Below are 71901 nucleotides of genomic sequence, written 5' to 3'. Positions count from 1 at the left end.
AGCCGGGCGTGGTGGCGCATGCCTGTCGTCCCAGCTACTCGGGAGGAGGCTAAGGCAGGAGGATCGGTTGAGGCCAGGAGTTTGAGGTTGCTGTGAGCGAGGCTGAGGCCACGGCACTCACTCTAGCCTGGGCAACAGAGCGAGACTCTGTCTCAAAAAAAAAAAAAAAAAAGAAGTGTGCTGCTAGGGACAGAGTAACACAACAGGTACGGTGACGTTCCCGGTTGTCAGAGGAGGGGATGGGTTAGAACGGGAAAATGTCTAAATACTTCTGAGCTACCATCGAAGGAGCCGGAAGCCAGGCACAGGGACCACGACGTGACTTTCTGTTTTGGGCACGAGCCCCAGGGGACGGCCGCACACGCAACTGTCACCGGCGTCACCGGGCCGGTTACGTGGCATAGTGGCAGGAGGGCTCGCTCGCTGAAAGCCCAGGGGCCGCGCAGAGTGGACGCAGTTAGCTGGCTGCGGGGTTCGAACCTCGCCCCCAGCCTGCAGAACAGGCCCACTGCCCTACTCGGTTTTGCTCAAGCTCGGGGCCAGACGCTGAAAACACCTCTTGTGCACGAGCCCAGCCGGCAGACGCGATCACGGCTGTGACCCCCTCCCCGGCACCAGCCCCCCCAGGGTCAGGGACGCTGCTGCAGCCCCTGCTCCAGCCCCCGCCCAGGCCAGGCTGTCTCACGGCCGCCCAGGAGCCCCCATGAGATGCATAAATCATGTATCTCAATTCAGATCTGATCTTTTTTGTTTTTTGAGACAGAGTCTCACTCTGTTGCCCAGGCTAGAGTGAGTGCCGTGGCGTCAGCCTCGCTCACAGCAACCTCAAACTCCTGGGCTCAAGCGATCCTCCTGCCTCAGCCTCCTCCCGAGTAGCTGGGACTACAGGCATGCGCCAGCACGCCCGGCTCATTTTTTCTATATATTTTTAGTTGGCCAATTAATTTCTTTCTATATATAGTAGAGACGGGGTCTCGCTCTTGCTCAGGCTGGTCTCGAACTCCTGACCTCGAGCGATCCTCCCGCCTCGGCCTCCCAGAGTGCCGGCATGACAGGCGTGAGCCTCCGCGCCCGGCCTTGCATTTTTATATCTTACCCTGTGCAGAAACCACTGGTCCCACTCGGGTGCACAGGAATACAGAGGAAAGCAAAAAAAAAAAACCCACACTGTGACGCTCGTACTGGAAGCATTCAGATCGGGGAGGAGCTGAATCAGTGGAGGCTCAGTATGGGATGCAGAGTTCTTCCCTGGGTCTCGAGTTGCTGCTGGCGGTGTGTTTCGGTCCATGCACCTCGCTCACCTATTATTAACCCTCAAAGACTTATTTCATTACGGAGGATCAAGCCTTTCCAAAAAAAAAAAAAAAGATAAATAAATAATGAAATACAAAAGCTACTTAATATTCAGAGGTGTCACGCGAGCAGTAAAAGTGGCATTCCCTGTTGGTGGTTTAATTAGGACAAGAAGATGCAAAAAGCTGTCACTCGAGGGGGGGGGTGTGGCTGCAGGGAGGGAAGCCCTGGCGGGGGCTCCACCCGGCGGCCATCTGTGCCCAGACACAGAAGCGAGACTCCTCGTCTGGCCTCCCCACTCACGAGCAAGCCCCTCCACGGGGAAGTTAGCTGGGTTCTGCAGCACGGAGCTGGGGCCCTGCAGATATTCTCGTACTGCGACCTCAGGTCTGGCGTGGCCTGGACAGGGAAGGTTGGGAAACACTTGTAACCGCCTTGTGCCTCAGTTTCTCCACTGGGGAAACACGATTCACAGATGCCCAGTCCCTCCACCCATCTGCCTGCCCGAGCAACAGCTGCTGAGCATTTTCTTTACAAATGCCCGGTGGCTTGCCAAGTGACAACACGGCCCCGAATCACACATTCTGATGTAAATGCACCAGCAAGAAGTGGCAAAGGGGCTTCCTTTTTTTTTTTTATTTTTTTTTTTTATTTTTTTTAATTTTTTTTTTTTTATTTTCCTAAAGCATCTTCCTCTCTCTGAGCAATTGATGCTTGCTTATTCCGGAGGTGATTGTTCAAGTCCTGGCTTTTCTGTGGTATTCCTCCTCCCCTGTTTTTTTTTTTTTTAAAAATCATCCTTGGCCATCTGCTCCGTGGATAATTCTCTTCTCTTTAGTTTCTTCTTTAGACAATAAGTAATCATAATACCAAAAAAAAATCACTGCTGCAGTTTATCGTACGTTTGCATTTAGTCCTTACAAGTTTTGGTGAGATGGGAATTCACATCATCATTATTTGTATTTTATAGATGAAACTGCAGTGTACAGAGCTTGGGTGACTTAATCAAAGCCCCCAAATTAAGTGGTAATACTGGGATTAAAATTCGGGTTACTTAAAAAAAAAAAACCACACAATTCGGGTCACTTTGATTCCAAATGCCACACACAAGATTACTTTTGCTTTTCTGCCATAGAAAAGGGAAAAAATATCCAACACATATATACAGGTCGGAATGGTCAGGATTTCTGTTGTTTGGCAATTATTATAAAATATGGGGACAACAGAAATGACTTGATAAAATAAAAGGCACTCCAAAAGCAATGAGGTAACTTGGCTTGGATCCTGGAACAGAAGAAAAGACCTGGGAAAACTGATGAAGTATAAATAATTGAGCTCATAGTGGGCAGTGGAAAGAGAAAGAAAGAAAGAAAGAAAGAAAGAAAGAAAGAAAGAAAGAAAGAAAGAAAGAAAGAAAGAAAGAAAGAAAGAAAGAAAGAAAGAAAGAAAGAAAGAAAGAAAGAAAGAAAGAAAGAAAGAAAGAAAGAAAGAAAGAAAGAAAGAAAGAAAGAAAGAAAGAAAGAAAGAAAGAAAGAAAGAAAGAAAGAAAGAAAGAAAGAAAGAAAGAAAGAAAGAAAGAAAGAAAGAAAGAAAGAAAGAAAGAAAGAAAGAAAGAAAGAAAGAAAGAAAGAAAGAAAGAAAGAAAGAAAGAAAGAAAGAAAGAAAGAAAGAAAGAAAGAAAGAAAGAAAGAAAGAAAGATGTAAATAAAATCTGAGTCAGGTTTTTAAAACAAATCACTTCTAAAGACTTCTTGCCACCTATATCCAAAACTGGAAATATTATTGCCATTAGCAAGATTAAAAGTTGATCATTGTTTAGCTTATAAGCATTGTTTTGAGTATTTACTTCATGTAACATCTAACCTACAAGCTTTTCCTTGAGAATCTTTATAGGAAAAAAAAAATTAATTTTGTATATTCATGATTTTCTTGACCTAAATAGCACAGACAATTAAGAATTAAGTAACCAAAAAATCAACCAGTACATTGAAAAGGGTTTCATGTTTTGGAAAGGAAATAAAAATATCAATATTGATACTGCTTTAATTTATCGAGTATAGGATTTCTAATTTCCTTCTTTAAACAAATTTGTGTTATATATTGTATAGGCTTATTTTATACATTATTGAATCAATCTGTTTTGAATAAAATTAGATTTTGTTAATAATGCTTAGCATGCAATAAGTTTCCAGTAAAAACATATTCGTAACAACATAGGTTTAAAACTATGTAAGTTTTCAGATGAATAAAAGGGACAAAGAGAATAAAATACAGTCACATAAAACTAAAATAACATTGGCCAGGCGTGGTGGCTCATGCCTGTCATCCCAGCACTCTGGGAGGCTGAGGCGGGTGGATTGCTCGAGGTCAGGAGTTCGAGACCAGCCTGAGCAAGAGCGAGACCCCGTCTCTACTACAAATAGAAAGAAATTAGCCGGACAACTAATATATATATAGAAGAAACTAGCCAGGCATGGTGGCGCATGCCTGTACTCCCAGCTACTCAGGAGGCTGAGGCAGGAGGATCGCTTGAGCCCAGGAGTCTGAGGTTGCTGTGAGCGAGGCTGACGCCACGGCACTCACTCTAGCCTGGGCAACAGAGCGAGACTCTGTCTCAAAAAAAAAGAGGAAATTTGCATACAGACATGGACACAGAAAGAAGATGGCTTTCAGAAGGACCCAACCCTGCCAAGATCTTGATCTTGGGCTTTTAGCCTCCAGAACTGGGAGAAAATGAATTTGTTGTTTAAGCCACCCAGTTTGTAGTCCTTTGTTATGGCAGCCTTAGCAAACTAATACGGATGCTTAATACAGTTATTTCATAATGCATATACTTCTGGTCAGGAAAAATGGAAAAGACTATTTGCAAGGAGGAAGTCTCCTGTGTTCATGTTTTCTTTCCATAGACAAGGCCATAAAATGTGAAAGATTAAATATGTTCACCTGCTCAAATAATCCATTTCTAAAAAGGTAAAGAATATACAAATTATTTTTTCTTTTCCTTTTCTTTTTTTTGTTTTAGAGACAGAGTCTCGCTTTGTTGCCCAGGCTAGAGTGAGTGCTGTGGTGTCAGCCTCGCTCACAGCAACCTCCCACTCCTGGGCTCAAGCAATCCTCCTGCCTCAGCCTCCTCCCCGAGTAGCTGGGACTACAGGCATGCGCCACCATGCCCAGATGATTTTTTCTATATATATATTAACTGTCCAATTAATTTCTTTCTATTTATAGTAGAGACGGGGTCTCGCTCTTGCTCAGGCTGGTCTCAAACTCCTGATCTTGAGCAATCCTACCACCTCGGCCTCCCAGAGTGCTGGGATGACAGGTGTGAGCCACTGCGCCCGGCCCCTTCCTTAAGTTTTAAAAGGGAAAAAATCTTAGTCAAGTTTTTCCGTGGCAAAAGAAACAGACAGAAAGAGAAAGATAGTGCGGCTAAACAATATGGCTTTATTGAGCGCTCCCGGGTGACGTTCGCGGGTCCCAAGAGAGGGTCAGGCGGGATCTCAAAGCCGCGTCCGTCTGGAGGGGGTGGGGGCCTTCATACTGTTTGGGGCCGGCTCGGGACTTTTGGCGGGAAGAGCTGGGGGTTTCCCACCGTGACCTTGGGTGGTCGCCGAGAAACAGGAGGGGCCGGCGGCATTTGCGGAATCCAGGGGCCGAAAACGTTCTTATCCAGGTGGACGTCCAGGTGTCACTTGCTTTCCGCCTGGGCCTGGCAGTCGTCCCTGGCAGGTCTGGTCTCGAGAGCCTTCCCTTTCTGATCCAGGGAGGGAAGTGGGGGCCCCCCGCCACCAGGCTTATGAGCCGCACACAATTGAAAAGCGTACGGGGTTATTCCTTCTCAGACGCCCTAAATTAGAGTCTGCAATCCACCTCCTGGGTGACTTGGTTGAGTCACTCAGCTTCCCTGAGGCCGCGTTTCCTCCTGTGTGGATTGCAGGCGACAGCAGATGACAAGGGGACACGTGCATCCCCCGGGGCAGTGGTTGTCCAAGCCAGCCGCAGCCTCAGTACGCGGGAACTTGCTAACGAGACAGATCTGGGCCACGCTGCAGACCCACTGACTCGGAAACTCCGCGGGGAGGGCAGCGATCTGGGTTCTGACAAGCCCTCCCCGTGATTCCGATGTGAGCTGCCATCGGGATTTCGTGTCGATTGCGTACGAGCACAAAATGCAAAGAGTTGTGCGTAGAAACGCTGTGCAGCCAGGAGCTGATAGCATCGTGAGCATCCACGACCGTGCTGTTTAGTGCAGTAGTCGCTGCTCACAAAGGTCACTTACTGGCCGGGCTCGGGGTGGCTCACGCCTGTCATCCCAGCACTCTGGGAGGCTGAGGCAGGAGGATCGCTCAAGGTCAGGAGTTCGAGACCAGCCTGAGCAAGAGCGAGACCCCATCTCTACTATCAATAGAAAGAAATTAATTGGCCAACTAAAAATATATAGAGAAAAAAATGAGCCGGGCGTGGTGGCGCATGCCTGTAGTCCTAGCTACTCGGGAGGAGGCTGAGGCAGGAGGATCGCTTGAGGCCAGGAGTCGGAGGTTGCTGTGAGCGAGGCAGACGCCACAGCACTCACTCTAGCCCGGGCGACAGAGTGAGACTCTGTCTCAGAAAAAAAGAAAAAGAAAGAAATCTGCTTGGGGAAAGAAAGTCAGTGCTGCCCGGAAACATCAAGTCAGCAGAAATTTCTATCACGTCAATCAAAAAGGTTCACAGCAAGGAGGGAGCGAGCCAAGTAGGGCGACCTCCCCGCCCCTCCTGGTCCTGCCCAGTCCCTGCTCTGGCTCCCTGCTGTTGATTGATGGCTTCCAGGAGGAGATGGCCCGTCACCATGGAGACAGGCAAGCGTCTGCCACGACTTGCAGGTTAGTCCAGCTTGTTGTAAAAATGAGACAAAATAGACAATCTAAGAAAATGCTAACTTTCCTGGTTAGGTGATGCATGCATTCGCTTTTTCTTTTTTAATTGAGATATTTTTACAATTTTTTTCTCTTTTTTTCTTTCTTTCTTTTATCCCCAATATTCATGTTTATGGAAGTGATATGTGCATTGATAAAAAAAAAAAAAAGAACAAAAAAGAAAATTAAAAATTGAATTAGGCCTGATGCGGTGGCTCACGCTTGTCATCCTAGCACTCTGGGAGGCCGAGGCGGGCGGATTGCTCAAGGTCAGGAGTTCAAAACCAGCCTGAGCGAGACCCCGTCTCTACCATAAAAATAGAAAGAAATTAATTGGCCAACTAATATATATATATATATAAATTAGCCGGGCGTGGTGGCACATGCCTGTAGTCCCAGCTACTCGGGAGGAGGCTGAGGCAGGAGGATCGCTTGAGCCCAGGAGTTGGAGGTTGCTGTGAGCGAGGCTGACGCCACGGCACTCACTCTAGCCTGGGCAACAAAGCGACACTCTGTCTCAAAAAAAAAAAAAAAAAAAAATTTAATTAAAAAAAAAAGCTAACTCATGGGGAAAAAAAGGAAAAGCTCAAAATGGCATGGTATTGCCAGAAACCAGTGAAATTAACACAGATGGGAGACGGATGGGCTTTTCAAAAATATGTATAAGGTGTGATGTTACCAACACATCCTAAATTCAGCCTGTGGCGTGGTTTTTAATTTCATGCTGGGAATTATTCACCACCAGAATAGTTCCTGGGAAAATTGGGTGCCCAAGACAAGACCAGCTACCGCTCAAACTGAGCTCTTGGCCTTGCTAGGCACTGTGCTCACTGCTTCCCGTGTTCTCCCTCGCCATCCTCACTCCCATTAGATTTATCCAAAGATAAATTCCATTTATCCAAAGATAAAAATCTCTATTTTTGCCCGTGAGGACTTGCTCAGGGTCACAGAGCTGATAAACGACAGAGTCGAATTCAAACGAGAGGCAGTGCGATTCTGTGAAAGGCTGTGAAAAGTTTAGGAATGGATAAGTGGACAAAAATAGATAGAATCTGACCCAGGAAAGCCCAAGAATTTCTAGGGATAGTCATCGTTGTTTGCGGAAAGTGCTAAATATATAATAAGTCAGATGATGGGATGTGAACTCCCTAACCTAGGAGGTTGGGGAGTTGGAGGAACGGTCTGTTACAGGCATGCACGAGCATGGAGCAAAGCTGACATGAAATAAATTCTGCATTTGTTTCTCTCTCTCTCGAGACTAGTGTATTCTCAGTCTCACTGGGGAAACTGAGGAATCTGCAGAGAGCCCTTCTATTATCATTGCAGTACTCTGATTTTCTCTTAGGAAATTCCTGTTGCCACTTATTTTCAAAGTATTGTCTGTCTATGAAAGGAGAGGTTTCTTAATGACACCAGGCACAGATGGTGGTTAAAGCTATTACAATGTAATATAAGAGAAGAAGAATATTAGTCTTCATATTGCTGAAATTATCGACCAATAAAATAAGCATCACACTAAAAGCATAAATGTGAGAAAAATGCACAGTAATAGAAACATGGGTACAGGCGAAAAAATATTTCATTAAATATTTGCCATTTGTAACTGATGATTGAGGCCAGGCGCGGTGGCTCAAGCCTGTCATCCCAGCACTCTGGGAGGCCGAGGCTGGAGGATCGCTCGAGGTCAGGAGTTCGAGACCAGCCTGAGCAAGAGCGAGACCCCCGTCTCTACTATAAATAGAAAGAAGTTAATTGGCCAACTAAAAATATATAGAGAAAAAATATATACAACTGATGATTCAAATAGGCAAAGTCACGCAAAGAACATATTCTGATAATACACTATTTATATTTAGAGATGTTAATTTAAACAACTGTGGGACTTGAGAAAGTAACATATTTTTTAACCCCTAGATATATGTTTTGCTATCTAGGGGTTAAAGAATGCGTTTCACATTTCACAAGAATCAGAACACACAGAAATACAGCGATGTCCTGTTCTTTTCCAATATTGAACCTGTAGTGGACAAATTATTCGCTATGGTCAAAGAAAAAAGCTAGTGACCTACTTGAGTGAATTCATCAAGCTCCCCACGGGGTCTGCATTGACAAGAAAATAGCATGACCTGCACACAATGAAGGGGTCACGTGAACAAAGATTTACACATAAGTAAACAAATAAATTAACAAGACAAAGAGGACAGAGTTAGTCAATTCCAAGATTGGCTGTCATCAATTTTTTTTTTTGTTTATCTTAGAAACTCCTTCTGTTCTCTAATTATAGATCTGAAAAGAACATTAGGCACCATTATTTTCTAAAATAAAAATGTAAGCCATCGTGTGCATTTTTTGCACGAACAAGAGCGATGAGAGGTTTAAATGCTCAACTGAATTAGTTCTGATCTTCCTCCTGTGAGCTTGGAAACCAAAGCAATAAGTAAACAAGCTGTAAGCACAGACCAGATACTCTTTCTACTTCTTGCTTTAAAAAAATAAATAAATAAAAACACATACCAGATGCAAAAAAAAAAAAAAAATTTGCTGGGGAGACAGACGATGTGTGAATTGGGCAGGTGAACATAAACTGAATTGGGTTCATACATTGTTAAAAATATATATACAGCAACAAATGTCCATGAATCCCATCCATTTGCACAGACAGGACTAGAAAGTGGGAATGTGAGCAAGTGGGCTGTTCTCAAATACCTACTATTATTTTCCAGGATCATTAAAATCAGATTGAATTGTTATGGATTTTTCATGAGGCAGCGTTAGACGGCGGCTGGAGCTGCCATCTAATAAAATCAGTGATTTGCAACACAGGAATTCTTCACGCCAAAGAAGGAGTCTGCTAATTTAGCACACCGGGAAGCTCACTGTTTTGCTCCAGAGAGAGAAAACCTTTATGGAATACCAAGGGAGCTTGTAGATAAAAATGTGCATGTTGCTGTCCCTAATTTTTAACATAGTGCAAAGGTTTTTTCTCTGTCTGTCTGATTTGCTTCTTAGCGTTTGCACGATTGCAGGGGTTATCCGTTTGCATGCCTGGGCCACTCTTGTTCGCTGCTTTTGGGAATGGGGAGACCAAGATCCCAGGCAATGCCTTTGTTGGTTCTGAGAGGCCCCACGTGGCCTCATGGTATGGCTCGTTTCTAAATACCATCTCTAGGACAAAAGGGGCCCATGATCATTAGCTCACAGGCACTGCTAGTAAGCCTTGACGAATTGGGGTACAGCCCCCCCCAACCGCGTTTAATGCTCCTGCAGGCATTTGGCTGTGAGCAGCTTGCTTTGTGCAATGCCTAGCTTAATAACTTTAACTTTAACACATGTTAAATAATATTCAAAAATGTTATTTGAAGGCCAGGCACGGTGGCTCACGCCTGTAATCCTAGCTCTCTGGGAGGCCAAGGCAGGCGGATTGCTCAAGGTCAGGAGTTCGAAACCAGCCTGAGCAAGAGCGAGACCCCGTCTCTACTATAAATAGAAAGAAATTAATTGGCCAACTAATACATATAGAAGAAGTTAGCCAGGCGTGGTGGCGCATGCCTGTAGTCCCAGCTACTCGGGAGGCTGAGACAGAAGGATTGCTTGAGCCCAGGAGTCTGAGGTTGCTGTGAGCGAGGCTGACGCCACGGCACTCACTCTAGCCTGGGTAATAAAGCGAGACTCTGTCCCCCCCCCAAAAAAAATAATAATAATAAAAAATAATATTCAAAAATGTTATTTGAGCCGGGCACAGTGGCTCACGCCTATAATCGTAGCACTCTGGGAGGCTGAGGCAGGAGGATAGCTCAAGCTCAGGAGTTTGAGACCAGCCTGAGCAAGGGCGAGATCCTTTCTATTTCTAAAAATAAAAAGAAATTAATTGGCCAACTAATATATATATAGAAAAAATGAGCCGGGCATGGTGGCGCACGCCTGTAGTCCCAGCTACTCGGGAGGAGGCTGAGGCAGGAGGATCGCTGAGCCCAGGAGTTGGAGGTTGCTGTGAGCGAGGCTGACGCCACGGCACTCACTCTAGCCTGGGCAACAGAGTGAGACTCTGTCTCAAAAAAAAAAAAAAAAAAAAACTTTGAGGCTCAAATGTCTACCTATGAGATTTGTATCAGCTGTGTGTCACGTGGCTCACAACCTTCACGCACATTCTGCCTCTCTTCCCTCCCTCACTCCCCTCTCTCTCCCACCGAGGAGGCCTCTAGCAAACTTCCTGCCAAGTATTTCCTAATATTTTCATTTCTACATTGTCGATGATGCGACACCTAATTATCCTTTGTTTGAAATGGTTGACATCAGCCAGACGCATTTACAGAATTTCATTCCTAGATGACACACCTTTTGGCTAAATAGCTACCAAACTTGTCTAGAGAAGTCTAATGAGTCACTATGAGTAAGCTGCTCTATGTAATTTAGTAAGAAAAAAAATTCCAGTAAGAATCTTATATCCAGGCCGGGCGCGGTGGCTCACGCCTGTCATCCCAGCACTCTGGGAGGCCGAGGCTAGAGGATGGATCGCTTGAGGTCAGGAGTTCGAGAGCAAGAGCGAGACCCCGTCTCTACTAAAAATAGAAAGAAATTAACTGGACAACTAAAAATACACAGAAAAAAAATTAGCCGGGCATGGTGGCGCGTGCCTGTAGTCCCATTCCAATGTGAAGATGAATGACTTGTGTTTTGCAAAGTGTTTTTATTTTATTTATTTATTCATTTATTTTTGAGACAGAGTCTCGCTTTGTTGCCCGGGCTAGAGTGAGTGCCGTGGCATCAGCCTCGCTCACAGCAACCTCCAACTCCTGGGCTCAAGCGATCCTCCTGCCTCAGCCTCCTCCCGAGTAGCTGGGACTACAGGCATGCGCCACCACGCCTGGCTAATTTTTTTTTTCTATATATTTTTAGTTGGCCAATTAATTTCTTTCTATTTTATAGCAGAGACAGGGTCTCGCTCTTGCTCAGGCTGGTCTCGAGCTTCTGACCTCGAGCGATCCTCCCGCCTCGGCCTCCCAGAGTGTGCAAAGTATTTTTAAATCCCCCGATGAGAGCCGCTCGTGCAGCCGGCTGCTGTGTGGTTAGCATGTGCTTGCTCTAAACTGGTTAATCCCACCAATAATAGTCCAACACCCAAGAAAGCCCCAGATTAAAGGCCATGCCCAGGAGTCCACCGATGGCTTTCAGACTGCAGGCCCCACGGGGCATCAAGAGCGAAAAAGTCAAATTTGAACTCACATCTGACTTCTCCCTGGAGGCTACAGCCTGCCACCACGCCATCAGGTTCTTGGAACCTTGCCAGGCTAATAGTAAAATGATTTCTCATGGGACCATCGGAGGGGGAAAGACTGAGTGGAGATTGATCTTGCTATTTAGAAAAATAATTAGCAAATAAGTCTGGGTGATAATCACAGAAAATCCAAACTGATTTAAAATGTGTGGCTTGTTGGGCCGGGCGCCGGTGGCTCACGCCTGTCATCCCAGCACTCTGGGAGGCCGAGGTGGGAGGATCGCTCGAGGCCTGGAGTTCGAGACCCCGTCTCTACTATAAATAGAAATAAATTAACTGGCCAACTAAAAATATATAGAAAAAATTAGCCGGGCATGGTGGCGCATGCCTGTAGTCCCAGCTACTCGGGAGGCTGAGGCAGGAGGATCGCTTGAGGCCAGGAGTTTGAGGTTGCTGTGAGTGAGGCTGACGCCACGGCACTCACTCTAGCCTGGGCAACAGAGTGAGACTGTGTCTCTAAATAAATAAATAAATAAATAAAATGTGTGGCTTGTAATGATCTATAAATTGATCAGAAACTATACTTACAACCTGATTATCCTGAGAAAAAAGGGAAACAATGCCCAGTTTTGGAATTCTATATAACAATACTATGCAATCAGTCTACTTCAGGAATGATTTTGTTTTTTTTTTTTTGATTGGCTGGCAATTTGAGTGACTTACACTTTAAAAGATAAAAATAAATTACATGGACTCAATAAGGAAAAAATAAAAAATTACTGTATTGCTTTTCCCCTGTCAAGCATTTTCCTGGCCTTTCAAGGTTTTTTTTTTAAGAATATCAAAAGCATCAAAATGAGCAAGAGGGTATAATTCGTAATTATGTGACCCAGGCACGACTCTAAAAGGTTTCCATGGTACCAACGGAACAGAGTTGGAAGCTAGCCTTGAAGTGGTTATAAGTGCAATGGAAATCTGCATTTGAAAAGTTCTGATGGTTTCTGGAGTTAGAGTTTTCACAAATATAGACAGAGTAAATCCTCGCCCTACAGAATAATCAGGAGTAGTCACATGAACATTATCAAACGTTATTGATTATACATACTAAATGTAGAAGCAAATTAGGAAAAAATGGTGACTTCACCAAGGCCTATTTTGAATTTTCAATTTTTTTCATATGTAGTGAAAGTCTAAGTGGCTTGAAGAATAACAGTAAATTCTATGGCCTTTGGCTTCCAGATTATTCTCAGCACTCCTCCTTGAGTCCATATTTCAAAAGAAGAAGACAAACTCAAGAAGGCCACCCTTTGGCAATAGCTCTTTGTCTTCCTGAATAAATTTCACAAGTCACTAGAAGTCATATACAATGGCTTGGCGCTAATAAGAAATTCAAAGAATATTCTTTTGATCGGCTAAAAAGGAATCAGAGATTTTCTGCCACTTAGTATGGTCACTATTCAACATTTAGAAGTGGCCACATTCTGGGACTGCAAACTAGTTCAGCCTCCGTGGAAAGCAACATGGAGATACCTTAAAGCCATACAAGTGGGTCTACCATTTGATCCAGCAACCCCACGACTGGACGTCTACCCAAAAGAACAAATGACACTTTATGAAAAAGACACCTGCACTCGAATGTTTATAGCAGCACGATTCACAATTGCAAAGCTGTGGAAACAACCCAGGTGCCCATCCATGCACGAGCGGATTAATAAAACGTGGTCTGTGCACACCATGGAGCACTACTCAGCTCTGAGAAACACGGTGACCCAGCACCTCTTGTGTTTTCCTGGCTGGAGCTGGAGCCCATCCTACTAAGGGAAGCGTCCCGAGAACGGAAACACAAGCACCACGTGCGCTCACCAGCAAACTGGTGTTGACGGATCAGCACCTAAGTGGACACACAGGAGTGACGTCTATCGGGTGTCGGGCAGGTGGGAGGGGAGGAGGGGACGTGTGTAGACAGACACAACGAGTGAGACGTGCACCGTCTGGGGGATGGGCACGCTTGAGGCTCTGACTCGAGGGGGGAGGGGGGCAAGGGCAATATACGTGACCTTGACATTTGCACCCCCATCATATGCTGACAAAAATAAATAGAAAAAAATATTTAAAAAAAAAAAAGAAGTGGCCACATTCACCAAGATACAGAATCCGGGAGAGAGAGGGATAAAGCTGCACTTGCTACCATCTCTACGCCCAGTTAGGTTTCTGTCCATAACACGAGGAGGTGCCACCACAATGGCAGCTAGGCCCAGAGTAACAGAGGAGGCAGATGGAGGGTCCTTAACTACGAACATGCTTATTAGGAGCCTTGTGGTAGGGCCTGGGTACCTAAACACCAGGTTACTACGAGCCTAGCAGCCCTAGAAAATGGTTAAATAACCAGTGATAATAATGATCACCTTGTCTTGAGTGTCTAGCATAGGACAGGCACCTTGCAAACATTATTAATATTCATAACCCCACGAAAGATCAGAATGATTGCTCCCATTTTACAGGTGAGAACACGGAAGGCCAAGAAGTTAAGTCATTTGTCCAAAGACCTGTAGTTACTGCAGTGCAGAAAAGGCATAATTCAAACGGGCCAGCCTGGCCAGGCGAGGTGGCTCACGCCTGTCATCCCAGCACTCTGGGAGGCCGAGGAGGGAGGATCGCTTAAGGTCAGGAGTTCGAGGCCACCCTGAGCAAGAAGAGCGAGACCCCGTCTCTACTATAAACAGAAACAAATTAATTAGCCAACTAAAAACACATAGAAAAAATCAGCCAAGCATGGTGGCGCGTGCCTGTAGTCCCAGCTACTCGGGAGGAGGCTGAGGCAGGAGGATCGCTTGAGCCCAGGAGTTTGAGGTTGCTGTGAGCGAGGCTGACGCCACGGCACTCACTCTAGCCTGGGCGACAGAGTGAGACTCTGTCCCTCACCTCCCCAAAAAAGGCATCTGTGTCAGTTAGATGCTTCAACTGCACTTAACATAAAAGCCAGTTATACCAAGGTGTTGGATGTCCAATTCTGGCACCGAGAATGATTAAGCGCTATGACTAATCCTCCCACCACAAACAGTATAAAATTCTTAATAAATTCTTTTTCGTCTTTTAAATGAAAAGCTGAGCATTCCAGTTAATAATAAATATTCAGAGGCCGGGCACGGTGGCTCATGCCTGTAACCCTAGCACTCTGGAAGGCCAAGGCGGGAGGATCGCCCAAGGTCAGGAGTTTGAAACCAGCCTGAGCAAGAGTGAGTGAGACCCCTGTCTCTACTATAAATAGAAACAAATTAATTGGCCAACTAATATATATATATATAATTATCTGGGCATGGTGGCACATGCCTGTAGTCCCAGCTACTCGGGAGGAGGCTGAGGCAGGAGGATCGCTTGAGCCCAGGAGTTGGAGGTTGCTGTGGGTGAGGCTGATGCCACAGCACTCTATCCTGGGGGACAGAGTGAGACTTTGTCTCAAAAAAAAAAAAAAAATCAGAAAGTTAATGCTAAGAACTTAGGGTAGGGGGAGAGATTTAGGGTCCATGTAAGAAATTAGGTGTTGGCCTGGCACGGTGGCTCACATCTGTCATCCTAGCACTCTGGGAGGCCGAGGCGGGAGGATTGCTTGAGGTCAGGAGTTCGAAACCAGCCTGAGCAAGAGTGAGACCCTGTCTCTACTAAAAAAATAGAAAGAAATTAGCTGGCCAACTAAAAGTATATAGGAAAAAATGAGCCGGGCGTGGTGGCGCATGCCTGTAGGCCCAGCTACTCAGGAGGCTGAGGCAGGAGGATCGCTTGAGCCCAGGAGTCTGAGGTTGCTGTGAGCGAGGCTGACGCCATGGCACTCACTCTAGCCCGGGCAACAAGCGAGACTCTGTCTCAAAAAAAAAAAAAAAAAAAAAAACAATGCAGCAGTTAAGAAGCTGAATATAGCGAAGGAAGACAGGATATGTTTAAAACACAAACTTAAATGATGGGAGGAAAAAGAGCATCACCAGGAGGTTTTATATAGCACATACGGGAAGAGTCCTCTTCTCAGCACTAAAAAATCACATCATATCCATTGTATCATTTCAAACGCTCTGGTAGGAATTCAATAATCCATTGCTATAAAAAGCACGCCAAACCAAAAATATTTGAGATCTCCAAATGAGCACTTTCTTGACTAGACAAATCCTAGGCACATAATCTCACCCTCCATAATCTCAACGGTGTAGAAGGAAACTGTGAAAGAGTTAAACATTAAAGAGGGAAAAAAAGGTAAACACTTGGCTTTTATCATTTCAGGCGCCAATCTGTACATTTTTCCTACTTGGGTCTACTTGGGTGTAAATCGTGGACTGATCTGAACTCACTTGAGCTGCTCCTGCCCTAACCTGCAGGTGGTCAGCTCTGGGCCAGCCTCCCTGTCCGGGCTGCTCAGGGACGGAGCTACCTTTAGTCACACTCCCACCCAGCATGCCATGTCCCAAAATGACACCTCATTTCCTACGGGGACCCTAAATCTCTCCCCCTACCCTGAGTTCTTAGCATCAACTTTCTGATTTTTTTTTTTTTTTTGAGACAAAGTCTCACTCTGTCCCCCAGGATAGAGTGCTGTGGCATCAGCCTCACTCACAGCAACCTCCAACTCCTGGGCTCAAGCGATCCTCCTGCCTCAGCCTCCCGAGTGGCTGGGACTACAGGCATGCGCCGCCATGCCCGGCTAATTTTTTTTTATATATATTAGTTGGCCAATTAATTTCTTTCTATTTATAGTAGAGACGGGGTCTCGATCTTGCTCAGGCTGGTTTCCAACTCCTGACCTCAAGCAATCCTCCCGCCTCAGCCTCCCAGAGTGCTAGGATGACAGACGTGAGCCACCGCGCCCGGCCAACACCTAATTTCTTACATGGACCCTAAATCTCTCCCCCTACCCTAAGTTCTTAGCATCAACTTTCTGATTTTTTTTTTTTTTTGAGACAGAGTCTCACTCTGTCCCCCAGGCTAGAGTGAGTGCCGTGGCGTCAGCCTCGCTCACAGCAACCTCCAACTCCTGGGCTCAAGCGATCCTCCTGCCTCAGCCTCCTCCCGAGTAGCTGGGACTACAGGCATGCGCCACCACGCCCGGCTTATTTTTTCCTATATACTTTTAGTTGGCCAGCTAATTTCTTTCTATTTTTTTAGTGGAGACGGGGTCTCGCTCTTGCTCAGGCTGGTCTTGAACTCCTGACCTTGAGCGATCCTCCCCGCCTGGGCCTCCCAGAGTGCTAGGATGACAGACGTGAGCCACCACGCCCTGGCCCCTATTGTGTTTAATCTACACTGTGGTATATTCAGAATAACAGTGAAAAATAAGATTCTATTTCCTTGTACAGTTTTAAAAAAAAAAAAAGCTGAGACTAAACTGAAATAGTCTATTTGGTCCAAAACAAATATATACTCAATATGTGACATTAGAAACTAGATTGTACATAAGCTCTCAAGCCATGTATTGAATAAGAGCACCCCCATCAGGCAACTTTTTTTTTTTAAATAATATTTTCTTTTTATTTTTTATTTCTTTTTACGTTTTTATTTTTCTTTTTCTTTGCACGCATCACACTGGGGAACAAGCCACTATTTAACTTATGGAGCTATATAGCAGTAACATTGTTAAACTGTCCCTTGGTTTCCAAAAGGAGAAAATTGTGAAACAATAAGCAGAAATTGCAGAAGCATATGCCAACGATCCCAAAATTGTCCCCCAAAGTCATCTTACCCAAGTTATCATTTAATAAAGGCGATTGCTGGCCGGCCGCCGTAGCTCACGCCTGTCATCCTAGCACTCTGGGAGGCCGAGGAGGGAGGATCGCTTGAGCTCAGGAGTTCGAGACCAGCCTGAGCAAGGGCGAGACCCCGTCTCTGCTAAAAATAGAAAGAAATTAATTGGACAACTAAAATATAGAGAAAAAATGAGCCAGGCGTGGTGGCGCATGCCTGTAGTCCCAGCTACTCGGGAGGAGGCTGAGGCAGGAGGATCGCTTGAGCCCAGGCGTTGGAGGTTGCTGTGAGCGAGGCTGTCGCCACGGCACTCACTCTAGCCTGGGCAACAGAGTGAGACTCTGTCTCAAAAAAAAAAAAAAAAATTGCAGCCATTTTTCTTAAATAAACGATCCCTGGGTTATTACAAGTTGTTGGTTAATTTCTAGAGTTCCTAAAAAGTTAATTCTGAAAATTTCTGCCAGTTTTTTCATCTCTTAAGGAAGGGGAAAATTGGCAGGGGTGGGAGGGGGAGCAGTCCTAAGGCTCCTGTTTTTGCTGACATTCCCCATAACATTTTTTAAGCCAAAAATAATCCAAATCATGGCTGAGCATAAAAGCAGTAGTAGTCAGATATAAGCATCATGGGAATGGAGTTGTAAAATAATGAAAACAACAAATAGTACATGTCTTTTGTGAAGCTGCCCCATAAGACCCATTTAGAATATCCACTAATTTCCAATGCCTCTTCATACTCCTTTAATTAAACCTACTTTTCCCTAAAACCCAGATAAATGAGAATAAGCCAATTGAGTCTCATTGATTCTCTGTTTTGTTTAACCACTAGAGTTCTGATTTGTTTAATCAGTAGAGATTATTTTCCACTATTTTTATTGCAAAGGTACCTTAATTCAGCTACAATATTTCTTTTTTTTTTTTTTTTTTTGAGACAGAGTCTCACTCTGTCACCAGGGCTAGAGTGAGTGCCATGGCGTCAGCCTCGCTCACAGCAGCCTCCAACTCCTGGGCTCAAGCGATCCTCCTGCCTCAGCCTCCTCCCGAGTAGCTGGGACTACAGGCATGCGCCACCACGCCCGGCTCATTTTTTCTATATACTTTTTTAGTTGTCCAGCTGATTTCTTTCTATTTTTTTTTAGTAGAGACGGGGTCCTGCTCTTGCTCAGGCTGGTCTCGAACTCCTGACCTTGAGCGATCCTCCCGCCTCGGCCTCCCAGAGTGCTAGGATTACAGACAGGCGTGAGCCACTGCGCCCGGGCTAGCTACAATATTTCTGTAGAGAAGTGTGCTCTACATTCCAATCAATCAACGTGTAAACTTTGGAAACCCAACAAATGTGTTAACAAAGAACTGGCTGTATGCAATTAAAGGCTGACATCCATAATGTGAAAATAAGTGGCGTGGCCTGGTGGAGGTGAGACTTAAGCTGGATTTTGAAAGGCAGAAGAGGAATTAGGAGAATGTGGGGAAATTATATAAACAAAAGCTTCCGGCCCGTAATTGGCATAGTGCGCTCTCAAAGAAGTGAGCAGACTTAACCGAATACGGTGGTGATCAGTGTGGGAGGAGAAGAAGGTCAAAACTAGGAAGACACTGGGGTTGGGGAGGACAATGGAAACCATGGGTGGAGGGCTCAGGGGGTGAGGGACAGGAGAGACTTCAAATAGCCCCGGCTGGGCGCGGTGGCTCACGCCTGTCATCCCAGCACTCTGGGAGGCCGAGGCGGGAGGATTGCTCGAGGTCAGGAGTTCGAGACCAGCCTGAGCAAGAGCGAGAACCCCGTCTCTACTAAAAATAGAAAGAAATTAATTGGCCAACTAAAAATATATATAGAAAAAATGAGATGGGCATGGTGTCGCACGCATGTAATCCTAGCACTCTGGGAGGCCGAGGCGGGAGGATTGCTCGAGGTCAGGAGTTCGAAACCAGCCCGAGCAAGAGCAAGACCTCGTCTCTAGTATAAATAGAAACAAATTAATTGGCCAACTAAAAATATACAGAAAAAATGAGCCGGGCAAGGTGGCGCATGCCTGTAGTCCCAGCTACTCGGGAGGAGGCTGAGGCAGGAGGATCGCTTGAGCCCAGGAGTTGGAGGTTGCTGTGAGCGAGGCTGACGCCACGGCACTCACTCTAGCCTGGGCGACAGAGTGAGACTCTGACTCTAAAAAGAAAAGGGGGAACTGCTGGGTTCCTGGGTGTTTCTCTGGGAGCCCCGATGTTCGCCCCCTGAGTCTGAGCGAAGTAACTGAGCTGACCAAAAGAGGAGCCAGCGTGGCAAACCTGGTGGCATTTGCGGGTCTTCGTGTGCGATTAATGAAAGGAAAGGGAAGGGCTGTGGGAAGCTGCAGGGAAAGAGACAGAAGGAAAGGTGAAAGCAGGCCTGTGGGAGCCTGAACGAGTCGCAGGAGAGAAGAAGGCAGACCAGAATGAGGATGAGGAAGGCGCTTTCTTCCCAGCTCTCATTCCCTTCCTGCAGGAAAGCCCGGAGGGGCCTCTCTAATTGTTCCCAACACAGCGGCAGCGGCTTCCTCCTTCAAAGCTGTGCTCCGTGCTCCCTCTGCTGGCTCCCGCTTATCCCGATCACGCTTAAAAACCAACTATCATGCAGCATAAGGCCTACATCTGGGTGGCCTTCAGTTTTGGACACCTAGACAGCCTCTCTTTTTTTTTTTTTTTTTTTGAGATAGAGTCTCACTCTTTTGCCCAGGCTAGAGTGCCGTGGCGTCAGCCTTGCTCACAGCAACCTCCAACTCCTGGGCTCAAGCGATCCTCCTGCCTCAGCCTCCTCCCGAGTAGCTGGGACTATAGGCATGTGCCACCACGCCCGGCTAATTTTTTTCTATATATATTAGTTGGCCAATTAATGTCTTTCTATTTATAGTAGAGACGGGGTCTCGCTCTTTCTCAGGCTGGTTTCGAACTCCTGACCTTGAGCGATCCTCCCGCCTCGGCCTCCCAGAGTGCTAGAATGACAGGCGTGAGCCACCGGGCCCAGCCTCGCCAGTGCTTTTTAGCTGTCACTGCACCTGTAACAAAAACATTGCCTCTAAGCTGGTAAGACACACTCATTCAAGATTTCCTCTATATAAAAAGATACACGATTCAACAAGGCATTTTTGTCAGGAGCTGCTGTCCAGACCAATTTCACTGCTTCCCATCAAACCCCATTTGACTGCACCGGGTCAAAGGAAACTGAATCGACTATCTGGTTTCACCTCCTGCCCGTCACACAGAAGGACACTGGTTGTCTTTCCTTTATTCATGGGGAGCAAGAAAGTAATTCTCATTAATGTACTTACAACAATAAGCACTGCAATCCCATATCTACTTATATCATAGTATTTTGCACAATTACTTCATGTTAACTTGACAACGATCCCCATTTTTTTCTTTCTTTCTTTTTTTTTCAACATCTCCGCTGGGGTCCAACTGTCCCCATTTTGCAGATTATGAAACTGAGTCTCAGAGAGGTTAAGTTACAGGACAGAAGGGCACAGAGTAAACGGCGATGCCTGTATTTGAATCCAAGTTCGTGTCACTTCCAGGCCCATGCTCTTGACACGGTATCTCAGTGATGAAAGCATGCAAGCTTACCTGCAGCTCACGGTTTAAAGAATTCTTGTCAAAGCGCCCAAAGCCTGGGATAACCAGTTATTCAAGCACGCCTTCCACTCTCACCTCCCACCCTCTGTCCCATACACCCTTCCCCTGCCACACCGGCTGATGCTCGTGCCCAAACCCTACCTCCTGCTTTCAAGCCTTTACGAGGCTGTGCCCTAGACCGTCCTATCTTTCTTCCCCCCCAATTTAGAGAATGCCAACCCACCCTCCCAGTCGGACAGTGGCTTTGGGACACGAGCTCACCCTCCCAGCTTCCCGAACACTCTGCTAATCTTCCGGCCACAGCACACCTGTGCCCCTTGAGACCCGCACTTGTAGCAAGGGCTTCTGTAATCAATACTGTTACAGATTTGCTAGAACATGGACTTCTCAGAATCAGGGACTGCATCATTCCACAGCCGTGTTTCCCCGAAAATAAGCCCTCCCCATAAAAAAAGCCCCAGAAGGATGTCTAAGCACCTGCGCTATAGAAGCCCTACCCGGAAAATCAGCCCCAGTGATGGGCGTGGCTATGAAAATCAGCCCTGGTGATGGGCGTGGCTATGAAAATCAGCCCCGGTGATGGGCGTGGCTATGAAAATCAGGCCTGGTGATGGGCATGGCTATGAAAATCAGTCCTGGTGGTGGGCGTGGCTATGAAAATCACCCCTAGTGATGGGTGTGGCTGTGAAAATCAGCCCTGGTGATGGGCGTGGCTATGAAAATCAGTCCTGGTGGTGGGCGTGGCTATGAAAATCAGCCCTGGTGATGGGCTTGGCTATGAAAATCAGCCCTAGTGAGGGGCGTGGCTATGAAAATCAGCCCTGGTGAGGGGCGTGGCTATGAAAATCAGCCCTAGTGATGGGCGTGGCTATGAAAATCAGCCCTAGTGACGGGCGTGGCTGCGCGGCGCATCTGCACAACCCATGCGTGTCTTCGCGGAGCAGGAAAGAACACGAGCAGCCCTTCTCATCCGCCCCGTGAGAGCTCTGGTGCTCGACAGGAGAGATCGGGGCCGGTGGCTCTAAAGGAAACAGAGTCGCAAGACATTCAGGATGGGATTCGGGGTCTGGAGAGTGAGGATGATGTCCCAGATGAAGACGACTTCATTGTATTTGAATCAATGTAGGTGGTTGTACCGTACTTAAAAAAATATAACACACCCCCTGAAAATCAGCCCTAGGGTGTCTTCTGGAGGAAAAATAAATAGAAGACCTTGCCTTATTGCTGGGGAAACACGGCATTTAGTGCATTGTAGGAGTTCAGCAAATGCTTGTAGAATTAATGCATGGATTTTGTTTTAAATCAAGGCCTACATTTTGCATGTCCTAGGTTGCAGGTGAGGCACAAGCAGGTAAGCAATATGTTATTTTTTTTATGTATCTATGTATATTTAGTTGGCCAATTAATTTCTTTCTATTTTTAGTAGAGACCGGGTCTCGCTCTTGCTCAGGCTGGTCTTGAACTCCTGACCTCAAGCGATCCTCCAGCCTCGGCCTCCCAGAGTGCCAGGATGACAGGCGGGAGCCACCGCGCCCGGCCTAGAAGTGAGCAATAAGAAGCCAACGGACAAACCACGGCTAAGGATGACCAGGAAGGAGAAGGGCTCCACCCCCAAAGAGGGCAGGCTTTCCCAGAGACCCCGCCCCCTGCCCCGCTGAGGCCCCGCCCCTCGCCCCGCCCGTCCATCACCGCTCGCGCCTGCGCAGACGCTGCCGCAGCTCCGCCTCGTCGCCCCCCTGAAGCCGCCGGCGGTTTGTTCCCGCCCCGCCCACTATGACGATCACATATAGCTGCATTGCTAATGGCCGCGCAGTCCTAGCGGAGCTGGCCCTGACAGGCGGCTCCTACCAGGTACCTGGGGGCCGGCGCCTCCGCCTCCGTGGGTTCTGCTCCGGGAGGGTGGCGCCCGCCGCGCTCGCCCCTCAGGCCGCGATGCTGAGGCCCGGCCGGAAGCCCCGCCCCGCGAGAGGCCCCGCCCCGCGAGAGGCCCCGCCCCGCGAGAGGCCCCGCCCCGCGAGAGGCCCCGCCCCGCGAGAGGCCCCGCCCCGCGAGAGGCCCCGCCCCACGCATCCTGGGCAGGAGCACCACGTGGGAGGCCCGGAAGTTAGGGGCGCTGCAGCAGGCGCCAGGTTTTGGCGGCAATTTGTAGGTGGGGCGTGGGAGCTCACCTAGCACTCTGGGAGGCCGAGGCAAGAGGATTGCTCAAGGTCAGGAGTTCGAGACCAGCCTGAGCAAGAGCGAGACCCCGTCTCTACTATAAATGGAAAGAAATTAATTGGCCAACTAATATATATATAAAAAAAATATTAGCTGGGCATGGTGGTGCATGCCTGTAGTCCCAGCTACTCGGGAGGCTGAGGCAGGAGGATCGCTTGAGCCCAGGAGTTGGAGGTTGCTGTGAGTGAGGCTGACGCCACGGCACTCACTCTAGCCTGGGCAACAAAGTGAGACTCTGTCTCAAAAAAAATAAATAAAATAAATTAAACTTATGCTTCATTGGTTAATTAAGAAGGGAGAGAGGAAGTTGAAGGCTTCCCTAAGGAAGAGGCCGCTGCCTCTGAACCACACGGGGAGGAGGAAAGTCTTAATAGAAGGGGGCGTGGCCGTATGTAACTGCAGGAGAGGGTTAAAGGTTTTGGGGTGTTTTTTTTTTTTTCAGTTTTAATTTTTATTTGTTTATTAATTTTTGAGACAGAGTTTTGCTCTGTTGCCCAGACTAGAGTGAGTGCCGTGGCGTCAGCCTCGCTCACAGCAACCTCCAACTCCTGGGCTCAGGCAATCCTCCTGCCTCAGCCTCCCGAGTAGCTGGGACTACAGCCATGCGCCACCACGCCCGGCTAATTTTTTCTATATATATTTCTAGTTGGCCAATTAATTTCTTTCTATTTTTAATAGAGACGGGGGGTCTTGCTCTTGCTCAGGCTGGTCTCGAACTCCTGACCTCGAGCCATCCGCCTGCCTCGGCCTCCCAGAGTGCCGGGATGACAGGCGTGAGCCAAAGGTTAAAGGTTTGGCAGGAATGCAATGCAGAAAGCTGACTAGGGAGGAGAAAAATGATGGCAAGGGGCCTTAAGAAACAGTGCAGGTAGGAAGGAAAGAAAAAAGTGTCACATCTTTCCTCAAGGCCAAAAATAAGTGTCACAAAACATTTTTCATTCATTTGAGTTCTTGGCAATTGTTTTCTTAGAAAGAGATCAGTAAACAATAGTGAATGCAACCTTTTAACAAAAAGAAGACTGCTTTGGATATTCAGAGAATAAGAGCTGAATATCTTTAATCCATTAACATTTATATTTTAAGTGACTAGTGGTCGCTGAAAAGATATTAGATTAGATATTACTTCCCAGCCTTAAAGTCGTATATGAAATGTCATTTAAAAATAAGATTGTGGCCGGGCCAGGTGGCTCACACCTGTAATCCTAGCACTCTGGGAGGCCGAGGCGGGAGGATTGCTCAAGGTCAGGAGTTCAAAACCAGCCTGAGCAAGAGCGAGACCCCGTCTCTACTATCAATAGAAAGAAATTAATTGGCCAACTGATATATATAGAAAAAATTAGCCGGGCATGGTGGCGCATGCCTGTAGTCCCAGCTACTTGGGAGGCTGAGGCAGAAGGATCGCTTGAGCCCAGGAGTCTGAGGTTGCTGTGAGCTAGGCTGACGCCACGGCACTCACTCTAGCCTGGGCAACAGAGCGAGACTCTGTCTCAAAAAAAAAAAAAAAAAAAAAAAAAATAAGATTGTGTAGTACAACCTATATTTGCTCACTTATATGTATATACATATATTATTTTAATGTTTTTCTTGATATTCATATGAATATTTTACGAATATTCTACATAATAGAATATTCGCATTAGAACATTCTACGTACTATTACGTAATTCTACGTAATATTTTACGAATATTTTATGAGTATTTACCGCTTTCGTCTTACCACGCAATATGAATCACCACCCATTATTTTTCCTCGTTAACTGCTCTTCCTTAATAAACTAATCAAAACATTGGTAAATTTAGGAGGGGAATAATGAAAGACACTATAATCTTCTGCAAAGTAAATGCTGATGGTTTATTTTTAGGAAGCAGTGGCTAAGGTTCTTAGACTAGTGCTCCTTACAGCTGAACCAAAGACCATATTTCCAATGGAAAGGTAAGGTATGTTCTCATATAAGTTTAATTTTTGAACTATTACCAGCTCCTAATTCAAATACTTATGTACCCATAATGAATAAAAATAAAAGCAACCAAAAAAAAGAACTAAGAAATGAACTAAAGAAGATAAGCTGGGGAAAGCAAGCAGCCGTTCTTGTTGCCATATTCCTACGTTTTTCTGGATTTGGGGGGAGTAAATTATGGAGGCACATTGGAAGAGTCTTCAAGCCTCCTCACATGCAACTCTAACAAGGAACGAAAGAATCAGGATAGGTGCACTTCAAGAAGCTGTTGGAGTAATCCCAGCACTCTGGGAGGCCGAGGCGGGAGGATCGCTCGAGGTCAGGAGTTCGAAACCAGCCTGAGCAAGAGCGAGACCCCGTCTCTACTATAAATAGAAAGAAATTAATTTTTCTAATATATATATATATATATAGAAAAAATGAGCCGGGCATGGTGGCGCATGCCTGTAGTCCCAGCTACTCGGGAGGAGGCTGAGGCAGGAGGATCGCTTGAGCCCAGGAGTTGGAGGTTGCTGTGAGCTAGGCTGACGCCACGGCACTCACTCTAGCCTGGGCAACAGAGCGAGACTCCGTCTCAAAAAAAAAAAAAAAAAAAAGAAGCTATTGGATGTTTAATTCTTGCTTCCCTGACTCATCCTGATCTCTAAAATATTTGGTTTTTGGCAGTTTCCAGCTTTTAAATTCTAATCTATAACAGAAGGCCAAGAAGTGCCCAAATTAAATATGTCTACCTAAAAAAATATAGAGATAGTAAAAATCAGAAAACATAGCATTTTCTATTTGGCCAGACTCTTGATTCAGTCTTGGAATGGGAGTGACTTCTATCAAAGGCATTGTGAATATATATGTGTATATATATATATATATATATATATATGTATCATATATAATCATTTGGTTATATATATATTTTTTACGAATATATATATTCGGTTATATATATATATATAACCAAATGATTAATTTTCTCTGTAATGTAACTTACTATTATTGATTCGATTTTAAATACATACTCAAATCTGATAGACTTTTGATTTAACATAGCTTACTTTAACTTTTCAAGTATACGAACGACCTTCCATTTATTCTGATTATAATAAGTTATCCGTCTAGTTTTCATACCACTAAGGAGAGCTTGAAAAAAAAAAATGCGATGAAATTCTCTGTGTGGGCACTTAATTGCTTCAATATGGTCATGTCAACAAATGTATCCTTTTCCAAGCTACGTCTACCATGCCCTCTTCATTGATGGGATCACTTATGTGTGTGCTACAGACAATGCTTTCGAAACTGTGGCACCAGCTGCATTTCTTAAAAAAGTAAGTACCGTTTTATACTACTGTGAGAACTTTTTCAGTGGCTAAAATTATGAGGTCTCTGTTTTATGGCTGATTAGTAGCAGTGTCACTAACCAAAAGCATGTCACTCATTCTGCCGTCTAAGAAAGCAGAGCCTTTCACGACCTTGACCTTCAAGAGATTTCTCACCCTCATCCCTCGTCTGTCTCCGGCTTCCACACTTTGTAAGGACCATCGGCTCAGACATAGTAGAAACTCACTTTATTTTGTTTTTGAAAACTAAGAAAAAAGGGGCCGGGCGCGGGGGCTCACGCCTGTTCATCCCAGCACTCTGGGAGGCCGAGGCGGGAGGATCGCTGGAGGTCAGGAGTTGGAGACCAGCCTGAGCAAGAGCGAGACCCCCGTCTCTACTAAAAATAGAAAGAAATTAATTGGCCAACTAATATATATAGAAAAAATTAGCCGGGCGTGGTGGTGCATGCCTGTAGTCCCAGCTACTCAGGAGGAGGCTGAGGCAGGAGGATCGCTTGAGCCCAGGAATTGGAGGCTGCTGTGAGCGAGGCTGACGCCACGGCACTCACTCTAGCCTGGGCAACAGAGTGAGACTCTGTCTCAAAAAAAAAAATAAAAAAGAAAGTGTCATGACATTTAGTTAGCATTGTTTTATCGTTGTTTAGTGGATTTTGAGGGTGGAGACAGGAGAGGGAAATGAAAGCACGATTTAGAAAATATTATGGGCTCCCATTTTTCCTCTGCCAGGGACAAACATCTGCTCTCCCCCACCCAAGCCCTCAGAAATACCAAAGCCCCAGGGCAGCTCCTGCAGCACAGGGTGCGAGGTTACAACACAGCAGCAGTGGCTACGACAGGCACAGGCTCAGTCCCATCAATGCCACACCTTACCTGGCAAGCGGGTGCCCTGCCACCGAAAAAGCCAAAGGCGGGGTGTGTGCTTCCTTTTGTTTTCAGGTCTCTGCCAGACTCCGCTTCAGACGCGCGCTGGCTCTGTGAGTGCCCAGCTGAAACGACGTGCAGGGGCTAAATGCTTCCATCAATTTTCCCAGGTCAGCGATACTTTCACGAGAAGTCCCCTGGTGTCCCGGGAATGTTTTCCTCCAACCCATGCGGCTGCTGCAGACTTTCAACAAGTGTTGGGAAAGTACATGGTACGTGACCCCACACTGTGCCCCCAAAACGCTGTGGGTATCGAAGCCGAACAGATCCGTTAGCAGTTACAGTTTCGGCCTCTAAAGATGAATGGTATAGATCTGGCTCTATGTAACAATGAGGAACGATGCCCACGATCTGTTTGTTTTTTTTTTGTTTTTTTTTTTTTTGAGACAGAGTCTCACTTGTTGCCCAGGCTAGAGTGAGTGCCGTGGCATCAGCCTCGCTCACAGCAGCCTCCAACTCCTGGGCTCAAGCGATCCTCCTGCCTCAGCCTCCTCCCGAGTAGCTGGGACTACAGGCATGCGCCACCATGCCAGGCTCATTTTTTCTATATATATTAGTTGGCCAATTAATTTCTTTCTATTTATAGTAGAGACGGGGTCTCGCTCTTGCTCAGGCTGGTTTTGAACTCCTGACCTCGAGCTATGCTCCTGCCTCGGCCTCCCAGAGTGCTAGGATGACAGGCATGAGCCACCGCGCCCGGCCTTCCCACGATATCTTGATAAGCTAATAGAGCAACATAGAGGAAGTATGTATGGTATACTATTATTTATTTTTGTTGTTGTTTTTGAGACACAGTCTCACTCTGTTGCCCAGGCTAGAGTGAGTGCCGTGGCGTCAGCCTAGCTCACAGCAACCTCCAACTCCTGGGCTCAAGCGATCCTCCTGTCTCAGCCTCCCGAGTAGCTGGGACTACAGGCATGCGCCACCACGCCCCGCTAATTTTTTCCATATATTTTTATCGTTGGCCAATTAATTTCTTTCTATTTTTAGTAAAGACGGGGTCTCGCTCTTGCTCAGGCTGGTTTCGAACTCCTGACCTCGAGCCATACTCCCGCCTCGGCCTCCCAGAGTGCTAGGATGACAGGCGTGAGCCACCGTGCCAGGCCTATTATTTATTTTTAATAGCTTGTTAAATATGTATATTTGGCCATCTCGCTCGGTATAAATTCCTGTTCCCATTGTCCCCCACCTTAAAGCATGTGTCCCCGGTGTCCTGCTGGGACTTAGCTTTTCCAACCTGTTGGAGTGACCACCCGTAGGCTGTGACACTTGATGAGAAACAAAGCTCTCCTTTCCAAAAAAAAAAATTGGAAAATTTAAGAAAATCAAATCAAATCAAAGAAGTCAATCAAGTAAAACCTCTAGGCCGGGTGCGGAGGCTCACGCCTGTCATCCCAGCACTCTGGGAGGCCGAGGCGGGCTGATCGCTCGAGGTCAGGAGTTCGAGACCAGCCTGAGCAAGAGCGAGACCCCATCTCTACTATAAATAGAAAGAAATTAATTGGCCAACTAATATATATTGAAAAAATTAGCCGGGCATGGTGGCGCATGCCTGTAGTCCCAGCTACTCGGGAGGCCGAGGCGGGAGGATCGCTCAAGGTCAGGAGTTCTAAACCAGCCTGAGCAAGAGCGAGACCCCGTCTCTACTATAAATAGAAAGAAATTAATTGGCCAACTAAAAATATATATAGAAAAAATTAGCCGGGCATGGTGGCGCATGCCTGTAGTCCCAGCTACTCGGGAGGCTGAGACAGGAGGATCGCTTGAGCCCAGGAGTCTGAGGTTGCTGTGAGCTAGGCTGATGCCACGGCACTCACTCTAGCCTGGGCAACAAAGCAAGACTCTGTCTCAAAAAAAAAAAAAAAAAAAAAAAAAAGGAAAACCTCTAATCCTTAGTTTTAATTGAAAATTAAAAACTAAAAAATACTTAGGCCCCACGCGGTGGCTCACAAGTATAATCCTAGCACTCTGGGAGGCCGAGGAGGGAGGATCACTCAAGGTCAGGAGGTCGAGACCAGCCTGAGCAAGAGCGAGACCCCGTCTCTACTAAAAATAGAAAGAAATTAATTGGCCAAAAATATATAGAAAAAATTACCCAGGTTGGAGGTGCATGCCTGTAGTCCCAGCTACTCGGGAGGCTGAGGCAGGAGGATCGCTTGAGCCCAGGAGTTGGAGGTTGCTGTGAGCGAGGCTGACGCCACGGCACTCACTCTAGCCTGGGCAACAGAGTGAGACTCTGTCTCAAAAAAAAAAACCTAAAAAAATATTTAATTAAAAATTTCTCTAGCCTATCTACTGAAAAAGCCTAGAAACAGTGACCAACCCAACAGCAGTGAGCCACCTTAGTGTCTAGAAGATTCTAAGAGCAAAGGTAAAACAATGGAGAAAAGATAGTTTTTTCAACAAATGGTGCTGAAACAACTAGACATCCACATTCCAAAAACATGAGTATAGTTTAAAAACATTACTAAAATATTTTGAAATACACTTTCCACTGTTAATTGAACACACTGATGTGTCCCTTCCCTCCAGCCCGCCTTTTTTTTTTTTCCCCCAAGATTATGGTGGGACAATTTCAGGCTTAGCTGATCACGTTTAGTGAAATAGAAGCGAGACGTGCCTTTGACACTTTCGTTTTGATTTTAACAATCTACTATAATGAATTTCATTTATAAAAATAAAATTTGTATTATATTTTACTTCCGTCTAGATGAAATACAATAAAAGTCAAGGTGACGGCGCTATTTCCATAATGAGCACTCAAGTGACTGACGCGAAAAACGTTATGACCCGAAATATTGATATAATGTTGGAAAGAGAAGAAAGATTAAACATCTTCCTGGACAGAACAGAAGATCTCCAAAGAACCGTGAGTGGCTCGCACTCGTGATCATGTCCAAATGGTGCTCTAAGTCACAGGATTGGCCGGGCGCGGTGGCTCACGCCTGTCATCCTAGCACTCTGGGAGGCCGAGGAGCGAGGATCGCTCAAGGTCAGGAGTTTGAGACCAGCCTGAGCAAGAGCAAGACCCCGTCTCTACTCAAAATAGAAAGAAATTAGCTGGACAACTAAAAAAATATATATATGTAAAAAAAAAAAAAAATTACCCAGGCATGGTGGGGCATGCCTGCAGTCCCAGCTACTCGGGAGGCTGAGGCAGGAGGATCCCTTGAGCCCAGCAGTCTGAGATTGCTGTGAGCGAGGCTGATGCCACGGCACTCACTCTAGCCTGGGCAACACAGTGAGACTCTGTTTCAAAAAAAAAAAGACTTTTTTTGACATTGGTAAAAACCAGCCTAAATCTGTTCTGATAAGTATTAGACTGTGCTTGTTAGTCCAGAAATGGAAAGAAAACATGAAATTTGTGTGTATTTTTTTTTTTTTATTTCAGGCCAAAGAATTCCAGAAATCAAGAAAGATTCCCAGGAGGATATGGTGGAAATACTACTTCAAAAAGATCGTGATTACCACTGTGGCCGTTCTCCTTTCAATCGTTATCATTCTCTTAAGTACAAACATTATACCAACCTGACCCTTTCCCTCCCCATCCCCGACAGGTGCCAATAAATTGTTGTATGTAATTATAGAGTTCTAAAACTAACAATTATGGAATCGTCCTCTAGCGGTAGGAGGATGAGAGGAAAAGGAGGGTGGGAGTATTCCCTGGTCCTCTTAGTGCTCCTTGTCTCTGTGCCTCTTCCATTTCTGTGATCCTGACAAGTTGCTAAAGCTGTGCCTGTTTCCAACAGGGCTGCTAATATACCCTGTTTCCCCTAAAATAAGCCCTACTCATACAATAAGCCCCAGCAGGATGTCTAAGCATGTGCGCAATAGAAGCCCTACCCCGAAAATCAGCCCTAGTGATGGGCGTGGCTATGAAAATCAGCCCTAGTGATGGGCGTGGCTATGAAAATCAGCCCTGGTGGTGGGCGTGGCTATGAAAATCAGCCCTAGTGACGGGCGTGGCTATGAAAATCAGCCCTGGTGGTGGGCGTGGCTATGAAAATCAGCCCTAGTGACGGGCGTGGCTGCGCAGCGCATCTGCACAACCCGTGCATGTCGTCGAGGAGCGGGAAAGAACACGAGCAGCCCTTCTCATCCGCCCCGTGAGAGCTCTAGTGCTCGACAGGAGAGATCGGGGCCGGTGGCTCTAAAGGAAACAGAGTCGCAAGACATTCAGGATGGGATTTGAGGTCTGGAGAGTGAGGATGATGTTCCAGAAGAAGACGACTTCACTCTATTTGAATCAATGTAGACGGTTGTGCCACACTTAAAAAAAAATAACACATGCCCTGAAAATCAGCCCTAGGGTGTCTTCTTGAGGAAAAATAAATGTAAGACCCTGTCTTATTTTCGGGGAAACACGGTACTTACTGAACAGAGAGTTGCGTCTCCCACATAGTACATTGTATTTAAGTGTTAACTATTACTTAGTAGTAAAAAGATGACTGCATTTACGACATTGACTAAATCCCTGCAATCTTTCTCCTTAGCCAGGAATGAACTTGACCTTAAAAATACCCTTAGAAATATGAGAATTTTAACATGAGGGCAGTCCAGAGACACACACTCTTCTACATATTGTTTCATTTTAAATGAAAATTCAAACCATGGTGTTTGATGGTAGGCATTTCCTCATGTAAAGATCAAAAGATTAGGAAGCCTTATCAATCCTGTAATAAATCACAGATCCTGTCCTCGTATCTAACCACCCGAACAGCCTTCAAAAAAAAAACACCAAAAACACACTTCATCCAGTAACCTCAACTTACTAAGATTGCTAATAACTAAAGCATCCAACTTTACTTTGCAGTTAGTACCCAAGTATCACAAGTTCTATTTCCCAGAAATGGGAAAAGAAGCTTGAGGTCTGAAGTCAGTTTTAAATATCCTTCAGCGATTCATGGGGAAGAGAGGGTTCCACCCTGCAGGATAACTCTGTTTTAATTCTGGTAATGCTCAAACATCAGCGTTTTAAAATAGCCACGAAGCTTGTTACTCCTCCGATGCAATACTTTCTTTCCATTCACAAAATATTTTTCCAAGAATTTTAAATGTTGGGCCGGGCGCGGTGACTCACGCCTGTCATCCCAGCACTCTGGGAGGCCGAGGTGGGCGGATCGTTTAAGCTCAGGAGTTCTAGACCAGCCTGAGCAAGGGCAAGACCCTGTCTCTATTGAAAATAGAAAAAATTAGCTAGGTGTGGTGGTGCATGCCTGCAGTCCCAGCTACTCTGGAGGCTGAGGCAGGAGGATCGCTTGAGGCCAGGAGGTGGAGGTTGCTGTGAGCGAGGCTGACACCACGGCACTGAAGCCCGGCAACAGAGTGAGTCTCTGTCTCAAAAAAAAAAAAGGAATTTTGAATGTTAGAAACTTTGGAGTTTCTGTACTTTATACCCAGAAAAAAATAGGTTATGTGTTGAATACTTACTCTGATACAATGTACTGAGTGCTTTGGGAGAGGGGCGTGTCATCTAGTTTTACAACGACACTTAGAGGTAAGACTATTGAGTTGGTGTCATGCAAAGCACATACAAGGGTGGCTGGTACAAACGTGCAATGTAACTTAGTTCACCTATCTTACTCTGCAGATGAAGAAATAGCAAAGTTAAATGACATGCCCAAAGGTCACCCAGCTACAAAGCTGAGATTTTACTGACTCAAGTACTGACCGTAGTATACAGTCATAAAATCCATATACTTAAGTTGGAGTATATTTTCTGATTCCATAATTGTAGGTCAGACAAGAACTGCCAGTCCTGGCCGGGCGCGGTGGGGTGAGGCCAAGGCGGGAGGATTGCTCAAGGTCAGGAGTTCGAAACCAGCCTGAGCAAGAGCGAGACCCCGTCTCTACTATAAATAGAAAGAAATTAATTGGCCAACTAATATATATAGAAAAAAATTAGCCGGCCATGGTGGCGCATGCCTGTAGTCCCAGCTACTCGGGAGGCCGAGGCAGGAGGATCGCTTGAGCCCAGGAATTGGAGGTTGCTGTGAGTGAGGCTGATGCCACACACTCACTCTAGCCTGGGCAACAAAGCGAGACTCTGTGTCAAAAAAAATAAAATAGAAATAGAAATATATAGAAAAAATTAGCCAGGCATGGTGGCGCATGCCTGTAGTCCCAGCTACTCGGGAGGCTGAGGCAGGAGGATCGCTTGAGCCCAGAAGTCTGAGGTTGCTGTGAGTGAGGCTGACGCCACGGCACTCTAGCCTGGGCAACAGAGCAAGACTCTTTCTCAAAAATAAATTAATTAATTAATTTAAAAAAAAAAAAAAGGAAAAGAATTGCCAGTCCTATGTTTCTTGTCGCCAGGTTGGTAGGTTGTTTAGAGGGGCAGAGAAAAGAGCGTGGGAGGAAGGACAGTCATGTATTTTGCTGCCATTATCTTTCAACCCGTATAAAACCCACCTCTTAACATGTGTAGTTTACAATTTCGTATGAAATATATTTGTATCCTGATTGCGAGAGAGTACTAACGTGATTATTGCCAGAAAACCATGGACTTAAAAGATATCACCCCATCTAGCCTCATTTTACATACTGGGATGCCAAGACCCAAAAGCTTAAATGAATGATGGGCCTTTGAAACGTTCTCTTCACATTCTCTTTCCCAATTAGTCACCAAAACCATGGACTTCTATGTCAACTCTCATGACGGTTCACCAGGCAGAGGAAGGAGGGAATCTGTGGGTGCCCAGGCAGAGCTTGAAGACGGTCCCATCATGGGTGACGGCTGTCTCTACTTACCACAAGCCTGGCCACAGGACGCTGCTCTGTGTGTTCCGTTTGCCCAGCGCATGCAGGCATTAACATCTGGTATCTTCTCCTAGAGATGATTTCCACGGCTCTTAAACCTGGTAATAGCAACACACGTGAAGCTTTGGTTTTCAACCCTCAGCGGGAGGATCAGAGTTGAGATTATCAGGGCTCCATCCCGGAAGATTCTGGGGTCTGGGAAGGGGCCTCACGTTGTGTGTGTGTTCAAACTCACAGTGAGGTCGAGAACTTCCCAACCTCAGAGCACTCCCACGTGCCTTATCATTTTAATGTCCATACCTGAGAAAGTTGCTGTTAATATTACAGTTGGAAAAGCACAGGCTTGGCGTTGAATTTACCCAACATCATGAGTAAACGAGCCTCAGAACCAATCACCTCAAATAACCCACCCCACTGAATAAACTAGAAAGTTTGAGAAGTTGCTAAATAGAATGCCCCATCCATTTGAATAAACCCAAAAAGGACGATTTTTGACTTGTTTTGAAAGTTCTCACTATCCCCATGATAGGACCAAGGACTTTTTAGCAGGACTTTGTAATAAAATCATGGCAGATCCTAGAATATTAGGTTATTAAGTAAGAAATGTCTAATTTCCTTAAGTACTAAGTTTAACAGTTGGTACCTCTGACATTTCACGTTGACACTTATTTTTAGTAGCTGGGACTACAGGCATGCGCCACCATGCCCGGCTCATTTTTTCTCTATATTTTTAGTTGGCCAATTAATTTCTTTCTATTTATAGTAGAGACGGGGGTCTCGCTCTTGCTCAGGCTGGTTTCAAACTCCTGACCTCGAGCGATCCTCCCGCCTCAGCCTCCCAGAGTGCTGGGATGACAGGCGTGAGCCACCGCGCCCGGCCCCTCCTCAGTCTTTCAAACATACCTTTTGGCTTGCGATTATCTTTCAAATTTTTTTTTTTAGAGCCATTTTTGTGAAAGCATGGATAAGTCAAACATTCACGTTCTTTTTGAGTGTGAGTTCTGTCGTGGAATCAACACAGCATGGACAGCTCAAAGTATCAACGAAGTGCTTGGGAGGGGTGCGGGGAATGAGCTCGCAGTACGTGGATGGGTTTGAGACGTTCCATTCTGGTGATTCTGATCTTAAAAATGAGCCACATGGGAGACCTGAGACCAAGATGGACAACGATGAGTTGATAGCTGTAGCGGAAGCGAATCCATCTCAGCCTCCGCGTGAATTAGCAGCGAGGTTCGGCGTTACTATTCCAACAGCATTGGCGCACCAGAAACAAACTGGCAAGGGAAAGCAGGTGGATAGAAGGGTACCAGCATGGATTAAACAAGCACCAGAGAAAAGAAACGGTGTCAAAGCTTGCCTTTCCTTTGCTGTCTCGACGTAAGAAACATCCTGAACCATTTCTACACCGTGTTGTTGCGTGTGGTGAAAACGGATTCTTTCTGGCAACCCAAGCATATGACACAATGGATAAAAACGAAGTGCCAAGACACAGTCCAGAAACCAAATATTCGTCACAAATGGTGTCTGTTGGGTGGTCCGGCGCTGGTACTGTATGCACTACGGCTTCATGAATCCTGGTTAATCCAGTACAGCGGGTGTCTACTGCAACCAAGTGGGTGGAATGACGAGGACGCTCGTGATTGAGCAGCCGAGAGCGGTCAACAGAGACAGGCCGATCCTCTTGCAAGACAGCACTGGATGACACGTTGCACAAACAGCACTGCCCAAGCTGCAGAAACTGGACTCCCGAAACTCATGTCCATGCACCATATTCAAAACCAGACCTTGCGCCAACCGTGTACCACTCCTTCCGGTCTTTGCAGCACTTCTTGCAAAGAAAACTACTCAATTCTCAACAAGCTGTGGAAAACGCCTTTGGTGACTTCCCTGCAGGGCTTCTTTGCTGCTGGTATAAACAAGCTACCAGTAAGATGGCAAAACTGTCGATAGTTTACACGCATACTTTAATTCGACTGCTAGTTCTAGCTATAATAAACTGCACTTTTGATTTGAAACCGGACATTTCATATTTAATGACCTAACAAAACCCATTATTTAATTCTGGTTTCTGACTTTTAGAAGAAAAAGGCAAATCACAAGCTGGTTACAAGGCCGGGCGCGATGGCCCATGCCTGTCATCCTAGCACTCTGGGAGGGCAAGGCGGGCGGATTGCTCGAGGTCAGGTCAGGAGTTCCAAACCAGCCTGAGCAAGAGTGAGACCCCGTCTCTACTAAAAATAGAAAGAATTGGCCACCTTATATAGAAAAACTGAGCTGGGCATGGTGGTGCATGTCTGTAGTCCCAGCTACTCGAGAGGCTGAGGCAGGAGGATCGCTTGAGCCCAGGAGTTGGAGGTTGCTGTGAGCGAGGCTGACACCACGGCACTCACTCTAGCCTGGGCGACAAAGCGAGACTCTGTCTCAAAAATAAATAAATAAATAAAAAATAAAAACAAGCTGGTTACAAAGAGGTTACTTGTTCAGAAGACATGCTCAGGCCGGGTGCGGTGGCTCACGCCTGTAATCCTAGCACTTTGGGAGGCCGAGGCGGGCGGATTGCTCAAGGTCAGGAGTTCGAAACCAGCCTGAGCGAGACCCCGTCTCTACCAAAAATAGAAAGAAATTAATTGACCAACTAAAAATATATATATACAAAAAATTAGCCGGGCATGGTGGCACATGCCTGTAGTCCCAGCTACTTGGGAGGCTGAGGCAGGAGGATCGCTGAGCCCCGGAGATTGAGGTTGCTGTGAGCCAGGCTGACGCCACGGCACTCACTCTAGCCTGGGCAACAAAGTGAGACTCTGTCTCAAAAAAAAAAAAAAAAGAAGACATGCTCAGTAGGCTAGGGACTGACATGATGGTGACCACTCTTAGGTGGCCAGCAGTGACTGACCCACACTTCTTTAAAAGTTCTGAAGAGACACAAAAGTAGGAAATGAAATGGTGAAATAATATTGTATTTATATTGGATAAGTACCTTAGTTAACATTATTGCCATTAAACATCTCGTTCAATTTACCGTTTTCCAAAACCTTTCTAATACAAAATGGTAAATGCCATGCAGCACTTTGAAGTTGTCTCACTACATTCGACACCAAACCCAGCAGAGAATAAATGCTGAACACCCCCACACAAAACCTTCCTATCCTCAGTAACCTTCCTCATGAACATTCTGGAGAAAACTGGAAACTGCCCTTCTCATTCTATCAAATTCAGTGGCTCTTCAACTTGTAGTAATAACATGATTTGACTAATTGTGATAACCTATCCAAGCTTTCAAAAACAAGGCCATCATTTTAAATTCTTATGTCATGTTTAAACATCACAGTAGTGGCCTTACCTTTTCAACTAAGAAAATAAAACCTACGTCATTACAAGGCATTCATCCAAGAGGGAAAAGCTTAAATTAAAAAAAAAAAAAAAAAAAGACAATGCAAAAAACACGTGAGTGCTGTAAGAGTTTAATTGTAAGACAAAAGCGCTACTACATTATAATCTAAACATAAGTAATCTTTCAGAAAAGAAAACTTAGTGCAAATTAAAGCCCCATGAAAGCCCACTATCAATTTCATTTGAAGACTCTACAAGTAGGCTTCCAGAACTGGAAACATTTGGCTCCAACAGAATTTGCTTGGGGAGAACGTGTCTTGAAAATGTTAAATGGTACAGAGAACATCATGTTAGTTTAAAATCAAGTCAACCAGGTACTAAAAAAAAGACAAAAAAAAAAAAGACATGCTGATAAGGTCTTAATACATAAAACGAATTGATTAGTAGTAGCATGCTTTATATATCAGTGATTGTAGAAGCAATTTACAACAAAGTTCTGAGCATTTCAAAGTTTTACTTACTGCCTATAATAATCAAAGAGCCATCTTCAAATTAAAAAAAAAAAAGACTCCTCTTTTCATCAGCCTCAGAAACTGGTGTTTCATAAAAATGTGATTAAGCTCTATGTAATCCAAGATCATCCACACAACCAAAAAAAAAAAAAAAAAAAAAAATCCGATTACTCCTTTTCAGTATTTATTCAAAGAGCTCCCATGACATGTCAAATGTCACATTTAGGGACTGGCATTAACAGCCCTCTTAAGTTTCTTTTAATACTTTTTTTTTTTTTTTTGCTAAGAGAAATAAGAAGCCAAGAACGTAGCCTTCTTTACAAGTTCTAGAGTGCAAACAGAATACAGCCTGTCTTACGACAAAACAAAATGTACATGAATTAACCTTGAAGTGGATCCTTGCCAAAACCAAGTGACGTAAGGTGGGTTTCCCAAAATAGAATCCAATCATCTCCATTACCACTGTGCAATGAATTGGTGCCCATCTGTATACTTTCTTTGAAGACTTTAAAGAATTCCTCCCGTAACAACTAAAATAACGAATATAGATCACTTATAACAAGGACATCTTGCTCTTACTTAGGATCTAACTCCTATAAAAGCACTTCATCCTTTTTAAGTAGTACAATCATTCTGTAAGGTCCTTTTTTCCTTGTTCTTATAAGACCTGCCTGTCCCCCAAAATTCCCTGCCTTTACAGGGCTTACTGGGAAAAACTTACTAACACTTAGCAATTAACTTACTGCCGGCCTTCCTAAATTACAGTCTCTCGATACCACATTCCTTACCTAGGGCTATATACTATGGCCATTTATAGTGGGAGGCTGCTAGAAATCACATCCTTCCTGGAATCTAAAAGGTGCTGAGGTTAACAGGGCAACATAGAACCAGCCCAATGCAAGGCAATACTAGCAAGTCAATTTCAGTTGGAGATAACTGAGTACCAACTCATAATAATAATGCAATGGATGACTAAGATCAGTGACAAACCACAAGAGGGCAGAGGCAAGATACAGACAATATAGGGAGTGCACTGGTTGTAGAACATTTTAAAATAATAAAAACCAACTCATCATATTCCCAGCCGACAGCCATCCCTACACCTCCTCCTTTCCCCCATTTGGTACACTGCTATTGCTCACTGCCACTTTGTACTGTGTTAGAACGCTAAAAATCAATTCTTTCGAGCTAGACTTAGGGTCCATGGTTAAAATGCTGAGTGGTTTTGCTAAACATACTTTTGTTTGTCTTTACACAAGAGGTAAAAAGAAAAAGAGAGTTTAACTTTCACCATCTTAAAGCATTAGTGTAGAAGATCACTTGGGGTGTGTGAAATACAGAATCTCAGGCAACACTCCCTAACAAATCTGATTTGTTAATATTAGGTGATGCTGGCTGGGTGTGGTGGCTCACGCCTGTCATCCCAGCACTCTGGGAGGCTGAGGCAGGAGGATCGCTCAAGGTGAGGAGTTTGAAACCAGCCTGAGCAAGAACAAGACCCCATCTCTACTAAAAATAGAAGGAAATTAATTGGCCAACTAAAAATATATAGGAAAAAAAAAAATTAGTCAGGCACAGTGGCTCATGCCTGTAGTCCCAGCTACTCGGGAGGCTGAAGCAGGAGGATCGCTTGAGCCCAGGAGTTTGAGGTTGCTGTGAGCGAGGCTGGCGCCTTGGCACTCACTCTAGCCTGGGTGACAGAGTGAGACTCTGTTCTCAAAACAAAACAGGGCCGGGCGCGGTGGCTCACGGCCGAGGCGGGCGGATTGCTTGAGGTCAGGAGTTCGAAACCACCCTGAGCAAGAGTGAGACCTCGTCTCTACTATAAATAGAAATAAAATTAATTGGCCAACTAATATATATAAAAAAAAAATTAGCTGGGCATGGTGGCACATGCCTGTAGTCCCAGCTACTCAGGAGGAGGCTGAGGCAGGAGGATGGCTGGAGCCCAGGAGTTGGAGGTTGCTGTGAGCGAGGCTGATGCCACGGCACTCTAGCCCGGGTGAGAGTGAGAATCTGTCCTCAAAACAAAACAAAAAAAAAAATTAAGTGATGCTGATGTAGACAGCCTACAAGGCCTCTTTGAAAAGCCAAGCAGATTATAATCAACCTGTCCCAATATACCAGATTCCAGGCAACTGATAGCAATTAACAGGCCAGGCAGATTCAACTTGTACAAACTGGGCATTTACCTTGCCAGAAGCAGTTTACCCAATGGAAATTTCCAGGCAAGACTCTAAACTATGCTAATAGTTTAAATACGGCAGTAATGAAGAAAGGGTGTACCCCCCCCCCAACCTTGCCAAAAGTAGCTTAAAAAAAAAAAATCGCTTTATAGTTTAAGGTCATCTTCAAATGTTAGTGCACTGATAAATCGCACTCTTAAAACTGCATCCAAATAAATTTACTATACTGAGAAGTATCACGGTATTCATGCATGGATCTAGATTCTGACATTTCAGATGAAACGAATCCCATGCGCCGTTCTAATAAACTTCAGGGGACTAAAAAATAAAATAAAATGAAAAACAAGAAAAATTAAATTAAAAATTAAAAAATTAAAAAAAAAGAAACTGATCCCAAATGAAATAAACTCACACAGTTCAGCATCGACACAAATACTGTGGCTAATTAATAGGTTCAGTTTACCCCCATAATATGCCGAAATAAAAAAAAAAAAAAATAGGTTCAGTGATTCTGTTTTTCAAAATATCCTCCTAAACTATAGAGTGCTTTTCAAAGCGCAAGACAGTCTTAAAAACTATAAAAAAGAAACTTTCCAGGCAGAATCAAAGCACACTGACTAAATTACTTTCTAAAGTATGGGACACACAAAGGCCTGATAACTGGATCCTAACATCAGGGAGACTACCTTTCAGAATCTAAGCACAAACTGTCACCTGGACAGGTGGTTCCACACACAAGCACTGGATTCTAACCTGTGCACAACGCAGCAATTGCCGTCCCGGTGTGGGAAGAGGAATACAGTCACATGACCTGCACTTAAGGCTGGGGAAGGGATGAAGAGGAGGACACCCAGGACCCCAGAAAGGAGAAATTAACTCACCTGGTACGAGACACCTAGTCACCCAAAAGGTATCAAAATCGGATGAGGACAGCAGGCTTAGGACGCTCATCATTTGAGTGGTAAGTGGGACTGGTAGTTCTAACAAGAGCCTACGAAACTGAGAATTGAGAATCACATAACACTACGTCCATCAGTAAATACAGGTTGGTTCTATGATAAACTAGCAGACTACTTACTACTTTTACTTTGTTGGCCAAATTTTAGAAGGGTACCGAGTTTCCTGTTAATATTTTAATTTACCTGTCCCTTTTTTTTTCCCCCTAAATCTCTCACCACCGACCGCCCACACTCAAAAACGCTGCTAAAGATAAACCGTATTATTTATGCCCAGTGACTACTGAAATCCTAAAACCCAGTAATTTATAAAAAACTGTTGGGGGGAGACATTCAAAAATCATACCAACTAAGAGACAACAGAAACACAATTTTAGAAGCTGCCAAGCTTTTAAATAAACGGTTAACCGAGCAGACTTCAAGAAAACTGAATATTTTGCCAGCTTTCAACAGTGAGGCTATAACGCAGAATGCCCACAAAAGCTTATGATTTGGCAGCCCAAGTAACTGTAGAAATACGGAGTAAAAAGGGGCTAAAGGCTGGGCGTGGTGGCTCACGCCTGTAATACACTCTGGGAGGCTGAGGTGGGAGGACTGCTCAAGGTCAGGAGTTCGAGACCAGCCTGAGCAAGAGCGAGAGCCCTGTCTCTACTGAAAATACAAATTAATTGAACAAATTAGAAAAAGAAAGAAAAAAAATTAGCCGGGTGTGGTGGCACATGCCCGTAGTCCCAGCTACTCGGGAGGCTGAGGCAGGAGGATCGCTTGAGCCCAGGAGTTGGAGGTTGCTGTGAGCTAGGCTGATGCCAGGGCACTCTAGCCCGGGCGACAGAGTGAGACTCCTGTTTCAAAAATTAAAAAATGTATAAAAAGGGGCTAAAGAGATTGACTGAGAGTGTCTGACCGTTAAACTCCCGGATTCTCTGTCCTGTGGGACAACTGAGTGCCTCTCCCCGCACCCGGGCAGAGACTTAGTCTCGGAAGCAGGCGAGAGAGGACTGTCTGGACTGAACGGGCACGGTGATGAAAATATGTGAATTAAAGTAGTTTACTTGTAAGATCCCTCAGCCTCGTTCCCCCAAGTGGGATCTGAACACTGGCAGCCGGGATTTCTACTCTTCAGGCGGGAGGGTGGAAGAATTCTCTGGTGAGCCTGACCAGCTTGAAAAAAAACAAAAAACAAAGATGTATCAAGACGGTCCTCAATGAAATGACACAGCCAGATCACCCACGAGCGAACCCCACGGTTTGACAAACTGACTCCCCTCCCGGCCCAACACGCATATTCACAACCCCCAGTTAGCTTTTAGAATGTTCCACTCCTAAACAGTGAGCCAAGGATCACCAGACGTCTCAGGAAAATTTCTAACAGGAAAACCAGAAGCCAGAGCAACACCAAGATTAAAGCATCTTGGAAGTGACGAACTTACTTGTAAACAAGTTTTCACTAGTAACCTTAGAAAAGAGCAAAAGACAATGTGTCCATGTAATGTGTTCCTATTTATAACAGATGGTGGGGTGGGGCCTTAGAATTTAAGAGATGACTGAAATTTGTCATCAGTGTTAGAAGATTCAAATTGTAGAAATTGCTCAGAAGATAAACAGACGAAACTAGAAAATAGAAAAAAAAAAAAAAATGTATGTCCAGGGCTCATGCCAAAATAACAAGAATTCCAGAGAAAAAAGATTAGGGTGGTGGATGGGAAAAGAAATGAGTTCAGTAAGATTTCCGGTATCTGAAGAACAAGTTCGCACAGTGACAACACACTTTTGAGTGCCCAGCACAATGGGTGAAATAAACCCAAGACACAGTCATGAAACTTAAGAACACCAGTGACACAGGTGAAATGCTAACTTCAGAAAAAGATTTTGTATGTAGTGTCCAGAGCTAAAATATCTTATTTCTTTATACCAACCCTGGAATCCTCTATCCAGCCAAACTAATCCAGTACAGACAATGACCTTTTTTAGACAGGAAGGCCTCCGAGCTACCGCAAAGATGAGCTGCACCAAAGAGTCACAGGACCTGGGGAACAAAGGATCTAAAAATCAGAGTCAAACAGAACCTCAGAAATGATGAAGCCCCAGAGCTCAACAGTTACCCGACAATTCTTACATGGCATTCAAGATTTAGCTTGGCTAATGAAATGCTTCCAGTTCAGACTGGAATATGGAAAACCACCAAGAAAACACGAGACTGGTAATCAGCAAATAGCTTTGTATGAAAGGAAAAATTTTCAAGTTCTGTAGAAGTTTAGAAATAAACTAGTGCCCGGCAGACAGAATATGTAGGCCAAGAGGTAATGCCTGAAATGGATCTGAGAATAGCACTTTAGAAACGTGACTTAGATGTATAAAAACCGAACGACTTAAAAATCAGCTTAGGAGATGTTTTTCTGCAAACTCTTTAGACTTCAGGGACAATAAAAGTTGTTTTTCCTGAAAGCCAGGCGTTGGGGATGATCTCCAAAACTACAACAAAATTACTGGGTCAAACAAATCTGAGTACAGCTTTAGTCTATCATTTTCTACTAATTAAATCTGAAAATAATACAGGGCTTGTAAACACTTTAACAAAGAATCAAAATTAATCTGGTAGCATTTCCTTAAGCCGGGCTAAACCCGTTTTCAACCCAGTTTTTAGCCCCCCTTTAAAAATTTTTATGTAGGATAGTTACATAAAATAAGCAGTGTTTCCACGATACTAAGACTCATCCCAGTTTGACAGCCCCAAACAGATCTTTTTCACTGACTTACATCAGGGGTCAGCAAACTTTTTCTGTAAAGGGCAAGACAGTAAATATTTTAGGCTTTGTGGGTCTGTCATAACCACTCAACTCTGTCACTGTACAACAAAAGCAGCCATACACACTAAACAAATGAGCACAGCTGTACTGCACTATTATTTCCACAAAAACAGGCTGCAGGCCCCCAATTTAGATCGCCACCATGAAAATTTAACTTACTTTAATAATACTGTCTGCTCATTAAAACGTTTGCTTACTTGGAGAGAGCAAATTCTTATCAGATACAATTTAACTCCACAAAAGAAAAAAGATAATCGCTTTGCTATATAACTATTAGACCACTTCTCATTTACTACTTTTTTCTAACTATTCTAAATAGTCTGGTTTGAAGTAACTGACTAAACAGAGTCTTAAATTACCACCCAAGGTTGAACACGTATTAAAATTCACTTGAACAGTAACTACGAAGGATTTTCCATCTAAGTTGATGGGTATCAATTCCCTGAACCCTAAAAACAGAAACCAAGAACCTTCCAACTCGAAATCTATCAATTCGTACAATTTCGCAGATAAAACAAATGATAGGAAAGACTATTTTTGGACTTAATCCTAATGCTATCACAGACTCCCGGTTACACTTTCTTAGAATAACTCAAAACTCCCAGGTACACTTTTCAAATCCTAGTCTGGGATATCCTTAAGGCCCTCACAAAGAAAAAAAAAAAAAAAAAACCTAAAAACTTTTTGAAGAAATGGGAAGTAAAATCAAAACAAATAAGCACACACACATAAGCACAGTATACATTTCTTTAATCCTCCCTCCATACTTTAATGTCTATAAAGTATAAGCCCACCACAGCTCTAAATATCTCTCTGAACTTAGCTGCATTTCTATAATTAACAAGATTTTTTTAAGTCCTCATTTTTTATTTAATGGAAGCATAAAACATTATTTGTGCAAAAGAATTCTTGCACATTTATCCATATTTGTTCTAAAAAGCACAATACATATTAAGCAAAAACTGAGCATTGGGGGAAATATTCATATAAATCTTAATGGCTACATAAAGGAAGTAGTATTAAAACAACCAACAAACAAATTGACTACATTGATTCACTTCCGATTTGGACAGGGAGGACACGTTGTGGCAAAAATCAGATTTTGCTAAAAGGATTTAAAATGTCACTGCAACTTTAACCATGTCCTCGATTTTGACAAGGTTTATTATTCTCCACATTTTTTTTTGCTTCTAATAATAGCTGGAATCCATGACAATTTTTAATATTCCTCAATTTTTCCTATTCTGATGATAAAAGAGCCAATACATTTTTATACAAAAGGATTTATTAAAAAACCAGTAAGACACTACTACATCATGACACTGTCACACTGGGCTTTTAACACAAGACTTGCTCTACAATACTGGGAGGGAAGGGCATAAAACACAAATTGATTCTGAAGCATAGCAATTAAGAAATAAAACAATGAAAGCAAATTTCTTTTAATGAGAACTCAGAATTAAACTTCAGAGGGACCCAACGTCATACTTCCATTCGGGGACTTGATACAAAAAATTTAGTTTGAACTGCTATTAGCAGGTGGCAGGAGCCACCTTCAAATGAATCTTCAAATTGGAAAATACTGCTTTCACCACCTGGAGAGAAAAAGAAAAAAAAAAAAAAGTCACTCGAGGTAGGCCGCCACACTTAACCAAAAAGTTACATAAAACTGAGTTATCCCTATGTTCCACTATATGTAAATACTGTATAACATTAAATGTGTGGTATGTTTTATAAAATTAAAGCTGAACAGTAGAGTCCATGAGCTGTAAATCCACATGTGCACCACTCGTTTAAGATACGATATTGCTTTCACAAGTATTCTTTAAGATCACAAAAGTTTTAAGTATTTACCCAAAGAACTCATTAAAAGGTCAGTCAATTTGGTAATAGTTTGACCCAAGAGCATCTACTATTTAAACTTATTTTATTGGATCAGCATATTTCTTGTCCATCACAAGTTTTATACAACTAAAAGAAAAAGTTATCTATTATAAATAATTATATAGGCAGTTGTCACAACAGGAATTCAGCTCAAGAACTTCTTGCAATTACTGCTACAACGTCTATAAATGGGAAAAGCAAGCATTAAAATAGATTAATAAAATATAAAATTAAGACTGGAAAATCCAGAGACAAGCTGTATCCTTAGAAGAATAAATAGTTAAAATTATTCAGTAAGCTGACGTATTTAACCATTACTGGGCCTGTAAAAAATGCATTAAAATTACATTACAAATAGTTTTTTTAAAAAGCAAAGAAATAAGTGAAGGCAAAGCTTGAAGTATCCATTTTATTTTATAATGCTGATACAGGATGTTGGAAGAGACCATACCAAACGGCAGCATTCGAGAGCGAGAGCATCTCGTACCCTGTCCGCATTGAGCGGGCCTGTGAGAATCGTGAAGTCAGCGCGACACAGGGCCTGCAAGGAAGTTCCCGCTGGCGGGTACAAACAAGGTATAATGTCAGAGTTAGTAGGCAACACTTTTTTGCAGCTATTCCTTAATTTGTACCCATTAGCAGTACTTTACCTGTTAACTTTACTGACTTGTTAATAATAGGACAAAAAGTCAAAAAGCTTATAAGCACCTGTGTTACATAACTCGAAAAGTCACTACGTTACAATACGGTAAGCACTTCTGGGTGCTGTGAAACTCTAAAATAATAGTAAGCATTGTTTTATATACAAAAAGATTATATAAATTACTATTTTAAATGAGAGAAATCTATTTTTTTTTTAGAACATACCTTTTGGGGATAAGTTGCAAATGGAATAATTTAGTATGGTTTGTAGCTATTTTGATGACCGCCTCGCCTGGATACTTTCCCATAACCACTCTGCTGGTCTAAAATAAAACAAGTGTTAGAACCTGGTCTGTAGTGGTTACATGCTAATAACCAGAACAATGCCTACTTTTCAATAAGGTCAAAAAATCAGGGATATCTTAATTCCCAAGTGTGAAAAATTCACCCTGAGCAATCATTTTGCGAGTGCCTACAAGGGGAGGCCCTCAGAGTGGGTGGATTACGTGAGCTCTTGTATGAAACGGGAGATAATCAATCCCCTGACCCCTACGGTTTTTCAAGGGTTCAGGTTTCAAAGCAGGGATAGTTGACCTTTTCACAACCACCAGGCAAAACCATCTTAAAATTTGGAACAGGAGATTGTCGACCACAATCAATGCTTCCGTACCTTGTGCCCTTCTAAGCAAAGGGCCCCAATCTCACCCAATCCATCTTTGCTGACCTCCTTCTGACTTTAGTTAGCCTATTATTGTGCAGCAGGCCTAGTCACCTAAGAAAAGAATGTAACTCCAAGAACTGGTCTAACCAAAGAAGGAAAAAAACACCACCTAAGACAATGCTATCAATGCAACCTCTCTCTCCTCCAAAAGAATGTTAAGACTGCTTCTCCAGCAAAACCCCGTCTCTGATAACTTGTTGCCACAGATCGAGGGGGGAGGGGGAGACAGCCATCTCAGTTGCACAATGAAGTCAGGGCTTCCCGTGTCTAAATTTCAAGTTTTTTGCTCTATCAAGCTCAACACCTGTTGTAAATGAGTTTCTATGTTAATAATCCTAAAGTGAGGATACGAATTTAACTGGCAACATGTGATATTTATTCCATTTTTATAAGATTAAGACACATCATGCCAAGATTATTGGATGGTCCAAGAATTGACATTTAGAGAATACCTCGAAGCTTTCTAGATCTGAACTAAGCTTAAAATTTTCAAATGCAAGAAAAACAAAAGCCCAGCAAACACATCCAGTGACACACATACACTCTGCCCTTACGGTGTGCATGTGATGCAGGCTGGGAGGAACCTAGCAATCAAGTGGCTGCAGTTTCAAGTTTCCAGGGATGTGGAACCTGAAGACAGTTGCACTTGGCAAAGCTACGCTGACCTTTCTACCTATCCAAATTTGTACAGAATCAATGTCAAATAGCAGTTAATATAAAAAGCATAGTACTTACTGCTATAATCACCATATCCATAGTAGTTGTTGTAACCAGTGTAGTCATATCCTCCATAACCACCGTAACCTTGGCTGTTATATCCATAGTTGCCATAGCCTTGATTCCAATAGTTACTATATCCCTGGTTCCAGTTCTGACTGGGGCCTGCAGCACATTAATAGGTTCACTAAAGTCAGAAGATCAGCAAAGATCTTTACTTCAGGATAATTAAAAAGCAGAAAAGCGTAAGATAGAGTAAACTTAGGCTCTAGCTTACCACCACCTCTTCCACGGGCTCTTCCTGCAAATCCTCCTCTAGATCCCCACTGCTGCTGCTGCTGGTACTGTTCCTTCGACATGGCTACTTTTATTTCACACTAAAAGAGAAAAATTATGTCATTAAGCTGACTCAAGTTGCTCGAGAAGTTTATAATAACCAGAACCGCCAATGCTACTTAAATAATTGGCTACTTTGATGCTCTCCTCAAAATCAGTTTATCAATTAAATCAGCCATTAGTGCGTAAGAATAATCACTTATGATATCCAAAGTAGTGTTTGCTGGAGATACATTACTTCATTCTATTTGTCATCACGTTCTAAAACAATTCTGGTAAAAGCCTAGATGAAAATTCGTTTAAAAATAACAAATGTATCCCTCTTGCTCCCCAATAAAAGCAAAAAAAAAGTGGATGAATGCCTTTGATAAATAAGAAGCCCATGAAATGTCTTTAACGCACACACATGCGAACTGATGCCTTTACAGGAAGCTAGAAGATTAAACTCCCTACGACAGCTATTGATAGTCGGCTCTGCAAGTAAACGTAGGCTTAACTTACTTTACTAAGACCAACATTGTGGTATTTCTTTTCCATTATCTTCTTCACTGGTTCTTCTTCCTTAAAGGTAATAAAGCAGAATCCACGCCTCTTATTGGTCTTGTTGTCCATGGGGAGCTCTATGGATTCCACCTGTTACCAAAAAATCAAGTTTTAATATGATAGGCACTAATAATTTGCATTTTTGTAATATTAAAAGGACAAGTTTAGTAGGTAAAAAATGCAGGAACGTATTGAGCCCTGGAGCTCTATTCAGCTAGGCCTCTCCCTCTTCATCCTAACCCTTCGAAAGGGGTTCTTCAAACGGGAACATCCACTCCCCACCTAAAGCCTCACAACTAATCACAAAAGTGAGATTCACGACATTTGCTACCTAACTCAAGGGTCACAGACTCAAATGCCCACAGAGAACAAGGAGAAAACAGTCAATTTTAAGAAAAACCAGAATTAAAATGTCTGCATTTGGGAGAAAATGAGGAGTGGGGTGGTGAGAACTACCAAAGACAGGAGAGTACATGACATGCCCTACTCAGTCTTGGAGATACCGCCACGCAGGAACGCAGTGGCAGTTCCAATGCTGCTTGGTCTTGCAAATATTTAAGAAGAGCTAGATACTCAGATTTTTGTGGACAGGAGCTCAATTCCTAAATACTAACAACAAAACATATAGTCTGTTTGAATCAAATAATAATAATAAAAAAAACCTGCAGGCTGCATCTGGGGCCTAAGGTCACACAATTCTCAACCTTACGACTCCTTCATTCATAAAAGAAGCCTCTGTACCTATTTCACTGATGAGTCCATAATCCGTCTCATTAAATTTGCACTTAAATGTGTTTAAGTTGCTATGGTGCCATACCCTATTCTTAATTCATTTCTTTCCTATCCCAAACAATTTGCTTTCTATTCTGGATCTCTTCTTCCTATCAGTTGTATTTTTCTTTCTTCTACTAACTTGATAAATTTCTGCCTGTTACATCTGGCATACCCTGTGCCTAGCTATACTTCGCATACAGTGGGCGTTCGATAAAAGAGGGGAGAAGGCAATCACCTAACCTTGAAGGCCTGCTAAGTATTTACAGTATCCTCATTCCAAAATATATCATAAAATCTGCCCTAGTAGTTTTGAAAAACCCAGTGACACTGAGTCCACTTAATGTGACAATCACATTCACCCTAATTGTGACAAACTGGGTCAAAACGTTTGTAACATACCTCACCAAAACCACCAAAGTACTCCCTTATTTTCTCTTCAGGTGTATCTGGAGAAAGGCCACCAACAAAAATTTTTTTAACCGGCTCTTTTGTTTTCATTGCTTTGGCCCTTTTAGGATCAATCACTTTCCCATTCAATTTATGTTCTTTCTGATCCATGACCTAAGGAAATTGAAGTTTTCATTTTAAATATGTCTTAAACTAAAGTTCAGACTATAAACTTACTTAAAAATAACTAGTTAAATATAGCTAATGCCAGGCCTACGTTGAATGGCTCAGGATTAAACTGTCAAGTCACATGGTGATGTAACATCAACCAACATACACCCCTGTTTAAATCTAAAGATCAGGCCAGGAGTGGTGGCTCACGCCTGTAACCCTAGCACTCTGGGAGGACTGCTTGAGCTCAGGAGTTCCAGACCAGCCTGAGCAAGACCCAAAGCCCGTCTCTACTGAAAAATTAGAAAAATTATCTGGACAACTAAAAATATATAGAAAAAATTAGCCGGGCGTGGTGGCGCATGCCTGTAGTCCCAGCTACTCAGGAGGCTGAGGCAGGAGGATCGCTTGAGCCCAGGAGTTGGAGGTTGCTGTGAGCGAGGCTGACGCCACGGCACTCTAGCCCGGGCTACAGAGTGAGACTATGTCTCAAAAAAATAAATAAATGAATAAATAAATCTAAAGATCAGTAAGGTGTGTGAGTGTCAGAGGGGACAGAGGGCGGGAATCATCACCTTTAACTGCCAGCAACATACACAAAACATGGGCTACTTCCCTTTAAGCCCAGGACCAAAATGATGATTTGGTCAAAAGTTGCTTGCCTCACAAAATTTCAAAACCTGTATTTCTGTGAACGTATTACAACACATCCTTTTAATTAGGCGTCTTTAAGTCTCAGTATTTTTCAAAGTTAACTTTAAAGTTCAGTAGAGCCTGGCACAAAAATTACGCAGAAAGCAATTCCTGAATCCGCCTCACTTCATAAAATTTATTGGCAAGAACTAGTATCCTTTCTTTCTATACTCGCAGAAGGGGAACCACCAGTGGGCAAAGTCACTGTATCACACTATCCATGTTTTAGTATTGTATATTAACTGATGAGAACACGTAACACACTACCTTATCTACACTCTCCGACTCTTTAAATAGCACAAAGCCAAAACCCCTTGATCGCCCTGTGATAGGATCTAACTTCAGAGTGCAGTCTACAACTTCACCAAATTTGGAAAAGTAGTCCTTCAGATCTTTCTTTGTAGTGTCCCAGCTAAGGCCTCCTATAAACATTTTCCTGTAAAGACAAAAAGCAATATTAAAATGCTAAAAAAAAAAAAATTTTTTTTAAATTTTACCTTAAATAACATTCATATCAATAACACACCTTTTCCAAACTGCACCAATCTACTGGGCAGTATATTAAAAGAACACCCTATTCCAGAATGTTCTGCGTATCACTGCTGCTCCTGAATAATTACAATAGTGAGCAAGCAGCAAATTAAGTCTTTCAACTTGCTAAAAAGACAAATGTATACCCAAAGTAAAAATACCGTACATTTAGTTTTTCTTAAATTACAAGTTAAATGTTAAAAACAGAATCTTAGCTTCAATTTTATCTTCCAAATCGTTATTAAACTTGTCAAAAAGCTATGAAGTCTCCAGTGATCACAGCAACCAGCATCATGTCTATGCTGAAGCTCCTTTTCTACTTTGAACAGTTTTCTCATTAACAAAATTACTTAGCACGTAAAATGGAAAATTTGGAAAATTCTGTGTCACAATTAAGTTGTGAACCAACTTTTTTGATGTGCTAAGACTCCTCAGTAAAGACAAAAGTAATCTGTAATGTAAATAATTTAGTAAAAATTATCCACTGAAGCACAACCCACTAATTCACTTTTTATTTACAGTAGAAGGATTTATTTACAGTCTATTTACAGTAGAACCTCAGTTAACCAGCAATAAAATACTGAAGCCTTTAAAAATGCTAAAAGTGGCAGGTGGTAAGTAGAAAACCACCAAGACACTTTAAGACCCCATATATATATTCAAAATAGAAAAAAAATTAAGATAAAGTCTTATGAACATTATTACAGCAAAATGCCAGCAAGCTCAGCTCTGGCAGCTGTGACCCCTTTCAAATCTGCTCCTACTGCATGTCCCTCCCCCCCACCAAAAGGGGTACCCTACACCTCACCTCCTACTCTTTAAAGTGACAGGACTGTAGATTTTTATCTTAAGAGTTAACTGTCAGAATTTGTTATGTGATGGCTCAGTATTTCACCACGAGAATAACCTCAAGCTCACTCAACATACTCTCATCTTCACAACCGAGGGCGGGTCTTGAGCAGGGATGGGGGTGTGGTCCTAACTTAAAGCTCTGCACAGAAATTAAAGGCGGCCTTTCATTAGGAAGCATCTCCTTCTTGTGGGCTTGTAGGGTATTGCCACCAAGGCCCATTCTTGTATCATGAAGCCAATTAATTGTCCCTTTACTTCTCCTCCTAGAAGATGCCTGATTAACTGAGGTGCTACTGATCTTACTCTAGTATTTTACCAGACTTGTTTTACTTCTAATGACAAAACTAACTTTTAGTGCAAAAGAAATCTTACTTTAGACATATACTGTATTTCCCATTTCAGGTTAGATTTTCAGCTTGTACAGTTGTCTACAGCTGGGCCTTTCATATATTTAATTTTCAGGACTTACTCAAAATTTCCATGCCTGAAGTAAGGCTTATAAAACCCTTTTGGTATTTTATAATCAATTTGAACATAACAAACACATCCATAATGTTTTGTGTAGGTATTTTAAATATTTACTTATTGCTAATTCCATGGAAAAATTTTGGATTGGATTATTTTCTCAATAATATACATGTTCTTTCATTTGAATAATGTGCCTTCTAAGATATAAGCCTTATTTACATAATTTGCTATTAAACACCTTATTTAACCTAAAGGTCAAGAGTACTTCCTTCACAGATGAAAGTTCATTACCAACATTCACTCTTTCAAAGGGAGGACACTATCTTTTTAGTAAGAGAACTGACTATAAAGCAATGACCTCTTGCTCAGATGTCCATGGCCAAGTTCTAGAACAGAAACAACTTCAATTAAGTTGAGATTTAACTACTGTTACCATTTCTACTATTACAGAAATTTACCATCGATAATTGAACAGTTTGAAATTATTTCAGCCTGAAAAGAACAGTTATAACATAAGCCTTATTTTAAAAAGCTGAAGTTCAAAGGTAAGAAAATTCTGTCTGACCTATTCATCAGATATATAGAGACAGAACTGGTTTTGATTTTATTTAACCAATGTTTAAATAACATAAGCAATGTTTATGCTGGGGAAGTGTCCTAAATTTAAAATTAAGAAACAAAACAATTATGAAGGAATAAAAGCGCCAAGAATGAGGCATGTTCTATTAGTATTCACAAGCCCCAAATATTTTTGACAGATAGGAAGTAGATTTTCTTAAATATTACATAAGCAGACTAATTAATCAACAGACCCAGTTAAGTGCTAAGAAACTCCTCACCTTGAACATAGTATTTATTATAGAAGTTGTTCAATGTGCCTACCTTAGAGCTGTAAAGGGTCACTGAAGACACTATCCTTCCTAAACTACTTATCAAATCCCACTTATCCAGAATATTAAGTATTCTGGTCAACTAGTTCTCAGAAAACTAGAACAAAATATTTAGTAAAAAACTTTCAGCTCCCCAACGCCTTTAAAGAAAGTAAGAAGCCATGTAATTCCACTTCCTTATAGCACTGTCCACCTTGCCTAATCTTTCCCCAATTGTTTAACCTTCAACTATTTGGAATGATTTTTTTCTAACATATCACACACTCTTCTGCCTTCTTAAACTTCAAATACAGTAGCAATGATTTAATACTCTATAGATCAGCCATCACTAATATATTATGCCAAAACAGAATGCCCACTGGGTCTTCTGAAATTAAAGAGCTATTTATTAATACACCAAGTAGTATATCTCATTTCTTCACAAGTTCTACTTTTCATTTTTGCCAGATTAATCACCAGTTGTTCCAAATTGTCTCCCTTTCTCTTTTGTGGAGTAAACAGCCAGCTCTCAAACTTTCCAAATTTCATGACAAGAGTAAATAGTCTGAGCAACAGCTTAAGTGGCTCTTTGAGACAACTGTTAATTAATATTTTGGCAGCCAGAAAGCACTCTGGCTTTTTCTTCTGCTCTAATTAAGAAAGGTTGCTGAACAACTGATAACCTGGTAGGTGAATAGGCTACAATGAAGACAAACTGTGCCAAATCCGTTCCACCTTTACTAAACAGAACATATTAACTCCATTCCATCTTTGTTCAGTAGGCACGGCGAGCTATAGCTGTGCAATACAGTGGGAGATAGGTCTGTTTACCTTAATTACGAATAAACAGACACTTAGTTCAGCCTCCCAGAATGTTGGCATGCACTATCTCATTCAAACTGAGATGGAATAATACCAATGTAACTTATCTGTATTTCCTACGACTGTATAAAGCACCAACACCTACTGTCTGTCCAGATGATCTCTGCTGCCTTGAACAGGACTCATTTGCAAACTGCTGTCACCTGCAGAGGTGCACTTTCCAGTGGAGTGGAGACAGGACTCCAGAAACATCCTAAGCAGCCAAGCTAAAACTACCAAGACTTGTTCAGGCAGCAACAAAAACGGCCCCTAACGCTGCAACGTAAGCTTAAAACCTGACCTTTAGTCATAAGTGAATAAATCCCAATTAAAATGTAGTACTTCATCTCGAGTATTTTATTAGCAAAATTTAATTTCTTAATCCTAGCTATGAAGTAAATATTCAGCACCCCAAAGGCTGAACACAGTATTCGATATAACATACCTACTCAACGGTAGAAGCCTCTGCTTTCACACTGATGTTACACAAAATTATAAAATTAAATGACGAGCATGAAGTTATACAACTCAGCGCAGTGTCAGAATTTAGGGTGTTTTGTGGGACACTATCACCTTTTAATGCAAGTAAGTTTAGAGGCAATAAAGCCAAACTGGCTAGGTTTAAATTCTACACCTATCACTTACTGACTGTATGACCCAAAGTAAAAAAATAAAATCCCGAGACTGTTTACCCATCTGTAAAGAGCCTACCTCAGATATCTGCAGTGAGGATTAAATGAGTTAATACACTTAAAGGGCACAGAACAGTCTGCCACACCCTAAGTGCCCAGTAAAAATAAGTTACTGTTTTGAAGGGGCAAAGCACAGTCTAAACATAACTTAATAAAGCAACATTTTCATTTACTCAATGGCCTTTTGCTAGCTGCACAGGATTTATAAACTTTCAGCAAAAAAGGGAAGATAAAAGGCCAAGAGGAATTTTATATAAATGGATCCTAAGATTATTTTCAATGCTGCAGGCTTGAAATAACCTAGAAATTTCATCTATTTTACATATATGCCAGTAATTTGAGTACAGAATAATTTAAAACATAAAAGGCAATAATTATGGAACAATGCCAGCCGGTGGAAATATTCCGATTTAATAATCATTTTCTCCCCCATTAATAAACTTATTTGGACTCTTGAGGTCACTAGGTTTAACACTCTGGAATCTTAGGTATTTTATTTATAGAGACTTCCCTTAGTAAGCCTTCCTGTGAAACACCTTATTCAAGGCAAAATGTTAAATACCATTATACTCCCTCCCAATTTTGGAATAGTATTCTTTAAAAAAAAAGTATTTCATAACTTTAAACACTTCCTATCAACTCATGATCTTAATTAACATGTGGCTTCATAACAAGTTCTGACAGTTTTAAAAGATACAACAGAATGTCCACCTGATACACATTTCAGGTATGAAACATAACTGATCAATCACTGTCACCTTTTAGAGTAATGTAACTCAGCACACCATTAATCCTTACTTAATTTGTCTGGTATTTTACCCATTGTAATTATCCTATTAAAATCCTAAGGATTGGTTGATGAACCATAATGAAATCTCCCCAGCACATCAGATATAATTATTTTTCTTTAGAAATTATAGATTTATTTTAGTTGTATCACTTGTTACCTATGGGGGGGTTACTTTGCAACTAAATAATATCACATGGTAGGGCATTTACTTTAGAATTTGTCAGAAAATGACCCTTGGAGGTATCTTGACAAACTTTTAAAAAGTTCAAAAAATAATCAGCCTTTTTAAGATCTGATCTGGTGTACAATACATGGAAACCACTTTTTAACTATTTAAAAGACAGACATTTAGGTGGGCCAATAAACAAATTCTCCCCCAAAATCCTTTATCGTCAATAAAAATATAAGTTCTAGTATTATTTCCCCATTATTAAAGACTAGGTATTCCTTCCCCAGCTTTCTATAAATGTTAAGATGACATCTTCAAGGTAAGTGTGAAAAAGAAATATTTTTATTCGAGACTAATGTACAATAGATCAAACATTTTCAAAGCAAGATTAATCGCTCTATATTAAATCTCATTACTGCATGCTTCAGAATAAACCTAAATGATGACTACAGAAAAGATAGCTCAGCTGAAAATACGTGACATCTACTAAACTAAAAATGGCAGTTTTAAAACATAAACTTTAAATGCTTAATCCAACATTTCCCTTTTTTTCTTCATTACAAGGAAGCATGACATCTTGTATTTTTACTTTTTAAATAAAACTCTCAATCAGCTTTATAAGGTAAACTCCCATTTACCTAGAGGTTAAGGAATGGTGTTTCCTTAACCTAGAGGTTAAGGTTCTGGTTAACTGAGATTACTACAAATTAACAATTTATTTTCTATAATCAGAAAATAATTCACCTTTCTTAATTTTTAGAATCTTTCAACGCTTTAAGATCACATTACTTTTTAAAAATATAAGGGAAAATTTGCAGGAGATTCATCCCATGACATTGTCTGTTGGTTGCTTCTTGAGAGCATCTGCTCATAATCTCACCCGTCTTACTCGTAAAACTAAAGGGAGAGAGAGATTTCCTAGCTCTGTGGTAGTCTGAAGTCTAGATAAGCAGGAGTTTACAGTGCAAGACCGGATGCTTAAAGCTACCAATCTTGATTATTGGCCAAACACACTGCCAGTAAGTAGTCTGGCAAGTCTTCCCTCCCCACCCCCATTCTTAAATACCTAGCTCCAACATATAATATACTCCAGAAACTAAAACATGCTTACCTTTACTCCACAGGAGTAAATCACTGGCAGTATCAACTATTAGGGCACTGGATAAATACACACAAGCTATGAAAGCAGGCTATGCAGGCAATCTTCCTGTGGTGAGCACTGATTCCAACACACAGTCAGCAAACCAAGTAACAAACACGGTGTATTACCTGAAACCACACTGTTGGAAGTGAAGCAACAGAAAGAGACCCCCCGCTTCTAGCATCCAGTTCACAGTGCCCTATCTACTAAAACGGTGAAGCAGAACTAAAGTCAAATCAAACTGGGACTAACACAAGTTACGCTTCGCTCCATTTGTGGATCTGCACACTCCTGAGGTGCGCAGATTTAAGTGGAATGGGGAAAAAGGTTGTTATTCTACTCCTTTTTAAATGCTTTCAAGCATGGTGTGCATTATCACTTGAAGGCTAAAACTAATCATCCTTCTGGTTGGCCATAAAGCACAAACTGAAACAGACTCAAAATGTTTTTATTTAAGACAAGTATGTCTATCTCAAAAAACCCTGAAAAACTTAAATGGCACGGTCCAATTCCAAACTTAGAAGGACAGATGATTTTTAGTATTTTTCATAACAGAGGACAATTTAAAATGAAATAAACAGTCCTTCTTTAAATGTTCATCATCAAGATTCGGGGGGCATCAATTTCTGCAATGTTAACCCTGGAAACCTGTCAAAGGTTCCAAAGAATGCTAACAATATTCTAAACTTTACTATTTAAATAAACCCAACTTTACTGTATCAAAGGCCAGTAATTTGGCATGAGACTGCTCTAGAAGTAATTGTTTCACAAAGCAAACAATGTTCAGATTGCTCCAGAACACTAGAGTATAGATTATAATCGCAAATATTTAAAACAAAAAAAATGTGAGCCCATACTTTTAAGATTAGACAGGAGACAACCTACAGCAAAATTCACAGAATCCCCATATAGGAAGAATCAAACTTGCGTCTATACGCTAGTAGTCATGAGACCAGATCTACTGTCCTGTTAGAGAAGCACTGCTGTACTTTGGCTTATTAAGTGAATGGGACTAGTTTGCTTCCTACTCAATCCAATGCAGGAAAGTCAATGTACCTACCTTGCAAAATTATCTGATCACTAACATTCTAGTTTCCCGCTAATTCTTTAAATTTTAAAAACACTGCACCCAGGGAGCTTGCTACATGGCCAGACACTAAAATTTTAAAGTACCTACCCCAAAAGAACTGTAGCACTGCAGAGAATAGAATGAATTCACACCACAAAGCAAAATGGGAACTTCCAATGCAATTGCTTAGAAATAAAAACTAGGGATGTTAATGCTGGAAAGAGTAAATCGAGATGAACTCAGGAAGGCATTTTACTATGGAAATAAATACTTATTCTAAAGCACCAAGGTATACTGTAGAAACATTCAGAAGTATAAAAGGAATGCATTCCTAAAAACAACTATCCATTTCTTTACATGCAAAAGGAAAAACTGTCTAAAACAAATTACTAAAGTACTTTAGGATAAAATTATAATCACTTTATTCTCAAATAAGACCTGTAGAAGGAAATGCACCTAGAATTGTTTAAGAAGTTAAATTTAGATGATTTCACATCTACTAACCAGTCTTATCCTCACTATTGAGACTATCTTATAAAACTGTCACCCCAAATCCCTCAAAATGAGAGGCAGGGAAAGGAATTGGAGTGGCAAGTGCAGACACCAACAAGATTTAAGGTTTTGAAGTGTTGTTTTTTTTCCCCAAAAAAGGAAAACAGTTATCTGGAATAAGATAAACTGCATGACTGGGCAGTTAAAAATGTCAAATATTAGACCTTAAAAATGAGAACTACGTTTTTTATAACTGTAACTTAAAATGAACCTAAGTAAAATCTTATTTTCAGTGAATGGCAATTGGTCATAATCTAAAATGTTCATTAACTGTGAACATTTGTTCTTTTCTGATTAAGAGGTCACCCATAAAAGTTGTAAAATTATAGTCTTAGGTAGCAAGGCAAGTATAATTATTTTAAGAGTCAAAACAATTTCCTTAATAAAAGTTTATGTCATTCCTAATTACTCAAAACAGTTACTTACGTAAGAGTCAAAATATGTAATGGAGAAAGAGGTACAGTTATAGTTTAATCTTAATGTGCCATTATCCACTAGCAATGAAACTGAACTGTCAGGGCCTACTAGTCACCAATTGGAACAATGTTCATCTAAACATCTGTATTCTATAGGTCAAACTCTGACCCCAGTCAATCTTTTATCCTTTTTGTTTTCCTTTTGCCTATTATCTCCAATCTACTTTTTCTCCAATCTAAAACTGGACGGATTTCAGAGGATGAGAGTAAGTAAATCTTTTGTAAAATCTGAATGTTATACCAAACGGGCTCCTAGGATTTGAACACAGAATGTAGTCTGTGCAGATGTAAGGCAACTATCTGCAAATTACTGGCCTTCTCATCTCCAGTGTTGGTGGATACAAAGCCCTGAAAATTCAAATATGATCCTAAAACCAGAAAGACTGACATATAGGGGAAGGGAAAGGATGCATAAAAAGAATACTCAACCTACCAGCCTCCAAAGAGAAGTCATGCAATTTTGAATACATGTCAACCAACTGTAATTAATAGTCCAGCCAAATCACACTGAAAATAAAAAATCTGGTAAGAGCTGTAGTGGACAGCCACATTAGCCCACCTCTGAATGGTACATATCCAATTCTTATTAAAGGTGTATTTACAAATATGGTTGGTGCTAAAAAGAAACATTTTTGCATAATACACACAGTACTACTTTAAAGAACTGTTTTACTTTTGACATTGCCAGCATATTTCAGTATAACATGCAAGACACTTTAAACACACAATATTTCGTATCAAGTAGTCTTAATGTTTACTATTAAACTTAAGAATTCCAAGAAAAATATTTTTCATCTTAACATATGGGAAAATTACAGTATTTCTTCTTGCCCAGATATAAAAATATCATTACGAATGATATTTAGCTTAAATTGGCCAAACGGCAATTACATGCATTACCACAGACCAAATACCATGTAATGGCATCAATTTTGCCCAAAGATTACACACGACGTCTAGAAAGCTTCTATACCCCAGGTACAAGACATCCTACTGTACTGACGTCTAGAATTTCCTGGGGATCAATGGGCAACTAGCCAATACACAGCCTCTGCATGTTATGACTACTGAAACCTTTATAATACAGAAATAAAATGTAAAAGTTTTACCATTCTTCCCGCTGTGCCGTCGCTGCTTCAGAGTGTCGTGGGGAGGAGTTTGAATGGCTAGGGAATTAACAACCGGTACAGCAACCAATCAAAATTCTAGTTTTAGTTTTTGACATTGTTAGGGTTAAAAACTTTAATTCATTTACACTTCAGTTCAACAGTAGGTAACTACAAAGGCAGCTGCTTTGGTGATTTGAAAACTCAGGGCTGATTGAAAGCCTGCCCCAAACAGCAAGTTTTATGCAATTAATCATTTTGGTGCCTCTGTCCAAAGAACAGATTTCAGAAAACAAAAACCAAAATGGCTTTAAAGTTTCCAAATATTAAACATATTCCTTTCTCAAATTAAGCTACATACACTTTTCAAGATTAGTTCTTGTTTCATTCATAAAAGTTCGTTTCCCCTCTCACCTCCACTCCCCCAAAGCCAGTACAATCAGCAAAACTGCCTGACAAGAGTCTGCCTGGGCTGGGATTGTTAAATTCTATATTCCAAAGAGCTCTCCACCCTCCTTCCCCCCCCCTCCCCAAATCCTGTGCTCTTTCCAGCAAAGAAAACTGTGTTTTCTAATACTGGGTTAATTTTACCTTCCACCAACACCTTCCTCGTTATAGTGAGAAAAATTCGCACACACACACACCCATTACAAAAAGGAATGGAAGTGTCAACCTAAGATCAGTCAATAACGGGCGTTAGGAAAAATCCAACGAAGAACCCCGATTTTAGTCCCCCCTGCTAACTCCCATGTATTATGCTCCCGCTCTCAAAGGCTGCATCATTTCAATGTATTTCATGCAGCCTTAGACAGTACATGCAACTGCTACTCCAACTAGAGGAAGCAAGTTAGTACTCAAAAACCTGCAAAATAGAAAAAAATTATCCCATGGCACGTTACAGGATTTGTTCCCGTTAGGAAAGAAAGGGCGGGGTGGGGCCTCCTTTTAAGTGGGTGAGAGAGGGCGGGAAGGAGAAATCAAAAGGGCCCAAAAAAAAAAAAAGGAGCCTGGACACCAGAAAATGAGTAGAATGGGGGCCAAAAAAAAAAAAAAAAAAGCAAGGCGTACAGAAAGCGTTAAGGTAAGAGCGCGATCTGCGCAAAACGTCTGGGGGAACCCCCCACCCCCATAGCGCAGGGCGCGAAAAGGGTGCGCGGTTAGAATAACCGGCGGGGCGGGGCAGGGGCAGGGGCAGGGGCAGGGCGGAGGTGCGGGCCCCGCCGGCCGGGAACTCCACGGGAGCCCGCCGGGCAGAGCAGGCGCACCAGCCACCAGCACGCTCCGGCTGCGCTCCAGGCCGGGCCCGCAGGCCTCACCGGGCCCGCAGGCCTCACGCGAGCGGGCGAGCGAGCGAGCCACCCATCGTGCGTGCATGCATGCATACATTCGTGCAAGCAACCAAGCAAGCAATGCACGCACGCACGCCGCCGGGGCAGACGGCCCAAGTCCCGGGGCGAAACTTAACGACACCCCAAAACAACAGCAGCAGCAGCAGCAGCAGCAGCGCCTGAAAAACACTTGGCCTGCAAAAAAAAAAAAAAAAAAAAAAGGCAAAAGCAGGCGGCGCGGGAAACAAGAGTCCCGGAAGGACAAGCCTCCGCGGACACCCCCCCCTCCGCCCAAAAAAAAAAAAAAAAAAAAACCCATGTGCTTGCTTATCATCATCGTATCGGGACGGTGCAAGAGCAACGAGCAAAAGGACAAACAGAAAAAAAGAAAAAACCCTTAGCCATCCACACGGAAAGGCTTTCGTATAGCTTGTTTGCATTTTTTTTTTTTTTTTTTGCGCAGGACTTTTTTTGGGGGGGGGGCAGCAGAGGGGAAAAGGGAGCCAAAAAAAAAAAAAGAAAAACAACAACGATGCACCCCCCCCCCCAACGCTTCTCCACGCTCTGCAGGCGGGAAAAGGAAAGGAAAAAAAAAAAAAAAAAAAAAGACACGGGGCGGCCCGGGCGCGGGAGGCGGAGGGCGGGCCGGGCGCCGCGCGGTGACGGCGGAAGGAGGGCCCGCGCGCGGTGGGGGAGGGGGCGGCGGCGGGCCGGGCAGCGCTGCGGGCCCCGGGGAGCCCGGCCGGCGGCGCGGGGAGGCCGCCCGGGGGCCCGGCGGGGGGAGGGGAGGAGGAGGAAGAGGAGGAGGAGGAGGATGGGACGAGCCGGGCCTCGCTCTCCTCCCGGGCCGCCCCTTACTCACCCTTCGTCCTCCTCGTTCTTGCTGGCGTCGATCTTCGCCCCTTCCGACTCGGCGCTGCCGCCCTCCGCGCCGCCGCCGGCCGCCGCGCCGCCGCCGCCGCCCCCGGTCCCGGCGCCGCTTCCCGCCGCCGCCGCCGCTGCCCCCTGCGCCGCCGCCGCCGCCATGGCTCCCTCCTGCTCGCCCGCCGGGCCGCCCGCCGCCGCCGCCGCCGCCGCCCCGTCCCCGCCGAACTGCTCCTCCGACATCGCGCTACCGCCGCCGCCGCCGCCGCCGCCGCCGCGAACCGAAACCAGCAGCGAAGGGATCCCCGCCGCCGCCGCCGCCGCCGCCGCCGCCGCGCGCCCGCGCCCGCTCGCCAAGCACCACGCCGCACCGCAGGACACGGACGGCGCGCGCGCGGCTGCCCAGCCTCCTGCGCCTCTGCCCGGCCGCTGCCCGCCTCGCCTCCCGCTCCCGCGCGGCGCACGCTCCCGCTCTCGCCCGCGAAGAGGAACCAGGAAAAAAAAGCAGCAGCAGCAGCGGCGGCCGCGCTCGCCTCCTCCTCGCTTTAATGGCGCCGCCGCGGACCACCTAAAATGGCCGACGGAAGAACGGCGCGTCCCGGTCACGTGACGCGAGAGCGCGCCCTTTGCGCCTCCCCCGCCCCCCGCCCCCTCCCGCGCTCGCTCGCTCGCTCTCTCTCTCTCTGGTCTCCCGCTAGTTTTGTTTCCCCCCCCGCCCCCCTCCTCCTTCCTCCTGGGTCCCGCCCTCTCGCTGCCTTTTATACCTTCCTCTCTCACGCGCAGCGCCGCACGGCGTGGCGTGGCGTAGCGTAGCGGGGGGGGGGGTGGGGGGGCTTTTAAGAGGAACCGGAAGTGACGCGCGATGCGACGGCCCGCGCGGGGACCATGGAGAACAAGGAGCGCCGTTTGGAAGGCGCAGCTAGAGGGGCCGCTTCCTCTGGCCCCGCCCTTACAGCGGGGGATGCTGGGAGTCCGGTCGCTCTCTTCCCATCGCGCGCCGCCGCCGCCGCCGCCTCAGGAGCGAGCGGGCGGGAAGGAGGCTACGTCAGGCCCCGGCTGTGGTGGCGCCTCCCCGAAGGCGGCGTCGCGGGGAGGAGCGGCAGGCTCGCTCCGCGGCCTCCTGAGGCGGGAAGCGCCGCGTCCCCGGCTCTGTCGCCGCCAGGACCGGGTGACATTGCGCTTCCCCGTCCGAGCCGCGCGGGCTGCCCGAGGCCGCCCGTGACGACGGCTTCTTTTTCTCTTCAGATTTGTTTTTCCACGGAGGGTTTTTTTTTTCCCCCCTTTATATATATATTTTTTCTAATTTTATAACTTAAAAATTTTTTTTTTCTTCATGTCTTTATTTTTGAGAATTTTATCTTCCTATCTTTAAAGCATTTAAAGTATTTTTTAAAGTTCTGTCACGTAGGGTCTTTGCCTCCCTGCTTTTCCGCTTGAAGTTTTTTTGTTTTTTTTCTTGTCAAAAGAAGCATATTTTAAGGAACGGATTGGTTTTCGCTTTGGTGGGGTCCTCTGAGGACCCTAAAAAAAAAAAAAAAAACCTACCACGACCTTTTTTTAAAAATTGCCCAAGCTGGACTTCCCTTTTGGACGAAAAATAATTTAAAAAATAAGAAGAAGAAGAAGAAAAAAATTTTAAAAAAAAGAAATTGTCAAGTGTTGCATCAACCAACGGTTCGCTTAGCGTTTATTTTGTTTTATTTTTTTTTTAGTGCTTGTCCTGAATAGAAGATATAAATGCGGTGCATCATTTCTTTACGAGGTTTCTGAGTTTGCTGTGTTGAGGATTTGGTTTTCTGGGTTGGTTTTTTTTTTTAATTTTTTATATACTTTTATTTATATATTTTTTGGACACCGTAACCAACAGTGGTAAGGTGTTTTTTTTTTGCTTTTTGGGGTTTTTTTTTTGTTTTGTTTTTTTAGAGCACTGTTAGACACTTCATGGAGTAAAACAGAAAAAAATTAATTCTTTAATGTGCCTGCTAGAAATCATAAATGCCTTGACTAGAAACTGGATCCTTCGGGCTTTGGGATTGGCTGCTTCCTGCAGTATTCCTAGAAGAATGTGGAGTTTCCAGGTACTGTTGCAGTCGACACGTAATCGTTTGCCTGTTTAGTAATTTGGCACTGGGGAAACAAAGGCCAATTTGCAAAAAAAAGAAGAAAAAAAAAAAAGCAAAGAACTCTTTCTAAGAGTTATCTGTTTTCCACTATGTTAGTTAAATTAATTCGTATTCGGTGGACACTAGGAAGAAATCTCTCCAAGGAAGACGAAATGGCTGGTTTCGTATCAATCGTGGTGGCTGAATTTAGACATTGCAGAATAATTAAACCCAGGAATACAAGTCAAATTCTGAAAATTCCTTTGCATCTTTTCTGCCTTAAAGAGAGGATGACTCTGTGCTTTGTTTTGATGTTAAGATGTGCAATATGCCCACATTTTTCAATAACAGTTGACTTTCCCAAAACATTCGTTTTGATTCACAGGTAGCCCAGTAGCTTCTGGAATTCTTGGGATTGACATGAAAAAATTCCACACAACCTAGGAATGATTTTTCGAGCTAACACCTTTATACGCTGCATGAGTATGTATGAGGCTGTGTCACTCATAATCCTTCATGTTATGGTCCAGATTTCTGTATCATGTCCTCCTGCATCCACCATACGTTCCTCTTAGAACTCACCGCAATCCTGCTACTTTTACTCTTCCTCCTCTGCCTAGTACGCTCCTATCCATTATTCAAAACTCCAATCAAATCTTAGTATTTATGTGAAGTCTTTCCAGACTTGTGGAGGCAGAATTAATCATCGCTTCTCACAACCCTCTCTCTTTACCTGTGTTTTGTTTTGTTTTTGTTTTGTTTTTTTGAGACAGAGTCTCACTCTGTTGCCTGAGCTAGAGTGAGTGCCTTGGCATCAGCCTCGCTCACAGCAACCTCAAACTCCTGGGCTCAAGCGATCCTCCTGCCTCAGCCTCCCGAGTAGCTGGGACTATAGGCATGCTCCACCACGCCCGGCTGAATTTTTCTATGTATTTTTTTTTAGTTGGCCAATTAATTTCTTTCTGTCTTTAGTAGAGACGGGGTCTCGCTCTTGCTCAGGCTGGTCTCGAACTCCTGACCTCGAGCGATCCTCCCGCCTCGGCCTCCCAGAGTGCTAGGATTACAGGTGTGAGCCACTGCACCTGGCCTACAGAAATAAAATTTAAAAAAAAAATAAATAGATTTTAGCATATCCAGGGTATAATGTTAAAAAGGAAAAAAAAATAGAGTACCTATTTCATTTGGCAATCTACAATAAACCATGCTGGAAGAAGCAGCAGGACGGACTCATTTCCTATTCAAAGTACACATACTTGAGCTGTTTCTACAACCATATTAAACAACCTTTTTTTCCCAAAAGGTGGTTAAAAATAAATAAACCTATAACCTGTCTGGGCCCGTTTACTCACTTGCAGAACACCACTCAGAATTTTAGCATTTTTGCGAGGGGAAAGTTAGCTTGTGATTTTTAGGTGACATGACCAGTGAACATTTCTCTTTCATTACTCTTGGTTGTCAGGAAGCTCTCGCTTTCCTCAGAAAATAGAAACTCCATCAACTCAACAGAAAAACAAAGTCTACCTACCGAAGACTCAGTTCTGCTTCATCACAAGGATGTCAATAGTACACATTTTTGATGCAATTAAGGAAAATCCAGCTCACATAGGATTCAAACGAACCTGAGTATGGTGGTGCACACCTGTAGTCACACCTACTTGGGAGGCTGAGGCAGGAGGATCCCTTGAGCCCAGGAGTCTGGGTCCAGCATTGCACCACTGGCTTTGAAGATGAAGGGCCAGGTGCCAAAGAATGCATGTGACCTCCAGAGCTGGAAAAAGTAAGGAAAGAAAGTCTCCTCTTGGCTGGGCACGGTGGCTCCTATCATCCTAGCACTCTGGGAGGCCCAGGTGGGAGGATCCTTTGAGCTCAGGAGTTCAGAACCAGCCTGAGCAAGAGCGAGACCCCATCTCTACTAAAAACAGAAAGAAAATTACTTGGACAGCTAAAAATATATAGAAAAAATGAGCCGGGCGTGGTGGTGCGTGCCTGTAGTCCCAGCTACTCGGGAGGAGGCTGAGGCAGGAGGATTGCTGGAGCCCAGGAGTTGGAGGTTGCTGTGAGCGAGGCTGACCGCAGGGCACTCTAGCCCGGGCAACAGAGTGAAACACTGTCTCCAGAAAAAAAAAAAAGAAGTCTCCCCAAAAGGAATGCAGCACCATTGACAATTTAGCACCGTGGTAAGACTTCCAGGACTGCAAAGTCATAAATTTATTTTATTCTAAGCCACTAAATTTGCAGTGATTTGTTGCAGCAGCAATAGGAATCTGGCCCATCTAACTTCTGTAGAGATGAGTCTTTGCTTGTCTAAATAACCTGTAGTGACCCCTTCTGAAATACTTGCTTTGCAGAGCAGTTGCCGATTGTATCACCTCTCATTTCATTGCTTCTATTTTTATTTTTTTAATTTTTATTTTACTTTTTTTTTTTTCCTAGAGTCTCACTTCTGCTGCCCAGCCTAGAGTGCCGTGGCATCAGCCTACCTCACAGCAGCCTCCAACTCCTGGGCTCCAGCGATCCTCCTGCCTCAGCCTCCAGAGTAGCTGGGACTACACCCATGCCCGGCTAATTTTTTCTATACACTTTTAGTTGCCCAGCTAATTTCTTTCTATTTTTAGTAGAGACGGGGTCTCGGTCTTGCTCAGGCTGGTCTCAAACTCCTGACCATGAGCGATCCTCCCGCCTCAGCCTCCCAGAGTGATAGGATTACAGGCGTGAGCCACCGTGCCCGGCTAGAAGCCAAGTTTTTAAGTAGGTAAGAGGAGGTGGGGTCTGGTGCACAAGATGAACTAGACACAGCTCATCTGTTCTATAGGAAGGAAGCTTGCATGACTACCAGGGTAGGTCAGTTAGGAGGTTTGGTGATAAACACAGTTCGTTCTGATTCCTTTTATTTTTCCCAATCATTCAGGAAGTCTGTCATTAGCTTAGAGGGTGGACAGAAGATTTAAGGATATTAGGGGAGGTGGAAGAAGAAATTCACTAGGCCCAGGAAATCCAAGACTTCAACAAAAATGTTGATCGGGACAGAACCCACACAGACCTTTGCTGAATACTATTCGAGATGTATAATACTCCGAAGAACTCACAGCCACTTCCGCCAGAAACTTATGGCAGGATGTCACCTATTGAACTTCTTTGGGTGTGGTCACTGAAGCAATTACAGTCTGTATTCTTATTTATTCAACGCACTCCCATTTCTATTGATCTTGAGAACTGATGAGAAATCCTGGGAGGAAATACTTTTTTGAGTCCTCCGTCTAGCTGTGACTCCCTCATCTGAACTGTCCCCCCAGCCAGGTGCGGTCCCTTGCATTTACGTCACCTCCCTTGCCATGACCAAGGCCAGCAGTGCACACCCGACCTAAGGTGGGCAATTGGATTTTCTCTCCTGGAACTCTGAAACGGGGAGACTGGCTCTCTAAGCAGTTGGCCAGAGGTGCTGGGGCTGGGAGGAACTGTTAAAGAACTGAGCAGCATTTTTTTGTTGTTTTTTTGTGGGGTTTTTTTTGGTTTTTTTTGAGACAGAGTCTCACTCTGTCGCCCAAGCTAGAGTGAGTGCCGTGGTGTCAGTCTAGCTCACAGCAACCTCAGACTCCTGGGCTTAAGCAATCCTCCTGCCTCAGCCTCCTCCCGAGAAGCTGGGACTACAGGCATGCACCACTATGCCCGGCTCATTTTTTCTATATATATTAGTTGGCCAATTAATTTCTTTCTATTTATAGTAGAGACGGGGTCTCGCTCTTGCTCAGGCTGGTTTCAAACTCCTGACCTCGAGCGATCCTCCCACCTCGGCCTCCCAGAGTGCTAGGATGACAGGCGTGAGCCACTGCGCCCGGCCCTGAGCAGCGTTTTGCACCACGGGAATCAGAGAAGCTGAGAACATAGGTGTGAGGGCTGGCAGTGAGGGGAGAGAGAAACACAAACAGGTAGATGCATAGAAAGAACCAGGGACGAGAGTCCACGGGGTCCTGACAAGATGCACTTGGTATCTGCCTTGATTCTTGGTTCTTGATGACATTCCAGTCCCCGACTTGTGTCCTCAGCTGAACTTCCTCCCTTGGATTATACGAAATGCTCCAGTTCCCCTGGATTCACTTTTTTTTTTTTTAAGACAAGAGTCTCACCCTGTCACCCGGGCTAGAGTGCCGTGGCGTCAGCCTCGCTCACAGCAACCTCAGACTCCTGGGCTCAAGCGACCCTCCTGCCTCAGCCTCCCGAGTAGCTGGGACTACAGGCATGCGCCACCACGCCCGGCTCATTTTTTTTGTATGTATTTTCAGTTGGCCAATTAATTTGTTTCCATTTTTAGTAGAGACGGGGTCTCCCTCTTGCTCAGGCTGGTCCTGACCTCCAGCGATCCTCCTGCCTCCGTCTCCCACGGTGCTAGGATTACAGGAGAGACCCACTGCCCCGACCTGGATTCACTTTCTACATGAGGATATCCGAGTCGATTTCTGTTACTTATAACTCAAAGAACCTTGATCAAGAGATTTATCAAATGCTGCACAGAAATCAGGATATTCTGAGTCTATAGCATTTGCTAATCTACAATAACCATTTCTGTCAGGGAAAAAAAAACAAAAGACAGGAGGCTGGATGATTTAGTGACTCAATCAAGACTCTTGGGAGACTTGAAAAGAAAAAGACCGTGGTCACTATATTCTTACAATACAGCTTTAATTTTTTTTAATCAATCATTAAAAAGTCTTGGCTGAGCACAGTGGCTCAGGCCTGTGAGCCTAGCACTCTGGGAGGCCAAGGCAGGCAGATCGCTCAAGGTCAGGAGTTGGACACCAGCCTGAGCAAGAGCGAGACCCCGTCTCTACTATAAATAGAAAGAAATTAATTGGCCAACTAAAAACATATGTACAAAAAATGAGCCGGGCCGGGCACGGTGGCTCACGCCTGTCATCCTAGCACTCTGGGAGGCCCAGGCGGGTGGATTGCTCGAGGTCAGAAGTTCGAGACCAGCATGAACAAGAGCGAGACCCCATCTCTACTATAAATAGAAAGAAATTAATTGGCCAACTAATATACATAGAAAAAATTAGCCAGGCATGGTGGCGCATGCCTGTAGTCCCAGCTACTGGGGAGGCTGAGGCAGGAGGATCACTTGAGCTGGGGAGTTGGAGGTTGCTGTGAGCGAGGCTGACACCCGTCACTCTAGCCGGGGCAGCAGAGTGAGAAATCGGGGAACTAGACCTTGGTCTCCCGTAGGCCTACTGAGATACTGCCACCCAGGGGGCTGTCCTTGGGAGGCTGCCCAGCCCCTGCCTGCCCCACCCTGCCCCTGCGCTTTGGCCTTGCTGACGGGAAGACCTCAGAACTGAAACTGACAGAAGACAGCTCAACAACCTCAGAGTCATTTTCAGGAAGTAAGAGAAGAGCACCAGGGGACCTCAGCTATGCCCACAGCTTCAAATACTGCCTCATATGGACAACTTTCAAGCCTCAGGTTTCTTGTCTGTTATTTTCTGTCATTTCCAGTGTCTTCTACCATATCTGGGCTTACATCATCTGGAATTCCCTCCTTTCCTTCAACATTTAACTTGCAGCCTTCTTTTTTTTTTTTTTTTTTTTTTTTTTGAAACAGAGTCTCACTCTGTTGCCCAGGCTAGAGTGAGTGCCGTGGCTTCAGCCTCGCTCACAGCAACCTCAGACTCCTGGGCTCTAGCAATCCTCCTACCTCAGCCTCCTCCCGAGTAGCTGGGACTACAGGCATGCGCCACCATGCTTGGCTCATTTTTTCTATATATTTTTAGTTGTCGAATTAATTTCTTTCTATTTTTAGTAGAGACGGGGTCTCGCTCTTGCTCAGGCTGGTTTGGAACTCCTGACGTGGAGTGATCCTCCCACCTCGGCCTCCCAGAGTGCCAGGATGACAGGCGAGAGCCACTGCACCCAGCCTAAAGCCTTCTTGATGTTCAGCATGTTTCTGGAAAAATCTGTTTTCCTCTATTCCTTTAGGGGCCCACTCTATCCCTAGCCAAGATTATCCAAAGATTATGATTCAGGAAACCAAATTCTCTGCAGCTAAACGTCTACATACCATATCATTCTTCTTCCTTTCCATTGCCAACTGTCTTTTTTGTTTTGTTTTGTTTGAGACAGAGTGTCACTCCATTGCCCAGGCTAGAGTGAGTGCCATGGCATCAGCCTCGCTCACAGCAACCTCCAACTCCTGGGCTCAAGCGATCCTCCTGCCTCAGCCTCCTCCCGAGTAGCTGGGAGTACAGACATGCACCACTGTGCCCAGCTAATTTTTTCTATTTTTAGTTGTTTGGCTAATTTCTTTCTATTTCTAGTAGAGACAGGGTCTCCCTCTTGCTCAGGCTGGTCCCGAACTCCGGACCTCGAGCGATCCTCCCGTCTTGGCCTCCCCGAGTGCTGGGATGACAGGCGTGAGCCACCGCGCCCGGCCTCTCCATTGCCAACTCTGTGTTGAAAATGCAGTTTGTGCGCCCAAGTACTTCATCTTGTGACCCAGGATGTCAAAATCCCTTAATATATATATCCCAGGTCTCTTCCACAAGGGAGGGAGGGTGGCCATCCCCATAAATGAGTAGAAGTGGATGACGACTGTCAAGTTGGATGAAACTGTAGGCCATGTGTCACTTTCGGGCAAGATGCTCAGGGAAGACAGTGTACCTCTGCGTGGCCCACGACAAGGACCGGGGCTGCCTCTGTGCTCTTGCTCAGGAAGTGGGCAAACCTCGTGCATCCACGCTCAGCTCACTGTGGCCTCGTGTGCAGCAAGATAGGCTCAGCATGTAGTCAACAGCCCGTCCCTTCCTTCTGGGTCTAGAGACTCTGTCTACCACTGTGCTATTTTATTTGCTACTGTATTCTTATTTTTACTGTAATAATTTTCTGCTGTTTTATGATAGTCTTAGAAAAAAATGATACAATATATTTTCACTATATATATATATTTTTTTTTTTTGAGACACAGTCTCACTCTGTAGTCCTGGCTAGAGTGCCGTGGCGTCAGCCTCACTCACAGCAACCTCAGACTCCTGGGCCCAAGCAATCCTCCTGCCTCAGCCTCCCCAGTAGCTGGGACTACAGGCATGCGCCATGCCCGGCTCATTTTTTTTTTTTTTTTATCTATTTTTAGTTGTTTTGGCTAATTTCTTTCTATTTTTAGTAGAGACAGGGTCTTGCTTTTGCTCAGGCTGGTCTTAAACTCCTGAGCTCAAGCAATCCTCCCGCCTCGGCCTCCCAGAGTGCTAGGATTACGGGCGTGAGCCACCACGCCTGGCCACTGTGTTATTTTATTTGGTACTATTTTCTTATTTTTACTTTAATAATTTTCTGCTGTTTTATAATAGTCTTAGGAAAAAAATAATGCAATAATTTAAAAATATACAAGTACGTACATTTATTTATTTGCCACAGAAAAATGACCCGGGCATGGTGGTGCATGCCTGTAGTCCCAGCTACTCAGGAGGAGGCT

At 43.8% G+C, this 71901-nt stretch overlaps 1 protein-coding gene across 7 annotated transcripts; it reads right to left on the bottom strand.

Moving 5' to 3' along the window:
* Nucleotides 1-37361: 37361 nt before the first annotated feature.
* On the bottom strand, nt 37362-62932 carry HNRNPD (heterogeneous nuclear ribonucleoprotein D). Of its 7 annotated transcripts, XR_012915737.1 has the most exons (10): nt 62342-62931; nt 60155-60211; nt 50843-51011; nt 49724-49885; nt 48509-48640; nt 47949-48048; nt 47690-47836; nt 46459-46556; nt 41953-45302; nt 37362-40943 (listed from the first exon to the last, which is right to left on the bottom strand). XR_012915737.1 is itself a non-coding variant. In XM_020285272.2 (9 exons), exons 1-8 carry the CDS (start codon nt 62584-62586, stop codon nt 46489-46491), a joined length of 1080 nt encoding a protein of 359 aa, XP_020140861.2. In that variant the 5' UTR covers nt 62587-62931; the 3' UTR covers nt 37362-45302; nt 46459-46488. The 7 variants fall into 7 exon arrangements, 6 of the variants coding, with proteins under 6 accessions (XP_020140861.2, XP_020140862.2, XP_020140863.2 ...); XM_020285272.2 differs by having other exon boundaries at nt 37362-45302; XM_075998677.1 differs by lacking the exons at nt 37362-40943; nt 41953-45302 and adding an exon at nt 45984-46149 and having other exon boundaries at nt 62342-62932.
* Nucleotides 62933-71901: the final 8969 nt, after the last annotated feature.

The sequence above is a fragment of the Microcebus murinus genome, chromosome 29, assembly GCF_040939455.1.
Source record: "Microcebus murinus isolate Inina chromosome 29, M.murinus_Inina_mat1.0, whole genome shotgun sequence".
NCBI classification, from domain to species: Eukaryota; Metazoa; Chordata; class Mammalia; order Primates; family Cheirogaleidae; genus Microcebus; species Microcebus murinus.
Note: the sequence above shows the minus strand (reverse complement) of the source record. Positions and strands in the feature narration are given on the sequence as shown.

Coding starts and splice junctions, on each gene's coding strand:
- HNRNPD (XM_075998677.1), bottom strand. CDS start 62,586: ATGTCGGAGGAGCAGTTCGGCGGGGACGGGGCGGCGGCGGCGGCGGCG. Junction 60,212..62,341: donor AAGAACGAGGAGGACGAAGG/GTGAGTAAGGGG, acceptor TTAATTCCCTAG/CCATTCAAACTCCTCCCCAC. Junction 47,837..47,948: donor AGCCCGTGGAAGAGGTGGTG/GTAAGCTAGAGC, acceptor AATGTGCTGCAG/GCCCCAGTCAGAACTGGAAC.